Below are 72,089 nucleotides of genomic sequence, written 5' to 3' on the forward strand. Positions count from 1 at the left end.
ACCAGGTCAAGAACTGACCAAGTTCTTCATCTCACGTTACATTTTCGCACTTAAGATATCAGAAGGAATACGTGTGTGCTAGGAACAAGTCAAGTAAAATTCAACACCTTGAGAGAATATGCAATTGGCTTGGTCGTTCCTCGACTTGATCGTATCGATCGACTACGTGTTTGCTACAGGCAATGTCTTTTCTTTAAGATTACTATATTTATTTATCACTCGTCAACACTTCCGCTTGTTACTTTTGATATTTGTCGCAATTTAGAATTCTCTATCTTTGTCAAACGATTTTTCGAATTTGAAGAAAAAATATTGGCAAAGAAAAAAAAACAATAAGTACCCACTTTATTAAGCCATTATTAAGCCAAATCAAAGAAGTGGCAAATACTGAGAAAATCACTGTAAAATAATACAATTAGTAATAATTTTTAACAATTAATACAAATCACGAGACGGTAAGCATAAAATTATCCAAAGTCAAGTTGAATAAAATTTCGGTTTTATGTTCTTAATAGCTTCACGTAATGATTTTAAATTGCTACGAGAACTCCCAGCGGTTACACTATGTAACGAGGACACCGTGTGTTGGTGGACAACAAACAACTAGCTACGCTAAGAGATCTATAGAGACTATACTGCATCATCTATAATCAAACAGGAACATAGGGCTACGTAACGCACACGTTATAGTGGAATGTACCTGATCACCATCGGCGAGGAAGCTTCGTTGGGGGTAGGTTCTCTCGTCGATTACTTGTATTAAAGCGCATATGATATGCCTACGAGGATCGTAAAAATAAATAAAAACGACTGCTCGGAATAAGAAGATATTGACGGACCGGTTCGAAAAATATTAGTTCAAGAATTGTTAACGCAATTTAATGAGAAAAAAATGAGAAAAAAATAATTAATTACTTTTATACAATCACATTTATATTATTTCGATTATTGTATCCATGTTTTAAAATTTGTTAATCCTTCATGAATAATAAAGTTTGAATTTCAAATCGCATCGTCGCGTTGCAATACGAGGACGCGAAGAATGTTTAATCCACGTGTAACAAGAAAAGATAGTAAAGTTGCAAATTTTGCGTCAGTAATTACACTACCATTTAACAGTGGACTTTTCTTAAGAGTTGCATTTCCATTCGATGCTTCAAAATGGACTTTCCTCAAAAGGGAGATATTGATTTTCCGAACCGGGCCACCGTTGTCAGGGAATAGCAGGCAAGAGATGTAGAAAATAAAAATAAGACCAATGCTCATCCGTAATGTGAACTGAAAATATTATTAAAAAGCATTTTACAACAAAAAATAACTAAAAAACAAACAAAAATACGATTTACAATTAAATTAAGAACAATCGAGTTGTATCATCTAAAAATAATAATACAATAATATTATAATAATATTAATAATAATAACATAACAAACCAGTACAAAAAAAAGGAGGAAGAAGAGTGGCTGACAGCGAGAAGAAAAGTGACAGTGTCGAAACGGTATTTCGTTCTCATCTCTCGCGCGCATCGCGGAGCGTCTCATTCTCTTGGTGATAACGCGTTGCAATGCGAGCGCGCACGCATATATAAAACACACGCAGGCACAGTAGTAACATATACACACATACACACACGCATGTACGTACATCTCGCGGGGCTCTTACTTTGGGAGTAATGCGTAGGAATGGAATTTAATCTCTTGTCTTGTGTGCGCGCGCCTCACGGCCGATTATTGACAATGAGAGCGGCGAAGTGGTAGTGATGGCTAGCTGGCAAGGTGGCGCATCGTCTCTTCTCGGTTTTCGCGTCAAACGCGTTAATACGATACAATAACGATATAATAACTGATTAATAAGGATAATAATGTAATAATAATAATAATAGTAACTAAATATCGATAATAACTAATTAATAATAGCAATAATGATAATAATGACAGTAATGTTAATTAGGGATCAACACATGCTTATGTGATATAAATACTAATGGACAGATACCTTGTGATGCCGTCTCGATGGTGCAAACTTCCTTTGTGTGCACCCCTTCCCTCTCCAAATTAATATATCCCCCCCTTCCTAAAGAAAGTTTTCGAATTTTTACGGATGTTCCATTCGCGTCGTTCTCTTGGCATTCCGTCTTTGTCAAGTTATTAAAAAAAATAGATTAAAGGCGCGAAAGCGCGATCGATTAAATGTTGAAACAGCTTGACGAATCAAGAAATTGAAAAAAAAAACAGCTTGACGGTTTGCCCGAGCCGACGCGATAATGGCGCCTAATCGACAGACTAAAATAAAAAGAAACATCGAAATAAAATCGCGATACGATGAAAAATGAGAATCTAAATAATTCTATGACTCCTACGTTCGTTTTTCTCTCTCCGGGCACCCTGTCAATTTCTATCATCCTTGTTCGTCCGTAAAGGTTGTCGTCATGACGAGGACATTCCAATCGGAAAATGTCCAAAATTTGCGATCAAAAATAACATCGAATTCTCCGTTCGAGACGGCAAACGACAGGTTGCGCATAACTGATTCGCGATATGATTCTGAGCGTTTACGCGACTCGAAGATCGGAAATGTTCACGGAATGTCTACGGAATTATTTCTCGGACGAACAAGGACGAAATTCAAGCGACGATCACCTGCTTCGGTAGTCTTTTAACTGCAGCACTTTAATTGCGAAAGAATTAAAAGGATTCACGATGCAATATCTATTTTAGTGCCTGTACCTATGTCAAATATCACACACTGGCAATGTTCATCGGTTGATGCAAAATGTTTTTTCGTACATCATAATTCGCGTGTGTCTCTACCTAAATACTCACTAATTGACAAACGTCGATCATGAGATTCGTAACGTTCGCATAAATGTCATCGAAACATTACATTCTTTTGATCGCATCTCGTATCACTCTTTCTCTTCTGGAAAAGCCATTTTATACTTGTAAACAGTGACTACACAACAGGTACGCTTAGATCACAATTTGTGTTTCTCGAGCACTACAAATTCGCAGTAGATTGATCGAAGGATAAAAAAAATCTTTGGATCAAAGTTCTTAATCGAATGCCACGAATCTTCAGTCCGACTTCGTAAATGTCAGCTCGTTGCTCAATGAAACGTGCAATCAGATTCGACTACCAAATCAAGCGATCACGAGACAGCGATGACTGCGGATTATCTCAGGATCTTCAATTACGATCGATGACGAAACTATTTGAAGACGTAGAAATTGAATTTTAGTTATTTTGCTCGAGTCCCAATCAAATTACAGAGAGTCAGCTATTGATAAATCATTATTTCCATTATTCTAATTTACTATTCTATTAAAAAAATATCTGTCACTGAATTGAAACAATATCCGATACTCGATCGAGTCGTGGAGAATTAATCTTAAAAAATAAAAATTCACTAACTATTCTATGCATAACACATATAATATTCTCCAAGTAATGAAACAAATTTTCCCGTAAACAATTGAGCACGAGAATCCGAAAGCTTTGAATCAGTCCAGGGACTTCCAAAACTTCCAGAATTGATGTTTGGGTGAGCGAAGCAATAATCGATGTAACCAAAGATCCTGACATAATTCACGAATCCTCGTGGCCGTAATAATTAGGGCCGTTAGGGTATGCCAGCTAGCCTTTCTCTCTTCACAATACAGGGAGCGTTGGATGACATCTCATATCGACAACCGAAAGTCGCAACACGTTAATAATAATAGAATAATAATAATAGAATAATATTAATAAAAAATATAATAATAGCAAACATGCACGGAGTCGCGCGGCGGAGACTTTGTGAGGACTTCCGCGATTGGCGATCCATCCAACAAAATATATTATTAATACTCATAAGTTTTTTGTTTCGAGTGAAGAAGACGCCAGCGCAAACCTAAAACGGCTGCGCGGCAGTCGGGTGGGAATCGGAGGGTGGTGATGGTAGTGGTTGGTGATTCTCAACGTTGGTGTTTGGGGGCAGACGATGGTTTCGTGAGAATTTTAAAAACGTAAGCGGTAGCAACAACGCATTCTTTACTTTTTTTTTTAAGCGCAGCGATACAAATGAAAAAGAGAGAAGAAACAAAAGTTGCATCAGGCTGTGATAACATAACTATCGAGAGAATGAGATACAGAGCGAAAAGGAAAGTCTTACGATCGCTAAAAAAAACGGCTAATAGCTACTATATGCGCTACGATACTAACTACGCTAATAAGAAAAAAAAGGAAGAGGGTTTCGCTGTAAAGTGGGAAGTCGGAGAAGACGATGACAATTCGCCTTCTGCTTTCATACTGATGAAGATAGTGATTACGTTAAAACGATTGCGTGAAATATTGCTATGAAAAGCCGAGAATGAGCCTCGATGATCTAATCTGTCGGTATACGCAATCGGTTTTTTTTTCTTTACGCGTAGATCAAACGCCAAGCATCCTATTTCTTTTCTTGAGATTCATCTCTTGTAATACTACACCATTCAGGTCTCTGACGAATTCTCTTGTGATTCCTGTACGTCTCCGCGAATTACGATCTTTATCTAGAGTTTGTCTGCGTTATCTGTGAATAAATTCAGGATCTCATATATTTAAGCGTTAACGTTACTTGGTGATAGTGATTTCCCGCGAATCTGAAATGTATCGCGAGAAATACACATCTTTAACGTGATGAATAACGATACCGTCGATAAGCACTCAGCATATACTCGCCGACAGAAGTTAATAAATTTATCACGTAAATTGAGTGAGAAAAAGTAATTGTATGATCAAAAAAATTAATGCGGGTCAACGCGATTTCGCGATATGAATGACAGAGACGGATGTACGGACTGAAGGGGGGAGCAGAAATTAATTAAAGTAAAACTAATCAATAACAGTAAGTTGAAGAAACAAGAAAAAAAATATAAACGCGCGCGATGACCGTTCAATGACGTTCAACGAAACGCTGTCATAGTTTACGAAATGCATCTCAGGATGAGTTTCCGTAGGAATTGTCGATAATCGTTTACAAAAACCGATAGGCGGATGAGACGGGGGACCGAAGGGCAAATTCATCGGGGATACGATCTATCGATCCGCAACATACAAGATGTCCTGTCGTTCGGTTACTTAGAATCCGCAGGACGATTCTCGCGTCTCACGAATGGATTAATTGGGTCAACTGATCTCGAATGATCAGAACAGTCCCAAATGCGCCCATACACGACATTCAACAATCTTCGGCGAGTCTGCTACCCAAATATGTTGACATATATATTGTATTGAAATATAATGACGAAATTATTTAGTTTCTCTAACAATTTCTCAAACTATTTTCGCAAACGTATCATATATATTAATAACACATGGATCAATCTGACGTCTTTATGCAATAAGATCAAACAATTGTCCATAGAAGTAATGCACGAACAATTTGGGAAACAAAATCGTTTAACAAAGACCACAGATGTGTTGACGATGTACGAGCTAATTCGAAGCTTACCGGAGTAAATAAGATATAAATAAGACCATGCAATACTCGCGGCAATCAGTCTCGTGTCCCATGGGACAAGGATCAAACCTGTTGAAAGATGGTTTTGCGCAAAATCGTTGGGATTTCGCGTGGGATCTCAAAAAAAAAAAAAAAAAAACAAATCTCTCATAAGATGTAACAACGAAACGGATGTTCGCGTGATAAACGGACGTTCCCCGCGAACCTCGCACGGCATTTGGAGGGAGACATTTCGAAGCGCGATGACCGGAAGTGACCCGAGCGCGACGGTCGCGATCGACCACCGTCGAAGAGAGTAACGAAAAAAATGGTAAACGCGCGTGGGATTCGGGCACGCGTAACAACCCGATGTGTGTGTTAGTTAAGTGTGGACCATGTCGTCGTGACGAATGGAAACGCGCTTCCTGGTGTGATCGTCGGACGAGGTCTCAGAGAGAAGACTGTGGTTAGTGTGGGGAAATGGGGATGGGGAAGTGGGAGAATGGTAACGGACGTGAAGGGAAGAGGATCTCAGAAGGTGGAAGGCGAGGGGGGAAGTGACTAGCGGCGGCGAGCTCTACAACTAAACAACAACAACAGTATTTTCAGTATTATAACAACATTAACAAGTAAGTCATCGCGTACGCGCGCGCGTATATACGGCGCGTACGCGCGAAGAAAGGAGCGCGCGCGAATTTTTCGGGGCAGGGTTGATTTATACGTCCTCTCTCTCTCTCTCTCTCTTTCTCTCCCTCTCTCACTCTCTTTTTCTTTCTCTCTTTCTCTTATTTGCGGGTCCTAAACAGCCCAGCGTCGCAAGGGCTCTACACACAAAGCGTTGCGCGTTTCTCCTCTTTCTTTTCGCTCTTTTCTACGCGAGATAAAGAGGGACAGCTCGCGGAAGCGCGAGGAGGATTATCGAGGGAAGCGCGCGCGTGCTTTCTCGCATACCGTCGGTGATGTCCGTCGTTCGGCAGAGTCCACAAGAGGAGCGCCTCGGGAAAGTGTTCCGGCGAGGGTACTCCCAATTTTCTTGCCACGTGAACGACACTCGCTCGGGAGTCGGTTCCTTGAGAGTCATGTATGGAGCAATAAAAGATGCGCTTCTTTCTCATGGTCGGCGTGAAACGTCTCGTAGGTGGGTCGAGCGAAGAAGGGTGATGGGTACAAGATGATGACGAAGGTGGTGAGTTGAGCGCGCGAGCGTTGGCGGTGAAGCGGACGTAGAAGAAGACAGGCGAACGTAGGTGAGAGGAAAGATCGATGAGATCGTGATGGCCACGCGACCGTCTAACGACGAAGAGCGGCGATGGTGATGGCGATGACACGATGAAAAACGTTGACACTGGCGCACGACGATCATCGTCGTCGTCGTGACGCGTCACTGCTCTACATGCCGATCGGCGGTACCTGTACATAGCGGTATATGTACAGCCGGTAATCTTTACTGGCCAATACGACCGAGCCGTCGTCCATTAGCGCCACGTCGAAACACTGCGCGTGCTTCACCTTGCTCTCAAGGGCCGAGACCAACTGGCCATCCTGCGTGAAGATGGTCAGATTGAAATTATTATGATTGTCCGCTATTAGTATCTCGCCATGCGTATTGATGCCCACGCCGATCGGATAGTTGGTGATACCCTCACCGCCGATCTGCCGTAAGTAAGCGCCCTCGTAGTTAAAAACCTTGACACAATGGGCGCGATTGTCGCTGATGAAGATCTCCTGTTTATCGTTCACCACGACGCCGTTCGGGAATTCGAGGTGTTTCGAACAGCCGAACTTTTGCAGAACATTGCCGGCCTGATCGAAGATGATGACGCGCATCACTTTGCATTCCACAACGACGATTCGTCCCTTGGAGTCAACGGTGACGCCACGCGGATGCTGGAGGATGTTCGCGCCGAATTTGCGTACAAATTGACCATACTGATTGTAAATCTGTATCTGATGAGTCGGCGAGCGTTCCGTAACGATAATGTCACCGGACGTCTTCACGACGGCGACGCGATTTGGATAGAGCAATTGGCCGTCGCGTTTGCCACACTCGCCGAATTGAAACTTGAACCTGCCTTCCTTGTCGAAGATCTGGATGCGATGATTGTTCGTGTCGGCAACGATGATGTCGTTCTGCGCGTTCACCGCGACGCCCGACGGCTCGGTGAACTGGCCCTCCATCACGCCAAACTCACCGAACTTACAATGGTAGATCATCTTCTGCCGTTTGATTTGTGACTTGGGCGGGAATATCGCGGTGGACATCAGTTTCGTAGTCAAGTCAAGGACGGGATCGCTTGGTGGGGCGTTTGTCGCTACGGATACCGACGGCATCGCGAAATGGTCGTTCGTCGTCCCGACCGGATAAGTGTCACTACCGCCGTTGCTCCATTTCTCATACGGATTGGCATTCATGCCGTTTAGATTCACGTCGCTGATCGTCGTGGAGAACGGGCCGAGGCTGTTGGCCGAACTGAAACGTTTTGAGATCACGCTGCTGACAGTGTCGATCGAGGAAGGTGATGACGACGAGCCGCAATTCATACTGGAGGAGATCAGGCCGTTACTGTAAGTCCGATCTAAGAGGAGACTGCCCAGAGAACCGGCGCCGCTTCCGGGCCCGTTGCTGATGTTGCTGCTACCGCTGCTACCAATCCCGTTGCTCGACAGAGCAGTAGGTCGCGCGATAGGCGGCTGTTTGCCGATCGAACCGGCGTTGTTTTCACTGTTACTATTACTCCGAACATAACCGAAAGTGTTCCTCACTCCCACTTGTATCGCCTGATAATTACTGACAAACTCAAGGTCCGCTGTCTGATTGGCTATGTCTGTATTCGGGGTGTAACTGAGCAGTGACTGGAGCTTGGCTTCGAGGATCTTCTTGACCATGAGGAAATCGGTGATGGTGGTGACCTTGGTTACGCGCTCAACGAAGTCGCAGGTTTGCATCATCTTGTCCGCCATCTCGTTAGCTCGTTGGGAGAGCACATTCAAGGAGATTTGCTTGGTCGAGAACACTGAGTCGAGTTCCTTCAGCAGCTCTTGCTTGCGCTCATCCAGCATCGATCGATAGAACTGAAAAGTATCGTTGATCTCATTCTGCGCCTTGTGATACTGCACCTGCAGCACTGCGGTGTTATGGTCCGTTGCTTTGACCGCCGCACGCGCGTCCGCCGCCTTCGCGCGGCACTCCTGAATGATCCGCGACAACGCCTCCAGCTGTTGCGTGCCTACTTCCGAGACGTGAGCACAATCGTGCAACGGCGCTGGATGCTCCGCCACGGTGCACTCCTTGCAAATTGGCACATTGCAGCTTCGACAGAAGTACTTGATTATCTCCTGTTTGTGTCGCGTACAGAAATGTATCTTCTCGGCATTGGGCGCATTGTTACTGTTTCCGGTGCCGTTGATAACTAGATTGTTACCACCACCACCTCCGCCGCCGCCGCTGCTGCCGTTACAGGCGCTTTTAGGCAATTCTGTCGTCGCGGTGATTGTGCTACCACCGCCACCTCCGCCGCCACCACCGCCGCCATTTCCACCGCCGCCACCACCGCCGCCGCCGCCGCCACCGCTGCCGACGGTCTCCAGCTTGGAGTCGGCCAAGTTCAATAACCGGTGGCCTTCGAAGCAGAGCATAAATTGATGTGCCATCACGCAATTTGGACAGAGAAACTGATCACAATCGTAACAACGCGCTACTGCGCCAGCTTCAGTGGACTTGCAGCCGGTGCAACGGATGCGACTGGTGCCACCGGTGCTACCCAGCCGGCAGCGCGGGCACGGATCTTCGCCCGACTTTGGTGCGTCGAGGCACAAGTCGCAGCTGTCGACGTCGCAGATCGCCGAGTCGCTAGCAGGCGGCGAGCTGCCGCTCACCGTTACTGGGGACAGCGAGACCGGGGACCCGAGGGAATTTGCGCGCGATTCCAATGAGGGTGTCGGCGAGGCCATCTTCAGTCAACCGGCATCCCTGCAAGCAGAAAATCATCAACGTTTATATATCGCTACATTTCGTAAATTATTAATTATCATTATAAACTAATTTTTCAACAAAAATTTTATGTCGGTATGTAAAGGATTTTCACAATTATTAGTTCTTTTTCATTTTAAATAACAGGATTGTTAGCGAATCAGAAAAAAAATATTCCCTGACTTTTCCCGGTCACTTTTTGGAAAAATTCTGACTGAAGCCAAAAAGGAGCACTAAATAAAATGATAAAGAAAAAAAAACATTAAACATTTTTATTCTTGCCGCAAAGAGATATGAGTCATTAAGTATAAAGATACCATAATATTTCTGCTCTACTGACTTCATCTTTTATGAAATATGTACTAATACAGATAATACGCATCTATTAAATTTGATTGAAATATGTTTGTGGTTTACTATTATTATTTTCAGACTGTAAGATTAAAAGAGAGAGGTGAAAACAAAACTCCAAATAATTTAAATCATCTTGTAAACTCTGGAATCATTAATAAATCACAGAATAAAATCGAAAATAACAAGCATAACACAAAAATAAGTATCAAAAATTGAATCTGTGCATGCTATCTGTAGCATTAGTACAGCATTATTTTACTTATTGCACACTGCTTATTGATTTAATCATTTCATTAAAACATTATGTTCTATTAAAATGATAAAATCGTTTTCATTAAAAACTTTTTATCTTGACACTGCATATTTTCAATATTTGTATGCGAAACAAAGATGAAGGAATTTAAACAAGAGATTATTGACTCTCACAATAAATTCGTTCGTGTCCAAAAAATGCATGATTACTGAAACACTGCAAATACTTAATAGAGTCGAACCTCGATAACTCGAATCTCAAGGGACCAGCTATAAAAATCTTCAAGTTACAAAGGTTTTGCCTTCGAAGTTCGAGTAAAAGAGAGTTAACATTGAAAATTACGGAAGTTTTGTACGAGAGTTTATAATTTATAATGGGTTTTAAAGTAAAAAAATCCGAAATTTTTTGAGTCGGTTTTCGAGTTATCGAGGTTCGACTGTATAATTTTTTATAATCTTGCTGTGAGTGATTTGTGAAACATCGTTAATACTATATCTTGATGTAACTTTTGTAAAAGTTATAGAGTTTTCTTTTTTAACTATGCCGGTTAATGATTTTCTGCAAATTGCTCACTGCAAAATATAAAAATCATAAAAATATTTACAATGTAAATAATGTTTCCTTAAATAATTTTAAAAATGATATTTAATCATTTTCAAACTTTTAACAACTATATTTAATAATTTTTTAAAAAATAGTATAGTTTAAAAATTTAAAATTTACAATAATTTAATTTTATCTTAAGTTAATACATTTTTTTTAATTCCCCGACTTTTCACGGTTTTCCCCATTTTTTAATTCCCCAATTTTTCCGTAATATCCTGGTTTTCCCAGATCTCCAACAACCCTGAATAAACATGTTTGCATGTGTACCTTTCTCTCTCGGTTCTCTTTTCAGAATTTTAATTTTCCATCTGATTGATGATTAGCCCTTATTAAAATGTCATTAATACCGCATGATGTAACAGATTGTACCTATATATTTCTCTGTTATATAAATCGCGCTTGTATAAAATGAAATTTTAATAATGGCACTTCGTTAAGAGAATAATGTGAATTTATCTGTATATTTCACTTCGTTCAAGAGAGAGAGAGAGAGAGAGAGAGAGAGAGAGAGAGAGAGTTCGTAATAACGAAAGAATATCATTATTATTTTGCGTTCTATCGACTATACTATAGTATCAACTATATAATAACAGCATAATAATGTCGTAATGTTTATCTATCTATCGGTTGCTCCCGATAGAGCCGGCGTTGTCGTTGCGATTAATCGTTATTACGGCGTTTCCTATCTTCAAAGGTCTCTTTTATTGCGATTCCCACGCGCACACGTCTGGCTACCTCTCCACCAATCTTCCCCTCCGTACCCCCGGAGGCGCAGCGGTTATTCGCGCGGCTCGCGACGAGCAGGAGGCTTCGGTCCCTCTAATTAAATCGCTCGAGCCGGACGGCCATGTTTCACCTGGCAGTCAGAAGAGGAGAGAGATCGGCCAGAAGTGGCCGGAGGAAAGGGAACGACGCGCGCCGGCGGCGAAGGAAAAGGAAGAACGAGGGAGGACTGGTATAGACCGCGAGTCCAAGGTCACGAATGTGAAGGTTATCGTACTTCTCTCCCACCCGGTCGAGCGAATTTATCGGATACCGTGCGACGACACTAGCTTTTCCACGCTCGGGAGGAGGAGGAGGAGGAGGAGGGGGAGGAGGAGGAGGAGGAAGAGGAGGAGGAGGAGGAGGAGGAGGAGGAGGAGGAGAAGGAGGAGGAGGAGGAGGAGGAGGAGGAGGAGGAGGAGGAAGAGGAGGAGCAAAGAGAAAGAGGTAACGCGTCGAGGAGGAAGAAAAGAAAATGAATCGAGAGAGAGGAAGAGAGAAAGTATTTTTCGATGTGTCGAGCTCGTCTACGTGAAAATATCATTTCTCGGAAGCTTCGCGCTTCAACCGACGTTATCCCGTCTCATCGGCGCAGAAAGACTTAATAAAGAAAATAACATGACGTTTCCTTTTCCCTTAAAATCGTCTTCATTCGGCTTGTTTCATATTTCTTAATCGAGGTGAGCGGTCGAAATCCGAGCCGTGATATTAGAAGCGAGATAGCGAAGCCGCAGAGGAAGAGAGGAAGAGAGAGAGAGGGAGGGGGAAGAGAGGAAACCGCGGAGGCGAGGAGAACAAAGAGCATCTGCTCGCGCGCTCCAGGAAACGCTTCTGAAGTTACTGCACCAGCGAGTCCTCGCTCGCGAGCGCGACCAGCGCGCGCCGTCTTCGTGCAAGAATTTTGATTAACTCCCGAGATAAAAGGTGAACGCTCCTGAGGGAAGCGTCCGTGGAGCCCGAGGTCGCCGGAAAGCCGCGTTTAACATACCGAGGCCGAGGAAGTCGCGGGGAACGCGCGGTAAACTCACCGAAAGCGAGAATTCACGCCATTGTGAAGAAACCTCTACGTATAAAAATAGCATGTACACACGTAGAACGCCGTTCGGCTGAAAATAACAACGCAAAAATGCACGTACTAAGTGCGTGTATTTTTAATGCTTTAATAAGAAAAACGAATTATTTACATTGATAACTAATGGAAGCTCTTTCAAACTTTTCCCCTGAAACCTCGAGAGACGAAACAGATTTTATATGAGATTTATTGAGATTAGATACAATTTAAATATCGGAAATATGATCAGCTAGCTTTGATATAAAACCATGCGGAGTGCATGATGAAAAAGGCAACGGCAAATTGTTAATATATTATATGTTATGAAATATTAAAGATAAACCTGTTTACATATTACACTGAATATATGCAATTTAATAACCAATGTGTGTAATTTAAATGGATAAGCAATGAAAATAGCGATCATGTTTTTTCGTTTATTGTCAATTTATTTTAGCTTTTTGAAATAATATCTGAAATACGTTAAAAAAATATATATATGACTTTATATAAAAAATTACTATTTTATCGTTTACACCGTTTTTTTTCTTCATCTTATAACATCTGTCTTTGAACGTGCACGCCTCAATTGTCGAGGATCGTCGAGAAAAGAATGGAGAACGGTTTCCAACGATCGTATACGTATGACAAATACCGCGACGGGATATAACGAGGGAGGAAGAGGGAGGTTAATTCTTTCTCGCGCGCGAGGGGATGAAGCGCGTCTGAATAAAAAAAAATGCGACGGGGATCAGGGAGAACGGGACGCAGGAACGTGTCCTTGGCGAGGATAATTCCCGTTATCGAAGTACCGTTGCATTTTCGAACGCGGATCGCAACCCCACGGTTGAATGCACCGTGGGAAGGGGTGGCGGACGGCGCGTCTGGTTTCCATGGCAACGCTGCATCGACCGCCCCAACCCTTCGAACCGGAGTTGTTCCGACGAGGGTCGAGTCCGTTGCCGCTCGTGATGGTGGTGGTAGTGGTGGTGGTGGTGGTGGTAGCGACGGTGGAGCGGCGGGAACCAAGGGGGATGGCAACCGCCCTTCGGGAACGGTAACCGTTGGTGCATCGCCCTTCGACGCAGCCCGGTAGTAGTGCGTGCTTCTCTACGGGGTGATCGAAAAGAACCTTCCCAGGATATACCCAGGGAGTAATCGCGAAGATATGGTCAGAAAAAAAAGAGGATCTCTACCAAAGTTTTTTTTTCTCTAGCGAAAACGAAGCTAAGATTTTACAATGTTAATATCGGTTATCGTTAATTTTTAAAAGTCTATTGATTGTAATATTCTTTGTAAAAACGCATTATACACCGTTTGCTGAGCAATACACACTTTTACAGATTTTTCTTTGATGGATTATTCCTCGGTGGCAATTTAAGTAATGCTTCGTAAATTTATTTAAAACTTTGAGAAGCTGGCGCTCTCCCTTTTTTTTCGACTTTACTATTTGAAGGGCTTAACTCTTCTTCAAACTTTATAACTTTTAAGAGGATATATATTCCCGATGGGGATGCCTTCGGAAAATCGTCTTCCAATTAATCAAACTATTCGCGAAAATCTACGTTGACGAATCTACGCTCACCGGGAACTTAAGTGCCAAAGGTGTCCATAGTGTCGGCAAGACTCACATCGAGTGTACAACCCGGGGCGTACATTCTCGCGTGTACTCCGGCCGGTAATTTCAATGTCACTGCCGGATGTTTCTTCAGCCCTAAACGAGGGGAGCGGTCGCCACCTGCCCCCTCCACCCTCTCTCGTTTGATTAACGTTATTTTGCTCGACGGGCGAGCATCGACCGCGATCGATACACGGCGCGCGGCGGTGGCGGTAGCGGTGACGATGGCGTTGGCGGTGGCGCGGCGTGCAGCGGCGGTATAGTCACGTTTGCGAGCCGAGGAACAAGGAACGAGATGAGACAGACGGAGCCGAGCGAAAAGGCCATCGGCCTGCGCCGCAGACGGATTGGTAACGGCTGCGGCATTGCGGTTATAGGAAAGGTAGGCGAGCGAGCGCGAAGCGAGCGTGATGGACGGATAGGAAGGGAGAAATTTATTATACCTCGGAGCCCCGGGGCTCCCAGGGCCTCGTATATTTAACAATAACGCGCGATACGTACACGTGACAATATCCGAAGAAATATATACGCGGATCTATTCGTTTTATGTTCAAGCGTTCGTCTCTCGCTGATGCTCCGCTTCGGAATAAGATACCTTCCATTTGATGATTATTAGTTTATTTTAACATTATTTTGCATTTGATAACGCAAGTTGACTTCTAGTGTCCAACTTCTGTTTGTCATTTAATTTGTACTGTTCTCATTATATTATATGTAAAGAAAGAGAGAGAGAGAAAGAGAGAGAGAGAAAGAGAGAGAGAGAGAAAGCACGCGCGCGCGCACGTGTGCGTTGATTATTGATTATTCTGACTCCCAATAAAGAACAAGTTAACAACATCAAATAAATAAATAAATATATACATAAAGTAATTAAATAAGAAAAAAGTGAAATACATTTAACGATGATATATAAATTAATAATTGGGAATTGTAATTATATCTGCGTATAACTTATGAAAATGTATAAAAGATGTTCGAAGCTTTGATATTGCAATATTAAATGGAATAAAATATTTCACTCCTGAAAAGAGGAAATATTCCAGGATTGAGAAAAGGATACAATGAGACGGAAGCCTGCCAGACGCCAGATCGATCGTGTCTGCGTGCCGGCATCGACAAAGGAAACGAAAGTGGTTGTAACGAGATCGTTTAGGTCCCAAGGATGCCAAAGAATTTCTAACAAGTGGGGAAAAGGGAAAATTTTTGCTTCAAGATTTTGACGAATAAATATAATTTTTATGTTAAACCCGTTTGCACGAAAACCGTTGCGATTATGATTATTACATAACAAACTTATGTAATTCAAGAATTTGTATCTTTATAATTGATGGATTTATAAAATCACAAAATATAAAATAATATTCTATGCTTTAACGATTTTTTGAGTATAAATTTAATCCATTAATTAATTATCAAAGCTAATAATGATAAAAAGCATTGATGGAAACATACGCGACACCAATAATTCACACAATATTAAAAAGTTGAATTGTGTCGATTGTGTCATCTTACATTTTACGGCTTCGATTGTCAGCAATTTACAAAGTGGAGCGTGCGTTTGAGCGCGATGATATTTCTGTTAACGTTAAATCGAGCGAGTACTTTTCACGAGTGGAAGCTTCGAATCCTCTCTACCCGTCGGGACTTAAACCCGCCGGTGCATTTTGAACGTTAAAGTGCATCAGCGTCACGCTTTCCGGAAGTGCCGGTCGTTTCGCTGCCGGTGGTTTACGAGCGCGGAGTGGTTATGACGCTACGCGGACGACGTTCCGTTCCGCATGCGGAATACGTAGGAGGAGGTCACTGCACTGCGCACCACTCACGTCGGCAGAAGGTCGCCGCGAGATCGATATGAGCGCGTTGACATCCTGACCATTCCGTCAGGATGCATTTATGAAAGCAATGCACTTAAATCTCGAAACGATAAAGAAGGTTGAATGACCTCCATTGCAACAACGTTACAATGGGGTGATTAAATGTCGTGTCGAGTCAAATGAACGAAACACGGAAATTTGTCTCGTAGTGCGCTACGAGAATATGAAATAAATCTTATCTTATCGACATGGGAAACGGTAAAAATATACTTCTTATCTCGTAACGCGTGAAGAATATCTGCAGTAAAATGCATAAATTTTACAATCAGCTAGATACCACGCGGAAATTATTAAAGAATGAGCGTTTCTAGAAGGGGTTTAAAAAAAAAATTTAATATCACTATGCATTAATGCGCATCAAAGTGCAGTTAATATATAAAAAAATAAATAGAAAAATAATCCATTTTTAATTCTAATAAGTAATTTTTTTTTTCAAAGTACGTATGTTTTTATTCGCATCTTGAAAAGGAAATGAACGAGACGAAAGGAATATTGATTATTGAACGTGGAAAAGCAAGGAAGTCGCTATACGGCCATTTCTCGAGTCGTTCTCGAAGTTCTTAGTTGGTGAGACCAGCGCTCGAGAGCGCGGTGTACCTAGAAGAGGCCGGAGAGTGGAAACGGGCGTGTGACGCGTATATCAAAAGCAGAGAGAGAGAGAGAGAGAAAGAGAAAGAGCGGAAGGGAGGATGAGTGGAGGAGAGGTTCAAGCACCATTTGACCGGTCTCTGAATCATCGTTAAGCGACCGTTACACGATGGCTCGTTAAATCGCACGGCAATGTGGGTGGGTCGGATAAATCGCACGTCTAAGGAGAGTTACATTGGCAGAATTGTTTTCGCGCGCGGTGAAACAGCGCTTGAGGACAGAATCGGTCGCGATTTCTCTCGTCGCGATCGTGACCTTGCCTTTGAAATTTTGGTCAACGTTGCTTGCAATACATGAACTGGGCATGAACTTTTCCAAGCCGATTAAAAAAGAACTCGTCCGTTCTTCCTCTCTTACAGTACTCAAAAATCAGCTTTTGAAAATAATTTGTAAATAAGAAGTAAATGGTATAGTTTAAGTTTTTCACTGTAAATCATCGGGCGTAATAGTATTTTTATAGAAAAAAATTTATGATACAAATGTTTTGTGTTGACGAATTTACAAAATATATGTTTCTGCAAGATATTCTTAGTTATTTCGTAATATTTAGGATATACGTAATAGTCTTGAATGATCTATTGAGTGTAATTTGCATAATTTGTGATGTATAAGCATTTCAAAACATGCGATAGTGTTATATCAATCGTTACGACGATACCGGGGTGATACGTGAACGTATGACGTGGGAGAACGGAAGCCGCTAATTTTAAAAACAAGCCCGAAGTGCTCTCCTTAAGTAAGATTTCAATTAAGACCATCAAGTAATTAGTGCTACTTTAAAAGTCTCGGATCGGTCTCGACCGGTTAACGGTTGGCGTGTCGGATAGTTCACTGTCGCTATTAGATGACGAAACTATCGTCTTGTTTCGAAATATATGTACATTTTCACATTTTAAGCTTATTACATAAACGACGTTCGAGGAATTCCATTTACAGATACGTGGAATTATTTACATTAATTACGGAAGGATTATTAGTCTTTGCGTCGGTGCGCATATGACGTGTCTCGGAGGTATTACTATACTTTCTACAGGCATTTGTAGACGACCAGTTCCGTCGAACGCGCAGCGTTTCGTTAGCCCTCCGAGTAATCGCAATTACCAGCCAGAGCACGTTTCTAAAAACGCATCGCGCCATTATGGAACGTGGAAATTAAGTTGCATGCAATCATCGACAATTCTTACGCTTAACGCGGAACTATTTACGTAATATCGTGTCATAATTGAGGAATCGATACGGTTGGTTCGACGCCCATTTTAATAAAAGCGGAAAGAAGAAAGGCGGATATGTCTGCTTTATGTGACACTTTCTCAAGAAGCACGTAAAGTCGACGTGTGCTAGATAGACGATAGATATGTATATGCTCAAATTAGACGTTTGAGATAAACTAAAAGATTGTAGATATTAAAAGTATAAGGAATTTATTATTAAATTAGTAAATAACTTTATATATATATTAAACATACCAAATAAAATTATTTAAAATGTCACCATTGTAATTACGTGAATGTCGAATCGTTCTTATTACATGTGGATACAAACGATGCATTTTACACGTCAAAAAAAATCGGTGAAAAGCTAAAGTAGCTGCAGTAATTTTTTTAGAGTAAAATAAAAAAAAATTAATAATAATGGTATTAAAATAGATAAACATTAATGATACAACTGTTAAAATGTTACATATTTTAGACTTAAAAGTGAGATTTTTACGAGAAATCAAATAATATACTATAATATATTATTTTCTTTTTATATTTATTAGTCTCTTAATAATAAAATCTTAATTTCTTCAGTTAGTTATTTTCTAAATTATTTCTCGATGAGAAAAAATAATACGCACATCATTTCGAAAATAACACGAATAATATTGAATGTTTCGTGACATTTGTCATGAGGTACTAAATGAATAACAGCCAGCAAAAAAAGAGACGCAGCAGAGTGCATTTTGCTTTTTCGACTTTATATGCGAATTTACGGCGAAATGGCGCTTTAGAATGTTTATGTCGTAACAAAAATTTTACACAAAGATAGACGTTTTAAGAGAAGAAATAAGAGAATATGAAAAGCAACTCACAAGAGGCATCATCGGCAAAAAACGCACACTTGTAGAACGTTAATAATTGACAAAGTTTTGACTTTATGTTCATAAAATATTGGACAACAACCTTTTCTATCTAGGCTAAATTTAATCTAACGTACTCTAAATCTATGATTTTCAAGACGATCGAAATAAAGATTAATTCGTACAAATTACGTAGCACGGTCATAATTGACATAATTAACATTTCAAAAAACGACAATTGTAATTTGAACATGTCATCAATGTTTTCCACATTTGTAACTAAAAAAATGTGAAAATAACTATTATGTGAGTGACATGTGATTGTCAGGTACACTTTTGACCTAATTTAATATTCCTCGAAGTAGAAAATTAATTATCTCAGCGCGATAAAATCATATCTTTAAAACTCCATAGAATTTTCATTATTCTAAATTTAGTACTTTATAATGTTTTACACGGAAATCTCTGTGCTACATTAAGCCTCTCTCTCTCTTTTTCTCTCTCATACCTCTCGTGAAATAAGAGAAGAGAAGAAGAGGATATCCGAGGCTTCCTTAATAGCTATTGAAACAATTATGTCTAAAGGAAGCATCAAACAACATTATGCTGTCGCCCGCATGCGTCATCTTCTTATGTTTGTAACCACATGATCGAGGGTCTTGAAGAGAATCTCGAAGATTCTCTCTTACACAAAATCCAAAGATTACGAATCTATGTGTAGAATAATCAAAATACGATAAATATATTTTTGCGTCCGCTAATGTGCATTAAATATAAACAAATTAATCGTACAATGCATATACTTCAGTTTTCATATACAGATAGTTTTGAGATATTTTCAATTTTAACTTTAGAATGTAAAAACCTATTTGTACGTAATATTTTTCTCTTATTTTTATCACCTTTGCCAAAATTTATAATCCATTTTCAGATAAAATTAATTTCATAAATTTCTAAAGTTGGTATAAATTTTTTAATTTATATATTTATATATAATTATTTATTATTAAAAAATTTTATTTAGAAAATTATTCTGTTTTCTAACTATTGTATTCTACATATCACTGAATAATAAAAATAATGAATAAAATATATTTGTGTGCGTTTATTCTATTGCATATATTTCCTCTGTGTATTTTATAAAACAATTAAGAGCTCGGTTTTATGCAGTTTCAGTTTTAGGAATAAACCTACTGTGAGAAGAAAAAGAAAGAGAGAGAGAGAGAGAGAGAGAGAGAGAAAGAGAGAGAGAAAATAATACATAATGCGTAGAACAATTAATTCCACAATTAATGATTGCAGAGAATTTTAACATTCGCCCATAACGGCAATTCTCTAGCTAAAGATAACAATAACAAGTTTTATCACCGCGCATATTTTTCCGGGTCGCGAAACGCGATTAAGGTGCTCCGACTTCGGAGCAGGCCGAGCGTATCATGATTATTACTCCAATTAACATACGGCCGCCGCAATGCTAATTGCTAATTGTAATGCGGTTCGTTGCGCTAACAGTTTCTCACGGTGAAGTAGTAAAGAGCGATCCGTACACTTCGTATTTAGGATTACCTGCATTATACCGTAGCCAGTTCCGAGGAGAGCCCAAGGGCTCGAGAATTTATGCAAGCTACTTGCAAATTACACGATCTATCGTATAGACTTCTGTGCTATAGAGGAATAAACGGGCCAAACGATAATGAAGCCTTTGACAAATTTATTGAATATTTCTTGATTAATATGCCAAAACATTGCGAGAAAAACCTCTTCTATTTTCGTTCCAATCTATTCTTCTCTTTTAGTTTCATATCGGCGTTATATTTTTACGTAATTTCAGTTGTAAAATTTTTACGAAGAAATTCGATGAAACGTAACAAAAACATTTATAAATGGCTTCAAGCTTCAGTGGGCGGGATAAATGAGAAAGAAGAAAGAATTGAGAACTGGGAATGAAACGAGACTAAATGCGGTAAGAATGATCCTAAAAGAGCCTTTGCACAAAAGACATATATATATTTTCTCGTCATTAACTCCGCTTTTTTATTTCCCGGTATTTATAGTTCACGTTTTCCATTTTAAACGTTCGGACTGTTTCTTGCTTCTTCCGTTTGTCCCAACCAACGGCCGGTAGGACCGGCAGACACATTTATATTAGCATTTTTATTACATTTATCATGCATTATTTCGCGCTGACGAGAATTCCGGGGCGTTTTTCCCCGTTTCGCGTCACGAGACGCATTTTGTGAACGCGGTGAGAAATTTATGGTTGCGGCGAACCGCGGGCAGGAAATGTTATGTCGAAGCTCATCTCGGCCTTGCGATCAATCTTTCAGCGATGGCCGGCGGCCCCTGAAATTTACTTTCGTGTTACGTTACACACCATCGGCTACAATGTAAAACGGAACGCAGCAGCGATACGTACGGGGCGTACGGCTATGGGAACATAAACATGGGATGTAATTTTAATGAGAAGACACGCTGCGCACGGCACAGCGCCCACCGCCGCCGCCGCCGCCGCTGCGCGCTTCTCCATGCTGAATTCCGCAGGTTTATTAATTTATGGAAGCTCGTTCCACTTATTGAAGACGAGAGATCGCCCGGAGCTATTTTAAAGCACAGGAAACCTTCCCCGTTAGAACTTTCTTAATTACCTTGTCCACGTGACGGGGAGCCATCGAAGTGTCTAACTACTTATTTATGCATTAGCGGTATAATCGTTATGCATGTAATAGTGCTCGAGAGTCGATGGAGTTCGCCGTAAGATGATTCGCACTAAATATAGAAAATAATAAAGACTATCTTCATCACGATACTTATTTCGTATATGGTAAACAATTAAATTTTCGAAAACCGCCTGTTTAATTCAAAGACACTGAAGAGTAGGCACTACAAATTCAGACTGTGGCGAAACTCACCGGGAATGACAAGAGTGTGCCATAGAACGATACACATTTTATTCGAGAAATATGAATTATTATCGTCAATATACACATTTTTGTTTTGTTGCAAATAATTTAATTTATGGTAGCTCAAAAAAGCGAAATTCGCATTATAACGACAATCTCCAACGGCGCGATCAATCATTGGCAATTCAGGCAATACTAGTCACATATTAGCGAGTAACACGCTGATGTGCTATTTATGATATTCAGCTTTCTAAAGCGTCGTGAAAAGAGAGGAAATTATTTCTGACTCGTTTCACTGCTGCGAGGTTGTTTACAACGACGCACGTTGTGTCAGAGACATCGATCGATATACCGGGTACCTACGATATTTATAATGTTAAACGGGAGTCCAGCTCGCTTATTTATGGCATTACGCAATGTTCTAGATTGCTCGTGCGACGAGACACGGTTTTCACCGTGAAAATGACGTTACTGCAACGGACACGTCCTTTCCACAGGCGGCTATTAACGCTAATGCAATATGTTGCAGAAATACAACTGATTACATTACACACAGAATATTATTAAGAAAACATTCAGTAATGCTAAAATACACAGCGTCAAGTATTACAGACAGAAGAGAAAAAAAATGTTGACCTCGCGTTTCAAACAAATTCAAATGTTGACATTTTTGACAAAAATCGATTATGCAACTTATCTCTTTTTCCCGAAGAGACATTTCTTTGTTAACTTTGTTACATATGTGGAATGTGCTATTTTTAAAATTTCGAAATTTTGAACTTAGTTCCCTTAGTTCTGTCCCAAATATCAAAGATTTCAAAGGCTTAAAGTGTCATAACCTTTGAACCTATTGAAGCATCAAACTTTTGTATAAGGTTCTAAAGGTTCTGCAACTTCAAGAAATTCATATTGAAGCTTCAAGATTCCAAAATTCTAAGACTTCAAGATTCTAGAAGATGTAATCGCGATCTCTTCCAGATTTAATATTCTAGAATTTTTATACTTGTAAGACGCAAGCATATACGAACCCCTTTGCAGCATCTATTGTGTATTGCACAAGAATTCATACATCCGTAAGCATCGTATTCAAAAAATAATGTGAGTTAATTTTACGTAATAATTTCAAATTGCCAATAGCAAATCGATATATCGACAGTGTTCAGTAAGGATACCGTTGCTAAGAGAAAGTTCCATTTTCGAGAGGTATTCATAATGCAATTAATGTTCCCAGTCTGGCCGATTTTCCGCGATGCACAATTCATTCGCCAATATTAAATGCGGTATCATCCATCGCGTTTGGACGAAAGGCCAGCCCGAATTCTACCAGGTGGGAATCGATAGAGGCTAAAATTAGCTTGGCGTACTGATTGGCGAGAAAGCCGAACAGCCGGAAACGAGATCAGCGTCCGTTAACAGCACGGGATTCCGACGATCGAAAATTGGATATGAGCAGTTTTAGTACTTTCGGAAAAGTTCTTTGCACAATTGGACGACTCGTTTGTGTGGAAAAAGCAAAGTATCTCTAAATAAAAAAATTATAAATAGATTTTTAAGATTTTCAATTAAAAAAAATTATTTTTTGTGCCGCAAAAATATATGTGACAAAATGACATATAAGTTTTAATATATTTTCTAGCACAAAGCTGTAATTAAACTGAGTTCTCCAAATTTACAAGCAAATAAACAAATCCACCAGAAATGCTTTTTCAGCTCAACACGGATAACGCCGCTCGTATGATGCTTTTCGGCAAAGCATTTCTCTTTCCTCTTATTGCTAGAAACGTAATTACGTTGGAAAACAAAAATTTTTCCCTTGGCCTATCAACGCTTATTAGAGAGGACAGCCACGCGCTGTCAGGGAAAATTTTATTTTTTGCGGTCGCTCACGTCTGGGGACCGGTGGTAGCGCCGTGGTAGAAATAATTAAACGCCGCGACGCGCAGGTCTCCTTTCCATTCCCATTTCTTTCTTCACCGTCTGTCGGAGGGGGCGTCGCGGCGCCCGACGCCCGGCGCCGTACGCGCTGACAACACGTCCCCCCACGCGGGGACGAGAGAGAGAATCGTACAACGCACGCGATCCACACGATCGATATCATTGTCACTATCGTCAGAGAGACGCCATGATTGTGAAACCAAACTGTGATAGCCTCGAAATCTCTTCCAGACATTAGTTTTTTATTTACAAAGATAAAACGCAATTATCTCAGAAAATATTTTTAACCGAATAACTCGAGACGGAGAGATTGAGTCACGCTCGATCGATAGAGTTCTAAATTTAAAAGATAATGTCTATATATAAGGTTTCACAACACACACACACACACACACACACACACACATGTGCGAGAAGTGCATCTAATAAATTCATGACGTTCCGCGCATGATGAATCGCGCTCCTCAAAGTCTACAAGAGATGTATTTCTTTCTTCGTTGACATGCGGTATCTCTCGTTCGTGCTTTCTTGCGGATGAAAGCAAGCGCGAGTCTCGTATTAGCTCGCTCTGTGACCTTCCTGCTTAAGCAGCCCGTATGGTGCTCGGCCGCGTGTTGTTCTCACGCGGGTACATCCCTCTCCTCGCTAAAATAAGCCCGTATTTTTAGAACGTCCGCGCGTATCGCGTAGGTGCTGCTTTCCCTGTACATATGGCACCCGTGTCCGGAGAGAGAGAGAGAGATATATAACTCACCTCCCTACGCGACCTTCGATTTTCTTTATTCCCGCGCCCGCCTACGAATCTTTTGATCACGAAAACCGCCGTGAGAAAATTCACCGCATTGAGGAACCCACGCGCGAATTTCCTGTTTCCACCTGGTTATCTTGACTCGATAACGGTGAACGATGAACATATCAAGGAGAGGAAGTACCGTTATGCAATACAATTTCTTCGCTAAATTAAAAATGAATAAGAGAAGCAGCGGAATAGAGTCGCGTAATGTAATTTTAAAGTATTTTAAAGTATAATACAAGATTAATTTTTCAAATGCCGCGCAAACGAACCTTAATGACATGCGAATGCGAGCCGATGTCACGTATGAATTTCAATAAAACAACTGTAGAATAGACTCGAATTGCAAAAAAGATCAATCGAGTCACTCATTCTAATTTCGCGTAATAAGAACAGCTGCCGTCGTGCGGCAAGAAGGAAAGAACTTGGGAGTTTTTCGTCTTCCGGGCATCCATCGGCTCTCTTCCATTCACTTTTCGCTGCGTTATCGTATAATTTGTGCAAGGAACAGCCGCGGGCCGCATTCGCCACGGTATCCTAAGCGTGCATTAAACCGACGAGCACGAGATTAATCCGGAAATACTGCTAACCAGCGCGCGGCGATTTACGTATATTTATGCGCCTCCGGGAGAGGTATCTTCCCCCCTCGGCAGGAGGCGCATGCACCTTGCAACCGACAACTCGTGGCGATGAATTATCGCCGGACGACGACGCCAACGACGGCGGCGGCGAGGGATCGCGTGAGTCACTCGAGTAACGGCGATACCGGCAATAAGTTTGTAATACATACGTAGCGCGAGAGCCGCGCGCGGAAAGGTGGTGGTCCCCCGGCGGAATAGATTGCGAGCCATTCGGATTCCGGAAGATCTTGCGAGGGAATAACACAGCTTGATTCTAACCACACGCGTCGAACCGATCATCGCGCGAGCGGGTAGCAGCGCGATCTCCACGCGTCCGTAGAACGCGATGTGGAAAGGCCGCAGTATCCCGCAGCTCTCCCGATCATTTACGACTTCTTAAATTAGTAGCCGATTCGATTGGCACGTGTTTATATCGCGCGCACGGTTCTCGTGAACGCACATCGTCATGCCTGCACGACGCTGTAAAATCTTCGGGCCCGATGAGAACTGGATTACGACCGCACCATTTGACGTTCGAGAGATACCGTTGATGCGTAAAAATTAATACATGTGTTACAGGTATCACGAGAGATATACGATCAATTACCCGAAGCGCACGCCGCGCGCGCGGGATTACAGTATTGCTGGCGAATTTATTAACATATCCCTGTCTACCATATCACCGAAGATGCTCGTTAAGAGATCTAACGGCGTTACTTTCCTGAAGGATAACCCCTGAGTAACCCCTGCGGTGGATAACATACGCGGTATTAATTGCGAGATTAATTGCCCCTTATGACGTGCAGATATATCAGTAGAAAGGCAGGGGAGTATAGGATTAGATAGATCGTTGCGATTATAAAATATCTTTCGCGAGATGCAGCGATCTGCGGAAGTCCGTGTCGTATTTGTAATAAGAATATGGATGTTTATACATGAGCTTTTTATTTTTTACATTTTTAATCTGTACGGTTCTTTATTAGAGACTGAATTTTATCAATTATCCATTGTAAAAATAAAGTGCTAGCTTTATGATAGAAATGAGCAAAAAATATTCAAATTATAAAATTCTAGAAAAATGTCGAATTTTCGTGATCAAAAGCCTCTTTTACGGAAAAAAATTTTAAATTTATATAGAATGTAAAATAATGCATTATGTTGCGCTAATGCAAGTCGCGTGAGTTTTATCGATGAAAAGAGAAGCATGTAACAAAACCGAGGGGAGCAATAATTAGTTGTTATTTACTAACTAATCACATATGTATAAGTTAAATTAACTGCGTTATATAATTTCGATATTGAACAAGTAAACATAAAATGATCATTGCGACCGATCTTTCTCTTCCTGTGTTTCTCTCTTGAATATATTTTCCTTTCCCTTATTGAAATATTTCTCACGATCGAACTGTTTTCAATGTAAGGCGAATCAAAATATTGAATCGCGCAAGAGAGAAGTAACGGGAATAATTTTCTCTAACATAAAAGATGTCTCGCGATATAAATATTATTACACCGTATAGAACGAGAATGGTGTTTATAAAGCTTTCTCAGGTTACTCCCTGAGAAATTGTAGCGCATTCCTCGAGATTATGATGCAAAGTCGTAAAGAACGAGCTCGTACTGACAAGTAGCGTAAAAGCCTATACGTTACCTTCCAGATATAATGCTCGGTAATCTCGCGAAATTTATGACTTCTCTATGCTCTGCCGGGACACCACAATACTCACCTGAAAACAGAAAAAAAAATTTCGTTTAGTGTACAGGTATAAATTACTAGAATGACAATGTTCGCGATAGAATTATAATGCCGTACATCTATCTCAAAGCAATTGCAGCATAGCGATAACATTTGTCGCGCAAAGTACCTTGCGCTTACATTTCATATTAATGTCATTATCTCAAAAGTGTAGAAACAAAATAAAAAATGAAATTATAATAGCAATGTCATGTAATTATTCTTTATTTTGCTTATTATATCGTAAAACAATGTTTTATAAAGTCATCAAAGTTGAAACTAACTTTCAGATCTCAAATAACACATTGTTTTTGAGACAACAGATAAGATATATTTTTCACAATATGTAAATAATATAATAATAATATTGTAAAATATGTAATTTATTATTACATATTTCACAATATGTAATAAATATCTTGTTATTAAAAGTGTATTAGAGGTCTTGCGTAGAAATAATCAAACAACTAAAAAAAAATCACTTTTGAAAGAGAAGTGTCGACGAATCATCTACAAGTTTCTTTCTATCAGCAAAGAAAAGTTTGTTTTCCGCGAATGAAATATTATTTTTCCCGACACATACGCCAAAAATACACAGTATCTATTTCAGGAGACACCCGCAAAGACGAAAGACGGGGGTTGAATAATCGATGCCCGTGTGACACACGATCGACGTTACAATGGCGTGCTGGATCGATGACGCCCAGAAAGGATGCGCGCAAAATGAGCTTTCTCATCCGCCTCTTCGGGACTTTTCCATTTAATACGTTACCTTCTCACTCTCAAAATCGCAAGAAATGCGGGTCGGTGGCGCCGAAGGTTCTTCCGGCCGCCGGAAAATCAACTCTCGCGTCTGGGGAAAAATCGGGCGAGAAACGAGAACAGCAGAATTGCGAATTCGTGGACTAATGAAGATATTGTCAAGACCCATATAACCAGACTATAATTCAGAAAATTATATCTTAAATTGCTCGGAAAAAAGATTTAAAAGAATTTTTCTTTTGTAAGAGAAAATGTGTTTTTAATTGAATACGATTGAGTAATGAAAACAGTTAAATGTGTTATCATTACTTCGTTAAAATACTTCATTTAAATGTTGAGAAAAACTAATTAAAAAAAGAATTCAATATAAATAATAATTTCATAACATATAATAATTAAAAACATTAATCAAAATAAAAAATGGAATATGTCAACTGCATAGTAGACACATTAATATTAATAATAAATAATAATAAAACCAGAAAACAAGGACATAATACAATAATGCAAGAATTATTATATTGCATTCTATAAATAACATAAATACGTAATGAAGTAATTAATTCTCATGATAACACATAATATTTAACAATTCTTTTTTACAAGTGCGATTGTTCCTTACATGTTCCAACTAATTTCTTCGCTGGCCTTTCCCGCAGCGTTAATCGACTTCTCTGATCTGAATGTACGCGCGAGAAGTGAAAGAAAATAAGAGGGAGGGACGGGGACGAAATGTTTTGCATCGCGCAATACCATTGTCGGATCTCAACAGATAGCCGGAAACACGCAACGAAGCGAAACTTCCGGCGAAACCGACACCCATGTGGCATACGCGGTGTGCGCAACAAAACCGCACAAGAACTCATCGCGGTCGATACGCGTTCGCGACGAGGATACCATTAAGCGGTGAAGTAACACGCGGCAGAAATACGACGCAATCGTGCAAAATTGTTTCGCGAGCCGATGTTAATACATTTATGCAAACGACCGGCGAGTACGAAACAATTTGTCGGCGCTTTAACGAGCGTCCCTTGTTATTTTCATTCTCTCGGTAATTTTAGCAGTGATTTAGCGGCTTTTCTACCGCGATATATTATCGTCTCGCCAAGTACTAGCATCGACTCGAAAGGGCACCAAAATAGTAGACCTTTCCCGCGGCATCTAAAAATACAATGCGCATGCAACGGAATAAATTCTCCCCCCGCTTTACTTTGTAATTTCATCTATTATTCACGCACTTATATAATACTTTCAAGCGAGAAAAGCCCTTTTATAGGGCGAATCGTGAAAGATTCTTTTCCGGGCCAAAATGGGACGATTCTGTCGGTCGATGGAACGTATGAACGGAGTCGAAACTTTGAAAGGGCGCGGAAATGGGGGGAACGTTGCGTAAGTTGATCGTCGTCATTCCCATCAATTTACTTGACGCACCTGGTATAAGAGAGAGAGAGAGAGAGAGAGAGAGAGAGAGAGAGAGAGAGAGAGAGACAAAAAGAGCAAGAGGAAGGGAGACTTACGTCGCAGTCGTAAAACTATCGTGCATCAACCGATCATTCGATAGGAAATTCAGAGGCGACACGGTCTGGCAGTAAGCCAAGGCCATGCCACTGTGGAATCCGCAGGTGCGAGGACAGAAACGAAATTGTCGAATTCCCCCGCTAAATGTTCTTCTGAAAAATCGCCACGCCACGCGTAAAAAGAACATAAATAAACTGTAAAATAAACGGCCAGGATTAGGACGCAAAATTCCCCTTTTCTAGAAAAAATAATGTAAGCGCCATTTACATTTAATTCCTCCATTTTCATACGAGAAACGGTTGCTTTACGTTGAGTTCTCTTCACCTTGAAATTCAAATTTTGAAAACGTAGATTTCGTAGCGCGAATACAGGGATGCTATATCTCGTGAAATTAAATACGAATGAACAAGTTTCTGAGTCGCATTATGATGATTCAGCGAGAATGATTGTTTCTTCTCGAGAAATATACAATTGTCTTAATTCGGCCGGTCTTGTAGTATCTACGAAATGTATGAATGTGCACTTATTCATTGAACTGACGGCTCGACAATCCTGGAAACGTTGATTATGCAAATTACGCAATTTCACTGTAAATTTAAGAATTTACATCATCTACGCAATTTCCAAAATTAATGTCTCGGTGTTACAAGAGTTGATCATAATTAACACAGACACACACATTCTCCCTCTTTCTCCCCCCCCCCCCCCCACGCCTCTCTCAGTTCAATTAGAACTTCGTTAAAGTATAATATGCGGATTACACTTACATGAACGAAAAACAGATCGCACAGCAATATTCTCGATAGCAGTCATGCATTAAGCATGTGATCGAACGATATTACGAGCGATTAGTCATTGTTATTATTAAGAGCTAATTAAAAGTTATGTTGATCGGATAGAACTCGATTTTCGTTTCACATGAATCGTCAATCCGACACCGCATGAATATTCCACATCCTACATGCTGCAAATTGTTTGACAAGCCTGGCGCGGTGTGCCGTCGAGAATCGAGCAGCACAAAAAGCAACAACTCGATCGATCGCGTTAGCGAGTTACATACGCGCGAGAGTTAATGCGTAAAATCATGTCCACTGAATAATTCACGCGAGGGCACGGATGATGGTGACTTTTTTGGGGGTTTTTTTTCGGTCGCCTAAACACACACGCGTTGTTGGACTTCACGTGATCATTTTCACCAGTTCGTTAGAAATTAACGTGGCAAAATGTATCACCCGCTCGGATATCCGACAGGGCTCGGCGCCGGGGCGCCGTCCATCGGGCTCTTTTTCCAATTCCAATAAATAACTGTACGCGCTAATGTTTTTTTTTTCATTCCGCTGAAATTGACGCTCGCTGAAATTGCTGTCCGCGAATTACGTGCCGAATACACGCTGATTTGTATAAAATATGATTCTCTTTATAACTTATCGCATGAATCCTCTAAACGATCTAATCAAATATTAACGAATAACGGCGGAAAATTCCCAGTGTACCAGTTTGGTTCAACAGAACCTGACTTCCCCAATGATTTCAAATGTAAAATATATATTTGATTGTTACAAGCACACGGAGGTTGTTATCGTAATACGTATTATATTCACGACCGAGAGCGTAAATTAAATAGACGCGGTTAGAATTGTGTAAACAGCGCGCCAGAGATTGGATAATATCTCAAACACGCTCGATTATGTTCCTCGAGACGACAATGCGATCTCGGCTCGCATCACGCATCGGTCGCGCGAAAATTCTCACGAAGCCAGTGACCTCTCGACCTACCTCGTCGACGACGACGACGGTGTGAGCGCCCTTTCGCCCTTCTTCTCCACCCGTCCCTCCGCCCCTCCCCTCCTCATTTCTGCCATTGGTCTCGCAATGCTCTTATCACGTCGGTTACTCTTTCCTTTCGCGATTCGATAGAACGACCCTCCCCCCCCCCCAAACGAAACGGCGATAACCGGCGACACGAATATCGTCCTCATTCACTAGAGAAACACGCTCGTGTCTCTTTACGTGTGTTCGCTCGCGCGTGCATACATCGACGCTGTCTTCGATTTTCTGTGCGATATTCAGAGATGACCCAGTATTCAAAATCGCGCCGAACGGTCAAGACAAAGGGAAAGAAGACACATCGAATGAAATTCTTTACAGAGACCTTTAAGTCCCGAATAACATAGAAACACAAAATTGGAACTTTTTGTACAAAAGATCCGTGAAATTGTGCTGCCAATCGCGAGGAGGGACCTTGCCGATATCTCGAAAAGGCGAGATGTTTAATAGCAAGGTCCGCTTGGAGATTGAAATTTATGGTGCCATTAAGTTTCAGTCCTTTTCGTCCTATACAGGGTGATGCGAAATTATCGCTGAGCGCTACCGCTTTTGTTCGCTTACTCCTACGATGGCAACAGAGGCACTCCTGTCTGATATAGTACAGAGATATCATCGCAATTTTCATTCACGCGAAGCTATTTACGGACTTTTCCTGAAAGTTCCCTGAAGTTTTAATCTCCGAGCGAACGTTATTGTTGAATATCTCTTCTTTCCATCTTCTTTTTCATATATAAATTATCATATCATTTGAAACATAATTTTCGCGAATGTTCTTTCACAAAAGATGCATTTCATCACAGTTCTACATTAATCTCGATTTTTTTTTCCTGCGTTATATTACGTCGCAAGAAAGAAATTCGCAGCTGATGTCGTAAAGCGGAAGTGGCTTCAAGAGCACCGTTATACTTCACGTCGTTCTTTCCCAGGTTTTAAAAAATAAAAGGGAAAAAAACGAAGGAAGAATGACAGACAGGTGTTGCCGTCACAGCTTCCGAGCAATGCAAGACCTCATTCAGGTGAGTATATATGTATATATTGTATATATACGTGGCCACAAATTAGAAGTCATTGGAAAGGACCGGCTCAACATGTACCGCGAATACCGATCTCCACCTTCCGCTCGGTTCTCACGATCGGCAATGGGTCACATTCACCGATCAAACTCGGGAGATTGTATATAGTGTTGAAATCACAAGAAAAGTAAAAACGATAAGAATTTAGTGATATGTGAATTTAAAGACAACTTGGGTCTTTCTTCGCACAAATGTAGAATTTCAATTTTAATTCGAATAACAATTTTTCAATTGTAGTTATATAAAATGTCTTGATACCTCAAATCAAATTAAACATTTCAAATCTGTTTAATATCGAATAAAAAGTCAAAAAAATACTACTGTAATTTTACTGTAAGATTTTTATTTTTATCACCATTTCAATAACGTTAAAAATACACTAATTGTCACTTGACTTGTGTTGGCAAAAAAAAAAAGCAAATACGCATAAAAAAAACAAAAATAAAATAAAAAATAATAAAAAAATATGATGCAGTTATCTGTGCACGTGGGCAAAACTATTATTGACGAACGTTCAGGTTGAATAAAAACTTTATCACTAAATTACACGACGAAGGGTAATTCGAGTACAGCGAAACTTTTTCTCCCTTTAAGCCGGACATCGAACTTCTTTTGCGGATATTTTTGCCGGGAATCGTTTCACGCGCCATTGGTCATACGGCGGTTTCTCCGCGAACGCGCGATAACGAGCGAGACTGATCGTCGACGATCATCAGGCCGGAAGGAGTTAGGCATCTCAAGCAGGCGGGTAGCCGCCGAATACAACACACGGGCGTACAAACGACGAGCGGCCGGGCTAACTATCGCTAATATTCGAGAGCGGTTATAGCCCGGATCGAGCCGGTGCGCCGTTCAAGCGAGCGTTTACGCGTTAGCCGCGCGCCAGCCCCATCGGAGAGATTACGGGCTGCGAGAGCATCTCTCTCCGTCGGGATTCGATTAAGCACGAGCCAGCTCGAGAAGCGTGCGCCAAGAGCAAGCTGCGAGGATTAGGATCGCGATTGGTACCGGGAATTCGACCGACCGGTTCCTCGAAATCTGCACCGTGAGCTCCGTGATTGCATCTCGGTGCTCCGCAAGATCCCTGCAGAGTCCCCGGATCGTCACGCTTTACGTCTTAATGCTTTCCCATCTTCACCATCTCCGAACACGCTTCCGGTCATATCTTAAGATTCTGTCGAGTTAGCTTCTCTTTCAATAATAATTGAATATGTTTTTCGGAACTCTCAGTCTTCCTGACTTTTAAATTTAGATTTCTGTCGAGAAGAAGTGATTTTTGTGAGAACTAAATCTTTAAATATATCATATACGGTTCTGTTTCAAATGCTGCGTTGAATTCGATAGTAATGGCAGTTCGTTGAAGCTAGGGTATGTAAAATAGTTATATTTAAATATTAACTGACATCTATATTTCGCTCGTCTTTGGCCTCCTGACTATTCTTTAAATATATATTGTTTTATCAAATAACAATATAATTATTAGCGTAAAGAATAAGAGATTTTATTTTATAATAATATGAAATATCACAAAAGTTTTTAACGTTTAATAACGCCGATTGTTCAGGATATTCTTCATATTAATACAAAACGCATTTAAAGGTTAAACGTTCGGAGCACGTATTGTTCGCGGGAACACAAACATAAGACGCAACTCCATCGTAATCGCGTTCGCGGAAGTTGAAATTGCAATTGTATAAACTTGGACAAGTCCTCGATGACGTTAGCGACCGGCGTGTGTGTCTTCGATCAATCGACTGCGCGAACGAGGAAGAAGCGAGAGAACGAAAGAGACAGAGGGACCGCTATCCGTTCGAGGAAACATTTGGTGGTCGTCACTTTTGGTTAACCGGAAACGTGAGAACATCCTCCGAATGTTAAAACGAGATATCTACTCGTCTACGACCTTCCGCATTAATGAGCCGCCACACATTCGCGGCTCCATGACACGAAATCTCACGTCGACGTGCTCGTGTGGCGATTTAAATTCCGATCTCGTGACGCCCGTGTCGTAAGGATATATTCCGATGTCCCGGGAGATGCGTAAAAAAATTTCCTACACAGTCGACTTTTTGTACCGTCTACGGCGTCGTCGTCTTTGAGAATATCAATTTTCTGCCAACTCGAATTATATTCGCCAGACGAATTTCCTGTAACCTCTTGCCGTTGGAAATAACCGAGCCATGGTAATCATATTCCAGTCTATATATTGCTACATTTTGTATATATTATTATATTATCACAATGTCGTTAAAAACCTTTTAGATAGACAATTTCATCAACTTGGAATTTTCAAAAGCGTATTAAAATATATATTAAAACAATTAAAGCACATTAAAGGCGCATTAAAACATTATGTTAAAATTTGATTAATTATGCTGAATTCTACGTATTAATACATACATATGTACCACAATGAAATTTTATTTCAGTATTTGTCAAATCACCGCTCGACTTTCTGGCATTAAGACTTGTTAATTTAAAGAATAAAAGCCTGTATAATGGATATTTTACAATCATGTTGCGTGGCAAACGATAGGAATGTTCTTTCTCTGCGTGCGTGCGTGGCCCAAATGATAAAGCCGACCCAAGGACTCGGGAAACGTGGAGGCCATTTCCGGCGATAAATTCTGCGCGCAGAACCGGCGTGTCGGTTTATTACTTTTAACGATCGTCGTTTGTTGCGACGAAAAAGAAACTCACGAGGGGTAAATCTCGAACGTATCGAGCGCGCTTATCTACCGGGATGGTGCTATAGATAAAGAATAACGATGGGAATTAAATCGACACTTCTGTCGATATATCGGCCATCTGGAGCAGCGCGTCGCGTCGGATGAACGCGACACGCGTTTTCTGTTTGGAAGAGAGAAAGAGAGACAGAAAGAGAGGGGGGCGGTGAGAAACGGTGTTATATTTCCATCCACATTACATCACTTAAATATGTTTTAACCCCAAATTGTCAATATTTCGTACGTCGGAATATTTCGCGAGCGAAGCACGATGATGCATCATCGTTTAAAGAAATGACATAGAAAAACTCTTAGACTTTGCTAGCAGAATTTTGTAATTTCGCATTTTGTTATCGAAATATTTAATAGCAAAAAAGTTAGAAAAGTAAATTGAAAATTTATATAGTATATCTGCGTGGGAATAATCCGCACATCGTGCAAAACGACAGAGAGTGAAAGGCGCGTGGAACACCCTGTATATTGCAAGCTGTATAGTAAGAGGTTGACCCGTTCACTGTTAGTATGACGCGATGACGTGTTCGCAGAGACTTTTCCGCGCGCGTGTGTATGTGTGTGTGTGTGTGTTAGTGGAACGAGAATTCCACATGTAATTGTCCGTAACCTCGAGTTACAGCCGCAGGATAGTTTAAATTTTCATCCGCGGTGAAGCGAGTGTTTCTGACATTTCGTGGACATTTTTCAAATCGCATTTCCCTTCGCATTTTGCGCGCGGATAAACATTTGCGCAAGGATTGAGCTACTATAGATTCTCGCTCGTGCCAAAGTCGCTCTCGTCAATTATTCGAAACGAGAGAATGCGTTCCGTTATACGCAATAACAAACACAGCGGATGAAAATGTAGTCGCAAATGTAATCAAAACGGGGAAAAGTCACGTTTATGCGATATTCTGAAAATATTGCTAAGCGCGAATCCAGTAACGAGTTGTTTAGGAAAATGAATATTGAAAAGGAAATCGGAGATTGATTGCGAGTCGCGAACCGTTAAGATGTGTACGAATTATTGATAAATAAGTACTGCATATAGACCTGAGCTATTTCGTCTTGCTATAAAAGGTAATAAAATATGTACAACATATTTGGCGAATACTTGCAACGAATCGTTCTTTACACGGTAAACATCGGTGACTGCAACAGTTCGAGAACTTTGCATTCCTATCGCACGTTTAATTCCATGAATAAATTTTGATTACAAGATTTTGACATTGTTTTATTTTAATCATAATATTATCGCACTTAAGAAAAAAAATTAAATTATTTCACACAAAGAAAAAATAAAAAATTAAATGTCATTCTCTCTTAAATAATTATTCTCGAAAAAATATTTCATCCACTAATAAAATCTTTTTCTGTAATTATATACAAAATTATATGAAAAATTCATGAAAAATTTGCAATAATTTCCGAACAAACAAAAATATTATAACATAAATTGATGGCGTCAGAACATTTGCTTTGAGAATTAATTTCTTGCTTAGTATGATTGACGACTTTAATAATACACTTAACATTAGAATAATAATTTTATTATGCGCAATTATTATGCAAATCGTGTAAAATGATCAATCATATGCATATTGCATAAACAGATGCTGATCGTATAAAGTAACGTGACATAACATAATTAATATTACAAAATTCAGTAATCTTTGCTGTAGAAATTAACGGCAATTGTGAATTTTGCAATATAATAAATGAGATTATTTAAAATAAATTAAACTAGAAGAGTGTATGAATTATACGTAATAGTAATTATACATAATTTCGCAAATATTGATATTCGTCGTGAAAATCAAATGTAACATATGAGAATTGAATTAAGCGAAACAATGCAAAACAAAATCACTATCTCTCAATAACACTTTTGTTTTACGCGGAATTTATATAAAGTAAATAAATATAAAATAGAAAGATATAAACAGTGTTCAAATATTGTAAGGGAGAATGCGCTGCAATTGTGTTAAAATTCGAAAAATTCTAAAACAACGCATCGCGAATTGCAATAGCTCCAAATTGGTCGACGCTGTATTTCCGAGAGTTGTGTTTCATCCGATTTATCCTCGGTAACAACGGCAACAATGAAAAACATCAATGAGAGCAAAATCCGACGACTTATTACATGTAGCACTACATTGAAAAAGAGTAAAATGAAAGCCGATATGAGCGTAGACGCGCGAAATAAAAAAAAAATGTCTATTATGATTGGTTTTCCTTTTCCTTTATCATTAATTTTTCGTTGAATTTTTATAAAAATTATAGCGTCAGCTACCGAGCTTCCACATTTCATTCATCTCGATTAAAGGGTAACTCTCGCATATTACATAGTATGCGATATTTTTACATGACACAAAAGAATCACACAATGAATTGAAATTGTCTACTTTAAAGTTATAATGTCATCGCGTTTGATTTTAAAGCTTCAATGAAATAGCACGCAGAAGTAGAAATTTCAGGTTGAAAAGTGCGAAAGGGCATATATACTCTACAAGAGAAAGAGAAAGCGTGTCAAGGTCGCATATCGAAGCGTGAAGGTCTAGCAAGTATTGTGACGAACGATCTATCGATTCGAGACAATCGCGAACGATTGACCGCTACGAATCTGCCACCTACGAGATGAAAATATTCTGTAAAAGTTACCGCGAAAAAAATATTTACTTCCTGTACACATGGTACAAGTGGAAAAAAAATACACCGAATGGAGTAAAAGAGCAAGTTTTAATACACAAAGCAAAATGGAGCAAGGATACAGCGCCGCCAGCGCTTTAATCTCCGTTTCCTTGGCTCCGAGTCCTTTCAGAAACGTTCTACATTAAGATTGTTAACACAAAGCGCGTTCCTTCCCTCCTCAACGAATCAAGAATTAGATACGCATTCTCTTGGTATACGTTTACTTGAGCGAAGAAAAGCGGCTGTGCGAAGACAAAGTATTTTATTTGCATTTAATACTTGACGTTTCGATGGCAGAGCTGCAGCAGCAGCTGCTAGGAGGAAGAAGAAATGTACTTTTTCGCCGACAGCCTCAATGTGCAGCGAAACATTATTTAAAACGCTTGTAATTTTACGAATATTGAATAAAGGTGACGCAATCTCTGTATAAAATATGCCATCGTTTATTATATCATTATTGTGCTCAAACGGAAGTCCTTCAGACATCTTTTGGAGTTCATTGATATTTTAAAATGCTGTGATTGATTTGGCGCTATTGACTTCATCTTTTTCAATTTAAATGTATTCAATGGATGTAATGCTGACTTGATATCATAAAATTGTTTGAAGTTCTAAAATCCTCTCTCTTTCTGATTTATTTATCTCTCTTAAAATAACTGAGAATATAATATGAGAGTAATTATATCTGCGATAGAGATGTATACATTCAAAGTTTTATTACAAAATTTTAAAAATCTTTGATAAATTCGTCCGTCATAATTGATCAGGTAAAAAAACCTATTCGATAATAACGTTGCCGTTGCACGTATTACGGAGAGCGTGCTTTTATTGTGAGAAGCTAGCTGGTATTGATCAGAGCTTCTTATTTTAGAGGCCAAGGTACCATTTTTCTTCCACACCCGTAAACTGTTAGCCCGGCGACCGGCGGAGAATTTAAATTGCTCCAGACGCTAACTGTTAAAAATGACGGGCTGTGCTTGACTGGTTTGCTAGTCTTCGGGAATAGTCTGCTATTCCAGTTTCTCGTGATACGTTCCGTGGCGCGAGTAAATCCTACACGCGCGAGGCACCTTTTATCCGCGGCGCGCGGCGCGGCGACCTCGCCGGCCGACTAAAAAGGACCGGTTCGCGATTAATCGGTTGACTTAGCCGATCGATTCTCCATGCGATCGTTCTTAACCCAGTTTCCACAATCGTAAAATCGCAATCAGTCGTCCCCCGAGACTCCCAACGAGAGATCCTAATTCATTTAGAAGCGTAATATTGATAGATCGGCGACGGTAATTGTGATACATCAATCTTTCGTATGCTCCTTTTAGATGTAACAAACGCAAGAATTTTGTCACTTCGCACTGTCGTTATATACATTTGGAAAATGAGAATAGATGTCTAATTTCGGACATTGACTCCAGAGAAGTGAAGTGACACGTATAAAATAATTGTTCCATATAAATTGAAAATTAAAGAGAGTCGTACTCGCATTTAAAATTAAATACGGAGTGACTAATACATTGCCACATGCAAGCAAAGGACAAATCTACATGAGCAAACTCGGTCATAGAAATTTGAAAGAAGGAAAGACACAGGAGACTGAAATGCTTTTCATTCTTGGCATTTACTGTTGCTACAAAGTACCAATCGAAGTTACGCAAAAGGAAAATGAAAATCAACCTACGCGAGCTTCACGTAGTTCATGCCGAAACACAAGAAGAAAAATTAAAAGAACCATATATTTGATCGGATCTTGGTGCCTAATATTTTTGTGTGAATTATTTTAAATCTTTCATGCGCGCCGATTTTTCGTCGATCTTGAAAAACAAAATTAAAAGGTTTAACTTTGGTAATGTATGGCAGGTATGTTTACGGAGAAAAATATCACTCTTTCGTAATAAAGTGTATTGTAATATTTGAAGATGGAATCGCTTCCAGAGATTAAACTTTTAAATAGATGCTTATTGAAAGGCACGGTTAAGATTTTTCGCCATTATAAGAGGCGAAAGAGAGAAATATCACATAAAAAGTTGTATACTCTTGCAAAATAAAATTTTCAAAGAAATAATAGAAGTAAAACTAGATATTTCCTTTGAGACCGCCACTATATTGACAGCCACGCTCAACGATTCTAAAGCGCATAGCTATTGAAGACTGTTCTTAACTTCATGTTCACTCGAGAATTTCACTGTTAAGAATCATACTTGCACGGTAAAATCCTCGAGCGTACACTCATTAAGAGAGTCGTTCTTATTTCTATAGACTTCCAACTTTTTCATCCTTTCATTGAGAGTCATCCTCTCGACTACTATTCATTGAAGTGCGTTCTCAGTCATCGAGGGTTGCCCGCCGAGAGCGCGGGAAAATGTATTCCAACGCGTAACGTTAAAATTTACATATTGCACAATATTGATGCATCTAGGGTAACTCGATCACAATCTCGCTTTTTACGAAAACGAACTACGTACCTTTGCGCGAAGCTGAAAAGGTTACGTCCACTTGCGCGCACGGTAAGTTAAATTACAAGTGTATAAAAAACTTGAGAAAATTGACTGCGCAAAAAGAACGGCGAACATAATAAGGCGACACGCGTGTACCTCGGCGAGCACTTCGATCGTTCTTGTCTGCACGAATCAACCCTATCATAAATTCAGCTATCGTTGCCATCCTAGGATATATCCAGTGACAGATTGCGTCGCACCGCAATCTCGCTCGTCACGCTATTAGTAAAGTCCCTTCCGGTCTTATCGTATATGTGTCTGATAAATTACTCGTTTATGACGCTGCACACATCCGCGGAAAGTCCGCGAGTCGGTAAATGCGTCTTATCGAATATACTGAACGCTCCAGAGTTAGGTTTTCTTCACGAAGGCATGTGATATAATTTATAAAATAAATCATGTATGTATATACGTATATTTTTTTTCTTTTAGTTTGAAAACTGATTTTAAATATAAATGCTACATTCTGGAGCTTCTCTAAAATCTCTAACATAACACTTTCCTAAAAATTCTGTCACGTTAAATTTGCTTATTATCACAGCTTCAATCTTAAAAACAACTGAAGTTATTCATTATTATTGCGAATAATATATAAGCTTTGAGAAGAAAAAGCGTTACTCGCAAATTCCACGCGCATATCTATATGTCGCGCCGGAAGTTGCGGTTTTATTAACCTTTTAGTTAAAGCGATTCGTGCCGCCGCGGGTTAAAGACCGCCATGCAAACGCGAGTTGTGCGTGTGATATCGATCTCGCGTCGAGCGAATCGGCTCCGCACACGTCACGTGGCCGATGTGGAACACGCGTGGAGCAACGTGCCCTCAGCGGGCGACTAAAACGCAAGACCCCTTTTCACGCCAACGCGCACGCGATATTACGAACGCGCTCTCTCTTTCTCTCTCTCTCTCTCTCTCNCTCTCTCTCTCTCTCTCTCTCTCTCTCGGACGAGTCGATCTAGCGAGGGACGAGCGGATCAGCCAAGCCGATCAACGAACTATGTAACTCTCGACATTTAACATTTATGCGCAGTTATATGATGCATTGTATGATGCACATCATTGGAATTTATGTGTGACATTAACTTCGCGATTCCGAGAACACCTGAAGTCATCAAAAGGTTCATTACGACGATTTCATCATGGATCGAGAAAAAATTATTTATAGAAATTTGAAGAAACTTTTATGAAATTAAACGTAAGATTCTTTTTAATGAGACGTAACGAACTCCTCTGCTAACAGCTTGAAGTGTGCAATGTAGTGTCATTTATCTTCTTGTTGCATAATACTGTGTAACCGTGCGCGAGAGAAAGCAAGAGAAAGGAGTGTTTTTTTTTTAATTTTGCATTTCCTCAGCAAGACACTCCCATATTTTATTATTATCATATATTACTGAATATTAAAGAAATACATCATTAAATCAGATTTATTAAAGAAAAGTTTAAAATTCTTTAACGTCCAAGTGTTTGAGTTTCACATGGCATTTGTAACTTTAATATATACTTATATATTCTTAGTGTTACAGTTCTCGAAAGTTTATTATATATGAAACACGAGTGTGATAAACCGAAGAGATCGAGACAGATACTGTGCATTAGCATTTCGATAGGGCGGATATGCAATGTGTATGCGTCTTAACGACTTCCTCTCAAATCGCAGTTACAGCTGGCGCGACGAGTTGTGAGGTAACAGCACGCACGGGAAGACATACCCTTTCACTTTGGCATTTCACTCTCGTGAGATCGAGAGGCTGTCGAGATGGCACGAGCCGACGACAGTGAGCGAAAGTGCAAAAAGCGATAGTGGAAAAGTCGCATACGATTACGTCAAAATGGAGCGAGTGAAGCCGCATCTGTTGTCGCATCTATCGCCAGAATATTCTTGTTCCATCGACCTTTCCATTGCACTTTTAACGAGCCATGCAACCGCAGAGTTTATTTCATAATTGCATATAAATATCACCTAATTAAAATACAAAAATTAATTCTTACGTGAACCTGTTCTGCTTGAAATAATTATGTTCCGTTATGAATAAAACGTGTTTATATAAATAAAATAAAATAACATTATAATTTAATTAATCAATGAATTATAATTGCGCGTAACTTATATTTCCTTTTAAAGGTTATATAACGTTAGAATGCACAGCTCATTCTCATCGTTTTTGCGCGCGTTTATGATTTTTCGTCTTAAAATATCGATTCGCGCCAAAGGATATGTACTTGTGGATCTAATATCCGCGCTGAATTGCTCTCGTGTGTCGCGACGCGACGAAAAGCAAGGCTGTCTTACGAAAGATTGACTATTAGAAAGGTTGAAGTATCGAAATACACAGAATACGAGATTTCGACGCGGATAAGCCTCGCGATTTTCATAGCGTTCGTAACATCATTCCTCTAATCTCTTGTTCCCACATAAACAAATATTGTGCAACAGATATTGTGCCGTCTCCCATTCTTATAAATCTTGCAATACTTTGTAGTAAAAAAAAATAGCTAATTTGATTTTTTTTCTACACGTGGTACATACATCATAGGCTCAATGTGATCTTCCAATTAACTTTCTAATATCGATCGATCACTGATTTGAGATAGATTGATGACAGCAATGTTAAAGGGAAGTGCAATTTAGAATGGAATGGATTTATCATCGTTAAACTGCAGTGATACAGTTATACCGACAAACCTGTAAAAGCAAACACAGTCATTGGGCGAAAACCCCTGTCCATTTGTAGATCATATCCCTTGTAATAATATACACAGAGAAAAGCGATTTAGTTGAGGTAACAACGGTACTCTAACTCTAAATCATTAATAAAATAAATCAGCTTCTAGCATGAACGTGTTGATAATGGTATACACGATAAATGCATGTCAGGAAGGTTACGCTCTACATCTACTTATGCAACGTAATGGCAAGAAAAAAAAGCTTTTAGACTTAACGGTAATCACAAGTTATACATATGCTATTTACCTGCAGTTATTATCCATCACGTGTACCTACTCTCTCGAGTCACGATAATTATGCGATTAGTATAATGGAATCTCCTAATTAAACGTCTGTATACTACAAAAATAAAACAAAAGTAAATAAACAGATAACGTTATATTATATTATATTTTCAATTTTTTTCTCCCATTAACCTTACAAACGAAATCTCGAACGAATCAATACTGCATCGAAGTTTAGCTCGACATAAGAACAAATCAACAATTTTGAACTTAAATAAACTTATCGTTAGTAATCTTGCTTAAATAAACGCGATTATATGATTAGATAAATGAAATAAATTTTACATTTCACAAATATTTGGATATCTGGCGCGTTTCACGGTTGAAAGGTAATAGGTATCCAATTCCCACGAACGGCCACCTTTATATTCTCGTGATTTTTCGAGCAGACGCGCGGCGCGCTTCGGCGGACACATAATGCAATTGCACGTCTCATTTTCGATGCTATTTGTTGTTCGATGAAAACAACAGATGACAATGGCAGATTTATAATTGCCGTTCGGTATCGAGAATTTGTATCCGAATCTATCTACCGGAAACTTCACACGAATTGTGCACGTTTATCAGATTTATCTCCTCGAGACTTTAATGCTCAAACACGATTGCCTTGAGTCTTCGTTTACGTCAAACATATGCATACTCGGCATAAAATTCGTGCTAGACAAATAGTTTAGCACATACGATTAAGAATATAGGTGCTGATGTTAATCACTGATTAATTATAAAATAGTCGGAAACATGCGAGATATTTGTCATTAAAACGACGTGAAATACGAATTGCTCCAAGAAAAATCAGCTTGTCGAAAAATAATTTCGACAAGATTTACAACTCATATAATTTTTAGGTAAGAACCAAATTTACAGTTAAAATATGGAATGTGTTTTAGGTTAGTTTAGGCCTATTTCTACCAATGTAGATTAACTTTAATTTCGGTTTAATTTATTTCTTTATATTCTTCTAATTCTTAGAATTAAAAGAAGACAAAAATTAAGTTAAATCGAGATTAAAGTTAATCTACATTGATAGAAATGGATGTTAATGCTTATAATCGATACTACAATGTTATGTAATTAAATAAATACTTTAACTTATGTTACTATTACATGAAGATGACAAAAAACTACTCACTCTCTCTCTCTCTCTCTCTCTCTCCCTCTCTGGATGTATATTACATCAATAACATTAGGTTCTTAATGCACAAATTTTTAGTTTATTTCACATTATTCTCGCAATTATTTCATAATAAAATCTTTTTTGCATAACACGAGATACTTAATGCTTGTAAAAAAAATCTCAACAGCACACGGATAATCGCATAGAAACTAAGTAATCTCGATTTTAGAAAGGCTTTTGGTGCAATAACAACGTAAGAGAGTGGACTTACGCCATTATTGCGCTCGACTGGCCAGATCAGAATTTCCTACTATGTAATTATGTAACACATGAGACAGTCATCGTCTACTTCTATATACGCGAGATACGCTTTCGTCTCTGTTAGAGAGAGAACTCTAACGCGGGAGTTCAAACGCGAGCCCGTTTACTTTCGCTTAAGGCACGTCCACACATTTTTCATAGTTCTGAATAAGTGGCACGAGAAAATCGCCGCTAAAACGGGTTTCGCGCAGGGTAATCCTCTTGATTAAACGTGACTCTATTTCGCAAAATGTGTCACGAACTTTTCGAAGGATACCGTTGCGATGGCTAAAACGCAGAAAATTTACAGCTATTGCGTCCTCGCGAATTATACACGATTAAAAAAAATAATAGAAAAAATTGTTAATTTTGAAGAAATAATTAAATTATTTTTTCTTCAAAAATTTTTCGTTAAGTTTATGGTATAAAATTAGGATGTGTCATAACACACAATGACTTGTCAATCGATAAAGCAAAATAGGTTTTTAAATAATCCGCATTTTTAACTTTTTTCATTATTCGCACGCCAGAGTTAATCAATATCAATTTTAAGGGAAAAAGAGGTATTACCAAGCTGACACCACAGACGGGTATACACTGCGACTGATTTAAACAGCTGTCGTCGCGAGATAAAGCCAATCGATGAGCAATTAGGTGGCTCACGTTCGCGCCGAATGAAAAACTAATTATCACAACTATTCGAACTGTCAAACCGATTATTATATAAACGCAAACCAATTATATCAACATTTCCACAGGACGCGAACAAAGTACAAATTCTGTATATTTTGTTCGGTTTTCGATCAAAAGTTGACGGATTAATTTGAGATATTTATACACAAATGCGATATATTAATAATAATAATGACGCGCGACGCCTTTGAAGGCGCAAGCTTTATATTTAAGCGATTTTGATTTTAGCGCAACGAATATAACATCTCCCTAATCGTTAACGTATCGTCTACGCAACTTACATCTATATAGAAACGTTATCCGTGCAATAATAAAGTCGAAACGATTCAAGCAATTCTGACTGAACCACATCTTATCGGTCTCGTATATGTCTTGTTTACTGAATCTTTGTCAGGAATTTCGCACCGAATCCATTTCAGGCAGTCGAGGCTTGCGCGGTCGTTTCCCCCGATGTCCCTTTTACCCTATTTTTCGAATAACAGGCGCGGGTCGTGAAAAATGCGACTAGGTTCTACTATTCTCTACCACGACGCTCTATTTTCATCGGGTATATACGGGAATCTCCTCGTCCGGCGTTTCGCTGAAACTTTGATGTAACGGAAAGCGATTACGCGCGGTCTCGCGCGTACGCCGGCGATGACGCATTAATCGCAATGACACTTTAATACCGGGGAGGACGTGGGTATTTATGCGTCGGCTTTATCGCGGTGCAAATATTAACGGCTGCGTGAACCTGTTTCCACCTAAACACAATCATGTTGAAATCACGTTCACAAAAAAAAGCAGCTTCTCGAAAATGACGAGGAACGAATACGGATTTTTTTTTAAAGAAACTCTCGTTGAAAGAACTCTTTTGTAGAACACCAAATCCAATCTAAAAAATGAAATCCGGAGTTGAATAATAGTTGACTGTATGTCAGCGTCATTTTGACAGTATAATTAAAATTACAATCAATAATTATGTCGTTATGTGTGAAATAATTATAATTTTTATAAAATAAAATATATGTATATGAGAGAGAGAGAGAGAGAGAGAAAGAGAGAGAGAGAGAACATGATTAGATGTGACATGTAACTAGGTATGAGCGTAATTTAAAATCTACACAATAAGCCACGTCACTTAAAATTTAACTGTACTAGATTATTCAAATGCAAATTTGCACCTGTTACATGGTTTTACGTCACATTTAACGGAAAATGTAATATAATACGTGTTTTTGTTTAGTTAGAAGTTCAGCTTTCTAATCTTTGAACGGCATTTACTGAGTGAGTCATCTAAATCTCTAAATCTAATAAAAATATTTAGAATACAAATTGCACCGTATATCGCTTTTATGTTAAGCTTTCTCTCTAAAAGTTTTTATATACTTTCAAATAAAGATACTTACGAACATAATAAATAAATTAGATATTAAAATGCATATATACAGGGTGTCCCCGTATAAGTGGCCACCCCTTTTTATCTCGTAAACTAACAGAGATAGATCTAATAAATATAATATTAAATTAAATGGCTCTAACTAAACTTTATTGTAAACACAGTGATTACTTAGATATATTATCTATGTTAGAGAGCGGAAACACATGATTAATTTTTGCACGGTAAAGTGACAATTTTAATATGATAAAAGCTGTAGCGTTTTTTTTAACGAATACAACAATGTATGATATAACGAAATAATTAAATTATTTTACAAATTATAAGAGTTATTTTGGTTTAAAGTTTTGTGGGCGGCTACTACCTTTTCAATTTCTGCCCTGCGGTGTGGCCAACTCTCGCACTGACGAGAGTACTATGATCAGATAAAAACATTACACGTCAATTGTCAACGCGAAAGTCGGAAATTAGCCACCAACCGCAGGGCCGAAACTGAAAAGATAACAGTTGCCAGCAAAACTTTAAACCAAAAATAATTAGTATAATTTGTAAGATAATGTTGTTATATCACACATCGTTGTATTCGTTAATAAAAAGAACATTATATTAAAATTGTCACTTTGCCGAGCAAAATTAATCACGTGTTTCCACTCTCTAACATAGATAATATTTCTAAGTAATCACTTACAATAAAGTTTAGTTAGAGCCGTTTAATTTAATATTATATTTATTAGGTCTATCTCTGTTAGTTTACGAGATAAAAAGGGATAGTTACTTATACGGGAACACCTTGTGTGTGTATATATATATTGTGACAACAGATTAAAAATAATATTATTTAAACGAGAGTATCTCAGAAGATTCGAAATGAAAACAGTTCTATTTCTACACTGAAAAGATAAAGAAAAAGTAACAATACTAAATCACTCAGTACATCAACTTCTCAAAGACCTGATAATTAGAAGCGAAACATCTTGATGATCACAAAATGATTTGAGATAACAACAAATTGAATCATTTCGTTGGCACGCAGAGAATTCTCCAATTATCAATAAATTTAAGAAATCGTTATCAAGAATTTTGTTAATTATCTTCTCAGATATAAGATGTTGATTTCTTGTACTTTTTGTAGATAAATTTTAGTTTCCACTGTCGGTCGTTATTTTAGACGCAAGTGAAATAAAATTTTACGATGAAAACTTCCGATTTCAAACGTCACGAACTTTACACAATAGCCCGAAATTACTTGTATTTTATACCATGCCAATCGACGTTGGAATATAATAGCGTAGATAAATTGTTATATTTTTAGAAGTTTTATTTTTCAGCCTTTTATTCGGTTAGATTGGCGATTTCGCTCATGCGAGCGCTCGAGAATCTCGCGTAAATTCTTTGTTCTCGTCGAACGCGTCGAACGCAAAGCTCAGTTCATCACTGAAATGGATTTTCGATCAGCTCACATTGAAAAGAACGTTGATTATTATAGCAACGAGAGAATAAATTTGTTGGGCCATCAAAATAACGTAATAAATATCACTGATGAAGAAAATAATGATTATATGCATTCCATTAATTCAGTACATTATTACATCACTTTAATCATTATTAATAAACGATATAACCACGTACTTTATTATGCCAGATTAAATAACTTTTGTACTTTTAAGCTTATTAAAGTTACTGAACTCTCGTGGTGCTTTTCAGTAACGAACTTTCTCTAACTTATGAATAATCTTATCTTTAAATAATCAGATTTAGAAAAAAAAACACAGTTCGGTCATTTTAAGAATCGGACATTCACTTGGACGATAACACATTTTTTTAAGGATGAGTGCCTGCAATTAGTGCTGGAACGGAAGCCAGTAATTAAAGTAACCTAATTTTAACTGGTGTAATAAATCACACGTGTGAGATGTGTTTGACTTGCTGATTCGGTATCGAAGCTTCCCCCCCCCCCTCTCTCTCTCTCTCTATCTCGTGTTATCAGTCGGAAAGCAGCGGAGAACGAAAATGAAAACGCAGGATATCACGCAGGCTATAAATGACGGGCCGATTTGATTTCCGAAGCTAGCGCGCGCGGGACAGAATTTTAATTACTCGCTTGTCCTACAGAAAATTGATGTTCCTCCATTTCGTCTCTCTCTCTCTCTCTCCCTCTCCCTTCTCTCCCCTTTCCGGCGCGATCCGCGCATTGTCCTCTCCTTTTCCAACAGCATCCATCGATGGAAACGCCGCGTTACGAGAAATCAATGGGCCGTCCGTACGCGACGCGCGTTTCATTTCGCTTCGTCGACAGCCGAAGCACGAGAATTTTGAAGAATGTTCCGTAAAAACGTACACGTATACAACATATACATATTTATATGACTGTGCAGGCGTTGCGCGGCAGAGATTTATTATTTACAATTCCATTATATTTTTACAGGAATCAGCGAGTATTTGTCGGAGAATTTATTCTACTCTTCTTCAATTATCAACAGTTAGACATTTCAACACAATCAGATGTCAGGTATAGAAAAAAAAAAAATTTCTCCCGTTTCCATTCCGCGCTCGACAGATTACACAAAGTAGACACTGCACGTCGCTTTCTTCGCTCACGTCTTGCGCAATACGTTGTTTCCTCTGTCATCGACGATAGTTGCGAGCTGCCGGAAGCGGCAATTCCGAGGTATAGCGTCGACACGCATGCTTTTGAATAATTAACCACTGTCAACGACGAGAAGCGCGAGGGAACAAGTTCGCTCTCGAACGGGTGTCTAATTAAGCTCTCCTCGGTGCTCCGCGAACGCGTCCGCCGACAAACGCGGTTAACTTTGTCACGGCGCGGCGCGGCGATTTTCAAAGGCCCCGATGGCTCTCGGCGCGCATTTAGGGCTAAATGTGGCCGTCCAAGTATCGCGTTGTCACGAATACACGGAGAAGCGCGACGGAAACCGAGAGTATCTGGTCAGATTTATAAACTTCAACGAGAAATAAATTCGATTTCTTTGTGACGCCTATCCTGCATCTATCCATTCTCGTAACTTCAAATAAATTGAGCTGAATTATTAATAAGAAACAATTGTATTATACTCTATGAATTTTCTAGAGTGACTTTTCACTCTTTTGGAGTGAATCTCATTCCAAAAGAGTGAAAATACTGTCACTCAAGTGACCGAGTGGCAGTATTTTCAATCTTTTGGAGTGAGATTCACTCCAGAAAATTTAGAGAGTACGCAATTGTACACGGAGAGAATGCTCTTTTAAAATTTACCCTGAAAATCATGTTAATCATGGGACAACATAGTATTTCGACAAATTTTATGTGAGTTTCTCTATTTTTTTTTACTGTGCACTACAATAAAATTTGTTGTACTATATATTAAAAAAAAAAGTGAAAATCACATAAAATATGTTGTCCCACGATTAATATGATTTTCAGGGTAAATTTTAAAATAAAATTCTCTCCGTGTACATTACACAACGAATTAAGAGTGACTTCTAACGCGACGATAACATCACTGATCACGACTGTCCGTTTACTATCTGCATATGTGGTCCACACGAAGAATCATTCGTCGAGACGATTTCGGGACGATTGATACCGAAGTCGCTCGCGAGTAAGAGAGAGAGAGGAATGATTTCCTTCCGAATAGCTCCAGATCCGCGCTCGTTTACGATCGCGTATCCCGCAGGAACCGACGGCGCGCCGCCCGCGTAAACGCTCCTGTTTACCATCGAGAAGACAATAAACAGGATCAGGAGACAAACATCGCCAACGACGACGACGACAACGACGACGACTCGGAGTTCACCCTCCCTCGAGGCGCGCGACAACGTTCTGGAAGCTTCGTGGAATTCCCTTTCAGGGCTGTGCGCGCGTTCGAGACCCGTCCGTACCGCGTGGAAAACGTGATTATAGCCGTAACCGCGCGGCGCGGCGCGCGGCGGCGGGAGGCCGCCGGAGAGGACGGGAGAAAGGAAGGCTCTCCGACCGTGTCATTGTTCTCGGGGAATTCTTCGACGATCAAAAGCTATATACGCCGAGTCGTGGAATTTCATCATTGAGAAGTTCGCCGTGGAGAACGAATGGGAAAGCGAGGAGATTCGATCAAACGAGGAGTAAAGGAGGGGGGGCGAGATGTTAAGCGCGTGGGAGAAAATACAACTCGACACGGTGTCTCGATTGATGCGAGTGGCTGACGAGAGTAGTGACGCACGACTATAATTCTGCTTAACGCGGACGCGGCTCGGATTCGCAAATCGCGCACAAACCGTAACTTCGCCGCTAACATTTCACGACGTTTTAACGCGTCTCATCTGCTTTAACGACTGAAACTCCACAGTTGAAGTTTCGTCTCCCCCTCTCCAGAACCAGACTTGAAAATATCCTAACGTTTTTGCGACTCCACCGCTTCGGGCATCGTTAATCTTTCTTTCAAATCTTAAGTCTTCCTCCTACCGTGCGTCCGTTTCCACTCATTCTACCTCCGCACTTTTATTTATTCCATACGCATTGCTCTCGCTTAGTAAAAGAAACAAAGAGTTTTCTTTTAAGGAAAAAAAAAAGGGAAGAACGGTTGAAAATCCGTAAAGCCAACCTTCGAAAGGTTTTTCCTCATTCTTTTGTAGAACAATCAGAATGCATTCGAACATTCCGAGACGCGTATTCGAGGACACTCTGGATGAACGCGGTCTCTCGCAGCCGAGCGCTCTCGTAGAGCTCGATGGGCGCGTACCTGGCTGGTTTCTTTATTTTTTATTTTCTTTTTTTTTTTACCAGGCCTGAGAAAACTCACCGTAAACACGAGGATAATCCGTGCGCTGCCGAATAAACGTTGAGCTTCCCGTTTGTGTCTCCCTTCAGTCGCGGCACACTCTGCGGCACATGTCACAAGAAAAAGCCACGACGTCGTTAAACAGACGCCGGAGCGGAGAGAACGGAGGACGCGCGCTCCGATTTTTCCTTTTCACTTTCGTCCTTTCGCCTCCCGGCTCCTTCCCACGACCCTCGCACAAACGAGATTCTTCTCCTCCTTCCGATTCTCTCTCGCGCGCACTACTCGACCGTCGTTGTCGTTAGGTTAGGTCGCCGGTTCGTCGCGCAGGCAGGCAAAGGCAGGCAAGGCAGGCAGACAGGCAGGCAGGCCAAAAAATCCGGGGTCTCGTTCTCTCTTTCTTCTACTCTCACCCTGCTTGCACTCTCCGGTCGTCTCTCACTCTTTCACTCCACAAATCGTGTCCCTTTTCGTATAGAAGGATGTCCGACAGGCAGGTACGCTACCGCTCTTTTCTTTCTTTCTTCCTCTGTCTCTCTCTCTCTCTCTCCTCTCCGGAATCGTCGCAGGATATCGTCAGGATAGAAAAGTATAAAAAAAGCAAAAAACAACGCACAATGCACAAGTCAACGGGAGTTCGCGACGCGTCCGTCGGTTTCGGAACACCGGTTTATGAGTGGCTCGCGTTGTTTGGAGCAGCGAGGAGTTTCTCTCTCTATCTCTCTCCTTCTACTTGTCTTTCTTGATATGAGAAAGAGATCTCGATCCGATCGAGAGAGAGAGTTTACGCCGCTTTTTCGACCCGTGAGTGCCAACAATGTCGCCGGGGAGCAAACGCGCACGACCGCCGGGTGTACAACGCTCGTTTTTGTTAAAACCCCGCACCGCGCTCGGATCACCCTCTTCTCGCGCGCGCAGATCCTGCCGCCGTCCTTTGTTCCTCACGTCTCGGCCGCTGCTACGTGACTGACCGCTTCGTGCGCGCCCGACGCACACGAGCCGCGCCGAAGGCACCCGAGGAAGGATCCCGACGGTTCGTCGATCGGAAACGACCCTCGACGCGGAGAGCCGAGGGAGAAGAACCTTCCTTTGTTCAGGCGAGACCGAGCGGCACGACGACGACGATGACTGCGACGACGGCGAAGACGACGACTCGTAACATAGTCTGCGCTTCTCTTCTCCGCTCTCTCTTCCTTTTTCTCGTTCTCTCTCTCTCTTTCTCTTCTCCTCCCCCAAGATGCGCCTTTCTCTCGTATTATATTTTGATCCTTCTCTTTCGCTCCCTTTTCAACGTAGATATATTATGCACACGCCACACTCTCGCACACTCCTTTCTTTCTCTCACTCTCTTCCTTTCACTCGTTCTCTCTCGCGCGCTCTCTCTCTCTCTCTCTCTCTCGCTCTCCCCCTCTTGCTTCGCGTCGGCGATGTGAACGATCGCGCGGTCTGTTGGTAACTGAAACGACGCTCTAACGGTGGAGTCCGAGTTGAACCACGGCGTCGAGACGCTGTGGTCAATGGTGGGGGGGAGCCTTCGAACAACCACCACCACCACTACCACCATCCATGTTCGCTGCCGCCGACGCCGACGCTGACGCCGACGACGCCGACGCCGACACCGCCGCCGCCGCCGCCACCGCCATCGCCATCGCCGGTGGTGTTCCTCCTCTCTCCCTTCCGCCGCTCCGGCTGCCCTCCCGGCTGGCGCGCAACACCCTCGCGGCATCAACCCGGCGCGACGCGGCGCCCGTTGGCGTCATAACGGGTGGCCAGATCGAAAGAAGTCGCTGCTGATGGTCTCCGCCACGATCGATCGGTCGCACGTACGGCTACTCCGACGCCTTTCGGTACGATAACCTTGATCTTGATCCGTAAATTTCGTTATCATCGCCGTAATGCACGCCATCGGATTAATATTGGAGACAGAGGGGAGTTAGACGTGCGTTAGATGAGAGTTAGAAGATTCGCAACGCGATCTTAGAAATCCTTTTTTTTTCTCCCTTATACGTGAAAAAACTCGGACTTTGTCTGGCGCACGCCATGAAATACGCCAGGTGGTAAAATATTTTTTTCTGTAAACGAACGACTTTCGATTGCCTCGTAATGTCATTACATTATACTGCTCCTCATCAATAAATACATGCCGCGAGCACATTTTGCGCGACGCATCGCGATAAATAATGCAAAGCCGAAGCGCGGCAGCTGGGGGACAATCGGACGTAAAACCGTAACCAATTACAGACGTACCACAGGCTTCATACCATAACCTATGATACACTGTAGTTTGCGATGAATCAATAAAACATCCATCTATTATGACGGTAAAACGTAACGCCCCTTATCATATTATTGTTTTCCCCCTGAGCTATTTTAGTTCAGTCGGTGCATTCGAACGCAGCGTCGAATCCGCATGATATATTATTTTCCAAAATAAAACTTTTAATCGTAAATATCATTGCTTTCTTTTGCAGAATATACAAAATGCAATTGTTCAAAAGCGCTGCTTCTGATTTTCGCAGTATGCAAGAATAAATGCAATATAAATGCAAGAATACACGGAAAGATCAATTTTGCTGAATCCAGATCTGAAAATAATTTTTGTTTAATAGTCAAAATAATTTTGTGCGAAAGTCAAAGTGATTGCTAGAATATCAAAACGTTTTATAGCAATGCTTATCAGTTTTTAACATTCCAACAAATTATTTTGATGATTCAACAAAAAATTATATTCAGATCTATTTTTAGCAAAATTTTTAGATCTTTCAAGAAAATCGTTCTTTCCATGTACAATCTATTGCAAAGTGTCATTTAACTAACTTGTTAATTAATCAGGGATCAAATAATCTTTCCGCGCAAGCAATGCCTCGCGGCAGTGCACATGCGATAAGTTTTCCAATTTTAATTTTCCCGCTTTTACTAAATGCATCATGAAACAGAAAAAAATTGTATCCAATTATTTTAAGTAATATTACTTATTCTCTCTCTCGTTGAGTTTCATATCAAGAAAAGATTAAATAACGCATTAGAGAGAATTAATAGCATTAAAAAAAAAATTTTTTTTTTATAATGTCACTAATTGGAAACGTGAATCGTTTATCTGTATAGCGCTGCACGTGCGCACATGTTGAAAAAAGAAACAATAAGCGTGAAAACCTCGGGGACGTGGACGCCAGGTGAGGGTAGAAGAGATAATGAGGAAAAGTATGCCGTATGGTCGTTGCGAGGGAAAAAGAGAGAATGTTTTACATCCGTGAGAAAATTTTCTGCGCACGGCGGTTTTCCCCGTTTGTGTGGAGATCGCGATGGTTTTGCTTTTCTTTTCATTGAGCGCGTAACGACGTTCATGCTCTCCTATTCTGTACATATACCGCCCGTATACCGCGTGTAATTCAACCTTAATGTGTAACTCAAACCTATACATTCTCCAAGCATGTCATTAATCGTAAAAAAGTATATCGCGCAGCTTGTATTATATTAGCGAAAAATGTGCGATATAATTATAAAAACGTTACGTATAAATGAAAGGTGATGAGCTCGATGGGCATACGATTGCGAGACCAAGAAAGTGCGCGCGAAATACCGCGCGGAATCGCCTTGCTTGCTTGCTTGCGCGCGCGCTTCGAGCATAAATTAAAGGAAACATTTTGCACCAGTTCGTTATATAAGGATTACCGTGTAGGAAGAGAGCTTTTGCTGGAAATCAAAGTAAACGTATTCACGGCAGACACGTAACGCGGTAACACGCGGTGAAATTTACCTTGCGTAAATGTGCCCATTGGCCCACCTAGCAGCTCTCGCTATATAGGGAATCCTATCTCCGAATATGCAAAAATCTACACGGAAAGAACGATTTTGTTGAAAGACCTAAAAATTTTGTTAAAAACACATCTGAAAATAATTTTTTATTCAATCACCAAAATAATTTGTTGGAACGTTCAAAACTGATAAGTATTACTATAAAACGTTTTGATATTCTAGCAATCATTTTGACTTTCGCACAAAATAATTTTGATTATTGAACAAAAATTATTTTCAGATCTGAATTCAACAAAATTGTTCTTTTCGTCTAGGTATTATGTCGCGCAGCGAATTTTTGTTATAGACAAAACGTACCGCCGCGCGGCACGAGGATTTTTCAGAAGATTTCTCCGCGCTTTTCAGTTTCAGCATTATTTCGTGGAAATAGGGAAAATATACTATCAAGTCAGGTAGGTAGGTAGATTACTTCGCGGAGAAGGGAGAATATTTCACGGGGCTGACACTCACGAGAAAACAGTCCCGAGGTAGCTGAGGAGGGAGACAAACGGCCTAGGTTTCCTTTTCACGCGGGTTTTCAGGGGCTCGGTTATCGCGCGGCAGTTGCGCAAGCCATCGTTCCGAAATGAGGCGAATCAATTACACGGAAGGGGGGGAAGGGGGGAGATGAAAATCCGCGTGGCACAGTCGCAAACGAACCAGGCGGCGAGAAAATACCCGGTAATAACGGCGGTACGACGAAAGGGGCGATGACGAATGAGAGCTGACACCTTCTTTATTCGTGGGACATAAAATTAAAGAACTCCAGCGGTATTTGCGCAGAAAGCGAAAAGGACCGTACATCATTGCATTATTCCAATAAGACGCGTGTTGTCTACATTTACACAAATTGCCTGTTCATTTAACGAAAAATAACTCGATAACTCGTCACAAGTGCTCGTTATATTCGTCAACGATCGACATGCTTTTTGCATTTCAATTCTTGAGCTGTTCCGCGGGAAAAAACAGGATGTCGATGATTTCAAGCGTCTTGAAGATGCGCCGTTGCTTTCTAAAGTTGTGTGTATTTTAAAAATTCCAAATTCGCGTGACAGGTAGATGAGCTGTCATTAACTTTCGTCACGCGCTCGACTTTCCAATCACCACCTTCGCTAATGCCAAGGATACGCCAAGATAGAAACATTCCAACCATTAAACACTTTTACGAGCAGTAAGCCTTTTCATTTAGCTGCGAGCGTTGCACGCGTGTAATTACGAGTTTCTTTCAATGCACGGAGGACGACAACAACCGTTTCGCGTCAGTGCTTATTATTCGATAGTCTTGAGAATATAATAATTAACAATAATAATTTATCTGTGTGAACATCGCGTCCCCTTTCAAACTAATCGAAATAAGTAGATACGTGTAACATACGTATGGCTGTAATTTTTTAAAATTTGTATGTGCAAAATCTAGAAACAATAGTGTAGTGATGTATATATTGCGCATTTTCCAATTACGCGTCGCAGTTCCACGCGTCAATTAACGTTGTTTCCAAATCAATAAATAAAAATATAAAATATGAAAAAAAATTAAATATTAGGGAAATAAGTCAAATTACAGTTAATAATTTCATCGAATTGAACAATGCAAAGAATGAACGTACATTGAAAACAAATAACCATTTTCAAATAATAAATATCATCAAAGATACTCATTTTAATCTCGTTGTATGCTCGTATTTATCCATCTCAGAAAAAGTATAAAAGAATCGACGGGGTTCGTTGCCTAGGACGGAACAAATATCGAGTTCTGGTTCGAAAAGAATACTTCAAGGATTCTGAAGAGAAACAAATGTGAGAGACCTGCTGATTTGTAAAGGTAAAATAAATGGTTAGGCATTTCGTAGCTTATTTCTCTTGGAAAAAGTTTTCAATAAATCGAACAATCTTTGTATACATATTTTTTTATTGATCACTTCAGAAAATAATTCACGCGGCGCGGAAGTTGGTCCCAAAAATTTCCTCTTTGTGCAACTCCTCGAACTCTTTCCTCATAAATTGGTAGATACTTTGAAAGTCATCATAAATTTTATCGACATCGCGATTGCACGGGCGATAAATATCGATACGCGCCGATCGGCGAGCCCATATTAAGGAGACGTCAGTAAGTTTTGTGGAGTTCTGAAATATCATTTTCGCGCGCTCTCTCCGAGCGAGAAGAAATTTCTACGAATTCTACGAATTTTTGTCGTAAACCTGTTAACACTGCAATTTGAATAAATTTTTACAATTTGCCTATAATTTGCTAATACTGCAAAATTTTCGGCGTATGAATTCGATGCTCGATGGGAGTATTTGACGGTAAAAAGGAAAAAAGGAACGCCGTAAAAAAAAAATCGAATAAAGCTCTCTTATAGAACGTCAACTGAAATCTTTTGCTCCGCAAAAAAAAACATTCCATTTAATTGAAAATTTTCTTCAAACAGGACGCGCGATAAAATATTCAAAGTGTCACAAGATATACCTATATAAGTACGATTATATAGTAGGGAACGTCACAAACTACCCGATTGCCCGGGCGTTAAATTATGACACTCGTAACGAGTTTTTGCCACTATCGGAATGGCTTACGGCCCTGAGTCCCGGTCGAAGCACAGCGAGGGGCACCTGCTCCGGATCCAAAAGACGTTACACGCAACGAACATACCCTACGTATTTTCTCTGGTCGGTTACATTCCGTTTCGTTCCGGGCAAACGGGTACAAAGAACAGCGGTTCTCAACCCGTCGTCCTTAACCCGTCGAAGAACGGCGAAGGGGGGGCGTCACGTGGAAAAGTAGCGCGAAAGAAATTGCGGTTTGAAGAAAATCAAAAATATTTCTGAAGTACGAAACTTGCCTGTCAACTGCGTCATTTGCAATTCCTTCGTGCGTGCTCTTATGTGGCTTGGCCTTACACGAGTTTCTTATGTGACACTATGATTTATGAAAGGCCTTTCATTATCGCTCGAAAACTTAATTTTGATGGTCCACTTTGACCTTTTATTTTCTAATTACTCTTCGGTAAACAGGCAGAGATTAAGACGTCGGGAAATATTTGTCCAAGTGACCGATTCATACACGGAAAGAACAATTTTGCTGGATTCGGATCTGAAAATAATTTTTGTTATACAATCAAAATAATTTTGTTAGAAAGTCAAACTGATTGCTAGAATATCAAAATAATTTTGTTGGAAAGTTAAAAATGCTTATCATTTTTTACTTTCCAACAAGATTATTTTAATAATTCAACAAGAATTATTTTCAGATCTCTGTTTAGCAAAATTTTTAGACCTTCCAGCAAAATCGTTCTTTCCGTATATACATTTCTTTTTTTTAAATCGATGGGAGACTTTGTCTAGCCCTTTTTATCAATATTCTCTCTATCGTATTATAATCAGCGTGTGCTACGAACCGATACGAGTGTCAGGAAACAGCTGACTTTTCGGGAAAGCAGCTGCTTCCTAGGTAATATTTGCTTGTTCGCGCGAGGTCCCGTCAAGCCTTTCCCTTCGGAAGCTTCTCTACGTTTAATGACAGTTGCCACAACCAGTCATTACTTCCAGCCAGAAATTATTATTTGACACGTGTGACGTTAAAAAGCCACGCGTTCGTTGGAAAGTTTTTAATTTCAAGAAGCGAGACGCGACGGCTTATCGATGAACGCCGCGGTAAAGTCGGGGTCTGCCCGTCGCGCGTCGGGCGTTCATATCGGCTTTACTTTTGGAATTGGCCTTGCAAAATGAAAGGCAGACTCGACACTCGTCGCATCCGCTCAAGTCCGGCTTTCCGCTCGTGGATGCCGTCGGGACGCCTGAAACCGGCGCGACGCGCGCCACGCCGGAAAACAGCTGACTTGTACTTTTTCGTTGGAGGAGCAGCTGGTCGGCCAGTCCACGGGCCAAGAGCCGTCTGCGTTCCTTATACCGGGTGTGCCCTTTATCAGCCCATAAATAAGTACGCCGGACTTCGTTTCAACGTAATTGTACACATGAAGAAACCGCGTTTTCTGATTAAAAAAATGTAACAACTGACGAGAGATAATACGATCGAAAACGATACGAAAGGAAAGAACAATGCACCAAACGTCCGTAAACTTATACATAATTGTTCAAATTTCCTATTGTAAGTAAATTCGATATTTCTTCATCATTGCTTAGCATGGAGAGATATAAAGGAAATTTCCCCAGATGTTGTAGTCTATATTGAGAGAAAATTTTTCGATATTTGACTGATAATTGCATGCGGTAAAATAAGTATAGTTAGAAATCCTATATATTTATAGTTAATACTGCTATGTTACGCAACAATAATTATATTTATAATTTTACCAAACTATACAAAACAAATCTGTAATTACCAAATTAACCATACATTATAAATTGTGATAATTGCAACCATTTTTTTTCTCTCAGTGCACGATTCCTATAAAAAAGAATCAAATTATCGTGAAGAAATCTATAATGTTAATAAATTGAGTTACAGCACATTGCGTTAACATGCGATAAAAAGAATCAAATTATATGAAGAAATCTATAATGTTGATAAATTGAGTTACAGCACACTGCGTTAACATAAGACATAATAGTATCGGCACCAATATACTTCGATAACATCGCGGTAATTGGGGCATAATTTAATGAACGACATGTTGAACATCGGCAATTAAGCCTAGATATAGCACAGAAGAAAGTTTAATGCGTCGAGCGCTCTTAAAGATTCGCGAAACAAGTACTAGTATCGCCTATCAGCAACATTTACAAGAATTTCCCACTTTCAATCGTTTTTTTTTCCACGTGATGACCTATCGAGTTATTTTCCCTAGTACATTTAACTGCAAAAGAAAAAGCCGGAATTTATCATCGGTCCATTACCTCCCGTGGTATCGCGAGTAATGGAAAGTAAACGGTAAAGGACATATAAAAAGAACTTGAACTCGTTTGTTGCCATCGTGTGCATGAATACCTCCCGAGTACTGTGACAAGTTTGCTTTTGGTGCTACTGTCAATATACATAATATACATATCGAACCGGCATGATAATCGACTCGTCCCAGAAGAATTTTGCGTCGCGCGAAATCGGTCGTAAATTAATCTCTCGTGACTTGGCATTGATTAATGTGGGAGTAAAATGTCGAGTTGATGATTTAAAATCAATCCGAGTAAAATCGCGGGGAGGGGAATGAGTCACATTTTCGATCGAGCCGACAGCCCGCCGAATCGTCAATATGACGCGCGACGAGTTTTCCACCCGGAAAATTTGCTGGAAAGTTACCAGCTGGGAGCTCGTTAATATCGGCGACCTTGCTCATCTATAGGAATAAACCAATATACATATACACACGCACCGTTAATGCCGCATCGATAATGCCGCAGAAACGTTTTCGTTTCGCATGGAATTAGCGCGTAGGCTCGTTATAGACAGGTCGACGATCAAAGAGTTGGGGAGAGAAGAGTGAGTACCGGCGCAGTTGAGCGTCAACGCGGCCGCGCGTCGAGTTCACCGTCGCCGTCTGACGTAATCACGCAATTAAAATGAGACTCGGTAATTCCGAGAAAATGCTTTCAGCAAGAAAATGAGAGCGATTAATCTGATCCGCGCGCTTCGCTCCTCTTCTCGCGTCTTCTCGCGTCGGCGCGTCCCGTCGCGCCGTCCGTCCGAAAGAACCATGGGGATTTATTCACGCATATAGGTTCGCGAATGAATGGAGCAGAATGAACGTATCGAAGAAGTAGGACGCGCTGACGAATGGGCGTAAAATTACACGGCTGAATGGCTGGAAAATTGTGCAGAGATCTTACGATAATATCACCGAATAATATATGTTAACTAAATCAATTGCCTTGATGTCGCGGGAAACGAGATAAATTAACTGTAATAACAAAAATGCAAGCGCATATATTTGCACTTTCTCGCAAATTAATGATTTAATTATTTGATAAATGTGCAAAAAGCTAGAAACTATATCAAAGACCGTCGTTAACTATAATTGTAGCTTGCTTATACAAAGTAATATCTTTGAATAAAAAATTGCCAGTAAACAAACTTATCTTGAATAAATTTTTTCAATAAATTAGAAAATGATTTATGTTAAAAATATATCACAACAAATCAACAAATAAATCAAAGTTACAACTCATAAAATATTTATAAAAAATCTTTTCGTACGTTTATCGGATAGTTTATCACTATCACGTAGCACGACAAATTCAAATTTAGTAGATTAGGCGCGCGATACACGCGAATGAATAAAATCCTGTTTTGAAGTTATTAATTTATGCTGGATTCCTACAAAGTCCAATCTGTTTCCAACCGCGCGCAATAAGCTGTTGCCGAGCTTTTGATTCAGATTCCGATAAAAACACGGAAGTTCCTCGGTACACGTTTTGCGCCATGTCTTTCCTCGTCCGTGCTGTTCTCAAATTTAATGCGAATGATAAACTTTAATCGTCTCGGCAATTCGACCGAAAGCTTTCCAATTTGCGATGGCACGAAAAGTACGAGATGACGGCGCGATCCACAAGAATGGTTTATCGATTATCGTTTCTCCGAGTCTGTTTGATTTTCAAGAAGTACTTTTAAACCAGTTAAATAATTTCATCGAATCCGTCGGTTACAATTAAATGCAGCTGTGAATAACAGTACATTACTGTATATTTGCATATAAAATTGCACACATATACAAATATACATACGTGCAAAAAAAACTGTATTTATATATTATCAAAAATTTTTCGACATAAAAAATTTACAAATATTTTTATACTTATTGTAGAGAATGTTCCATGATGAATGTCCCGTCAATTAAGCTTCCATTTTGATATAATTTTTTTATTCAATTTCCTTTTTTGCGAATTCATTCAGGAATATAATTAGCGAATTTTTCAATATCAATGAACTATTCAATATCGATTATATAAGTTTCAACGAGTAACACAAATTGATTTCAGCAATTTGTATGGCAAATCTGTTAACAGTAATTGATTTCGATAAATTGGATGGCAAACCGCTTAACGAAAATTTTACTCCCAACTCGATTATAAATTTAATGCTGAAAGTTTATAATGTTAGCATAAATAGAGGTTTCACAAATTAAACCGTCGCTGAAGAAATTCGTAGCGAGATTGTGTTTACTTGGAAATGTCAACGATTAAATTGCATTGACAATTTACGATTAACCGAAACGAAAATTTTCAAGGCGTATAGAATCGATGCACGCCTTACGCGACCGTAAAATTAATTCATTAAATTTTCACGCCAATTAAATATATCTTCCTGACATGATTGCCAATAAAAATTGCAAGTTTTATATGTTGCTAAACGATGTGATTAAAATCTTCGCAATACATATTTATGTAATTGTATAAATAAACTGCATATTTATAAAGTATAAATTGCTATAATTTTGTTTCATGTAAAAATATATCACTATTTCAATCGATGGAATTTATAGAGTAATGAGAAAATAGAGATGAGAAAAAATAATTTAAAATATTAACAAATTGGTAGGGAAGAGTATAATCTATACTTTAAGTCTAACTTCCAATATAAAAGTCCGATAATCAATATTTCATTTTACATATCATAAATGCTTATGCTCGGAAAATTATATAAGCATGGAGAAAGTAGAATTAATGTTAATTAAAAATGGAAGTATCGTACGCGGCAACTATTCAATCAATTATAATTATTTTATATAATTAATTATTTTAATTATTATAATAATTTTATACAATTATAGTTACAAATACCAAACACTTTTCTCCCCGTGTAATTGATATATATACATATATATGTAGTACTGTTAGTAATAATTATATTTATAATTCTACCAAAAAATAAATATAGATAGAAATAACTAAAAATTAAATTACGGTAATTGTCATTTTTTCCTCTCTAAATATAATAAAATGAGGAAATATAATCCGTCGTTAAATATTTGTATTATTTTATAAATGCGAGCAAAAACGATCATTTTGATTCGAATGGTCTACCTCCAAGGTCGTAGCGAGTTTCAGGAAGAGTCTCGAGAAAAAAAAAGTAAAAGGAAGAATGTGACGTATCGGCGAGAGCGAAAGCGGCCCCGTGCTGCTTTGATGATTTTTCTCGCTACAGGAAACGTACCATACCAAGGTTACGTCGATGCTTTGTTGCGTCTCGCGCCTCAGGCGGCGATTTCTCGGTTGCGACTCGTTACACGAAAAACCGGTCATATATCCTTACGTAACACGAGTGACGAAAATCCGGACGGACGGATAAATCCGCGAATCGTTAATCATTCGGCGGCCTAGCGAATGTTATATTTGGAATTCCCCTATTTAAATGACAACATTTGACCGCCTGCGCTCTTTTAATTTTTCAAAGACGAAATTTGGAAGAGAAGCTGCTCGCTGATAAATTATAGAGATAAAACTCGCTCTAACAATCCCCGTTTGGTCCCAAGTTTACGAAGATTTGGACAAATAACGCTAAACATATATGCTGCCCAGTAAAACGTTGGAAAAACTCATGAAAAATGTAAGACAAGTCTTTCGACTGGCGGTGTAGAATTCCTGTGAGAAAAAAATAATTTTATCCGTATAAAAATACTGTACGGTTTGTTCATATGTAAAGACTTGTTGTCCACCGACGGGCAAAATATTCCTCACGTCCAACCTTAGAATTTGTTTACATGACAGTGCCGCATCTATCGTGCTGCGGCGCGTTACTGATAAACTGCGGTTGTTAAGTTCACCGACCTCTCAAAATATGGATAGCAAGATCGGAATACGGACAGCAATATCGCGAATACGCTGAAACACTTCTAGAATTAGGAATTCACGGCAGTGCTTCGGCCGTAATTAATTATCGCGACGAGCAACGTTAGCGTCAGGACAAATATACGCTTGAAAAACTCGAACGGTTCTCTCATTCGCTTCTCTCGCACGATCGATACTCTCGCTGTCTATTCTTTGCTTCCATTTTTTTTATTTTGCCGCAAAGAAATTACCTCGCGCCTACCGCGGAGATTACCGAACACCCCGTACAATAAGCTTATCGCCCGGCGCCCGCGGGAGCGCGCTTCCCTACCTCCCCCCCCCCTCCCCCTCCCGTCTGTCTACTCTCCTTCTAAAAGCGCGCCCGACGAGAGACCGTAATAAAAAAAAGATAATTTCCAGGATCTCCGTCCCTTCCCGCGAACGTCTCGGCCCATATAATTTCTCCCCGGGGTGTGCCGCGAGAGAGACCGGCAGCAGCCGGCTGTCTCGACCGATTTTACGCCGAACCTCCTGCCGTAAAAGCGCGCGGGCGCGCGCGTCGCACAGTCCGTGCGCGTAACCGAGGCGGTTTTTTTCTCGTATACACGCCAGTTGCGTACACGCACAGACACTTACGCTCATGCTCGCGCAACGCACACACACACATACAAGCGAGAACGACGAGGACGACGAGAGAGAGAGAAGCGTTTATCGCCTATACGATCCGTCACCTCCCGCGCACATGCTGAAGAGATTAAGACTTTTTGCCCGGTTTCCTCCGTGCGAGCCGGAGCACACGGCTCTCGAAGTCGTCCTCGTCGTTCTCGGGAGACGGGGTCGAAGGAGGGTTTAGAGAAGGACGGGCGGAGGGGAGGGGAGAGGAGAGAAACGGACGTGCTCTCCTCGCCTTGGATCCTCGGAGTTCGCTCGACCCGACGGAAAGTTTCGCTCGCTCCTTTCGTATTATTCAATTGCGTTTTTTTACTCACCAGCAAGGGGCTGTCGCTCGCGAACGTCCGCACCGTCGTCGGCGTGACTTCGGGATTCCGTACCGGATAGGATAACTTCCGAGATTACGTACCTGTAAGCGATAGAACGGGTTCTTTGTCAGACACGCTGCGCGCTGCGAAGTCTTTGGATTGATACTGAACTGTTGCTCGGAACCCGAGCGAGAGATATCAACACGGACATTCAATATCAAGCGCGGATGTGCTTGGGAATCGTGATTTATACATGTGTATGTGCGCGCGCGCGCGAAACGCCCGCGCGTTTAGGAGTCTCTGAATTTTTCCACGTGTCAACACAGTTCGCGGAATCACAGAGGTGGCAAGAATATCAAATTCCCGGAGAGAGTTGCCTCTTCTCCAGGAAACGAACATTCGCACACGTGTGATGTGCGTTCGTATGAATCTAAGAAGCCGGATGAAAGAAGTGCGCGAGAGAGAATCTAAATATTTTCACCGCGCCGAGGATAAAACCCCGGGCGAGGTCGCGTAAGTGCGCAGCGAGGCCCCGACTACGGGGATCGTGTATCGAGGGAGCTTCAGCGGCAATAAGAACGAAAAAAAGGAGGTCTCATCATGCCTTCGTGGGCATTTTGCAACGCGCGCGGCTAACGTATTACACACATACACACACACAGACGCGCCCGTTGGAACGTCATCGTTGAAAAACGCACCGGCACAAAAACCCTACGCGCGCATTCCCCCGTCTATTAGCGCGTCGTGCGGGCGCGCGAGCACTCGACGAGGCCGATCCACTCGGGAGGCGCGAGGGGCTAGTCCATCGGGACGAGGAGATCCCCGGGGCTCTTTCGTCGTTATTGAAAATATCACTCGCTTCTCACCTCTCGGTAGCTGGATCAAGAGACGTGTGTGTCCCGCCGTACGCAGTTGCCTTTGAAGGTTAGGTTTTCGCCGGCTTGTGGCCCGAGGGAACAGCCGGCACGTGCCCGGGCCTCTCGGCAAAGATCCTTGCGGGGCGTTCGAACGACGCGACTCGATTGTCGATGCGGATTGACGCGCGACTCCGCGCGGTACACATGCACGCCCGCCACGCGAATCCGACGACGACGACGACCTTTCGCGTTAACGCGAAAAATTTGACTTTTTCGAACAACGATCGCTTCCTCTGTCACCACACGTACCGGCGCGCGCGCTTCGTACACACCCGACGCCGCTCGCCGGCGCTCGCGCGTCCTCCCGCCTCCCACGGCGCTCGGCCGTGTTCGGCGGCGCTCGGCCGGCCTCGGCCGCGCTCGGGCCGCCGACACGAACGGCGGAGCCGAGCCACCGCCGCGCGTATATACCTCTCTTACTCTCTAATCGCGTAGGCGGCGCGGCGCGTCCCGACGAGTCAATTCCTTCGGAGGCGGAAGAATGACGTTCGTTTGCATGCCTGCGATCTTATGTCGGTAAGCCGATTGTAGGAAATTTCTCGTTTTCTAATCCTATCGGTTCTCCCGAATCGACCCGAATCAGCCCGTCGTGTCTCGTCACACCTCTCTCGCGAGGGAGAGAAACGATTTACGTCTACGAGTCTCGCGGTTTAAATTCAAAGATGGAGGACTTCTTCGCGTTCGTGGACAGTCGAAAGCGGGAAACGTTTTTTTTTTTCGCGTTTGCGTAACAAGATCCCTCGACTCGACAATTGCGGAGAGGCAGGCCTCTCTCGCCTCTCGAACGCCGGGTTCACGATCCACGTGCGAGACTCCGAGAGAGTCTCGCGACTCTCGATCTCCGGAGTTCATGTGGGTCGGCGGGTCGTATAGGTCCCCCTTCGTGCATACCTCGCATCGTTTCGTCCCGCGGGATTCGCGCGCGCGTGGTTCATTCAAAACCGCGCGAGCAAGCTTACAGAGGCGCGTGCCAGAGTAGACACTCGCGCTATTTACGCCGGGGTACAAGTTCTCTGATCCCCTAAAACGTAAACTTCGCTTCCAGCTACCGCTGCTACTGATGTCTCCTCGGCACAGCAGTTATCTTACCGAGTTATCTAAAGTCAGTCCTTATTGTCATTCGCACGCACGTGAGCCAAATGATCGCATGCTAAACGGCTGATTGTTTGATATACGTATTCAGAGGGAACAAAGAGCGTTACGAACAGACCTGTTTATGCTGTGCTCGGAGAAAGTGAAATAAACATCGATTACCGCTCTTGAGACGAGAAATTCAATTATGTTAGTTAAAATTACGTCAAAAGCACGAAAACACATTTAAAAAATTGAATTTAAATCGAGAAAACGCGTGGCATATTAATCACAATCATTTGTGAGATAGATTGCTATACGCTATATAGGTACATATACATAAAGTCATACATCATATTTTAACTAAATTTTGATTAAAAGTACCTATATAGCATCTTACAAAAATGCTATAGTTAATAGCACAAATATTCGACATAACGGAAAGTTTTTGTGCACTTGCACGAATATATTATCTAATTGACGGTCGGGTGGGGGAAGCCGATTTAAACGTGTTTATGCAAGCGCGCGAAAACTCTTCATTTACCTGATTTTTATAAGATTTTTATATTTTATTTTATATTTTTTTTACGTCACACACAAAACATGATGACTGCGACGCCACGCGTTTTCCTGATTTATAAATCTAATTTTTTATGTGTTCCCGTCCGCCATGCAATGTAATTTTAATTAACAATTGGATTTCTCGTCTCCAAAATTGTAAGAAATTATATCTATTTTATTTTCCCCGAGTACAGTAAGCACAGGCCTTTTCGTTAGATATATTATATCCTTCTTCAAAGTTGAATTTTGCTTAAGTTGAGTTTTCCTGATTTATAAATCTAATTTTTTATGTGTTCCCGTCCGTCATGCAATGTAATTTTAATTAACACCAATTGGATTTCTCTAAAACTGTAAGAAATTATATCTATTTTATTTTCCCTGAGCACAGCAAGCACAGGCCTTTTCGTTACATATATTATATCCTTCTTCAAAGTTGAATTTTGCTTAACACTCACACACTCGAAATTTGTGTTCTTCATAAATTCTCAATTTAATTCATGAGATCGAGTTTATCACGCATTAATTGTATAAAGTTTCTGTTTTGATTGCTATCTTTATTACATCTCTAGCTCGTATATATATTGTATTTCACATAATCTTTATTAGTGAACGATTCAATCTATAAACCTCCGAGTAAATAAAGTTGCAATACCTTTTAGAGGCTTTCCCAATAAAATCCGAATGTAAATGACGCGTGCAAACATCGAAATGGATTTGGCTATCCCTAAAATGTTTTCGTATTCACAACACGATCCTATTGAAAAAAAAAAACAAAAAATTTCACGAATGATTCAATTGAAAACACTCGAGTGCCACGCCACATCGGTTGACGATTTAATTCGTCGATAGCTTTTCTCCAAGGACTTCTCGTCGAGGTTTTGCGCTGTCGCGTTGACGGTTTAACGCTCGATCGAGTCCCCGGACTTTCCACGGCTCGTTTGAATATTACGCACCCGCGGACATACCGGGCGAGCGCATTGGCAGCATATTATGGTCCACTGCACGCAGAAAGATACTTTACTCCCCCTCTGTATGTATGTACATATAGGTACGTGCGACCGACGCGCACGTGAGTCCAGAAATGCCAGACATTTCGACAGCCTTTTACGGTGTGTAGCCGTAGCGGCGTGGATCGATAAAATTGCGTGCGATGGATCATACATACGCGGCGCAATCACGTAAACTCATTATGCATCCCGGCATTTCGTGCGGAGCCCGCGATACGCGTGTATATACCAACCGCTTTGTCTGAATACCTATGCCGACCGTGGGATATTAATGCGTCGCGATTTGACCTTTGCCTTTACGTATATTGTGCATGGGGTGTGGCTTGAAATTGTTGTTGAAATTAAGTTCGGAAAATCGTCTCGCATTATTTAAGACGGAAACAATCGAGATTTTGTGATCGATTTTTTAAAAATGAAATTAATTCACGAAATAAAAAGTGACGATGGAAATTTAAAAACTATTTACGTTTTAGTGTTAAAGAATTTTGTAAAAAGTTCAGTGCGCTGCAGTTTGGCACACTTGGATCAAATCGGAAAGATTCTCCCTGCATGCAATGTCTCTCTACGTGTAATCTGATAAGTATGCGGAGAGAGAATACGAAATAGAAAAATCTGAGGAGAGCTAGTAGAGATTTTCAAAGTTACACGTGGGATAAACTTCAGGATGCACATAAGCGGTTTGAAAATTTGTTCTTCTGACTACTCTTTCGCGGGAGAAAAATCGAAATATATTCTATTTTGCACGAGCGCGCGTTCTGTATACTAATGCACGACAGTTTTTACTCTGAAAGTTTGTGTGATGGTCCCATCTGAACATTTAACCTAACCCGACTTGTTTTGAGTGTAACCAAAGAGACTTAACTTTACGGTTAATTTTTTTACGGCGCACTCTCACTAATGCGCACCCTTTTTTTTTCGAAAGTTAGCCTGAAGGGCTTTATGTCTCCCCTTTCATTTTGCGCTTAATCCCGACAAACACAAAGAGTCAATATCATCGGCAGCCTCTCGGTTAATTAACTCAGCTTAGCAAGCTCTTTTCTCCTTAAACTGCAATCCAGATAAAAAAAAGATTCCTTCAAGCATAACTGAACTAAAAATTTGTAACTTTAATAATCAGAATGTTCTTGTTATATATATATATATATATATATATATATATATACCTATATATATATATATGAATAGTTCGGGCATTTTGTAATATTTTCAATGTTACTAATCCCATGTTTAACCGATATAACTGGTTACAACGGTATCCGGTATTATTGCAAAGAAAGGATATTGTGCAATTATAAAAACGAATATCTTTTTGCGTCGAAACAAGTTGCAATTGGTGCAAGGTTGTCAATTAATATATACTGATATATATATTAATACAAGGAAAGAGCAATTTTGCTAAATTATCTAAAAATTTATCTAAATATTTGAAAATAATTTTGCTTTCATCAAAATAATTATATACAGGACGATCAAGCATAATGGCTAATGCTGCAAAAAGTTTTGACATTTTAGCAATGAACTTGAGCATCTTACATTATTATTTTAAGGATAACAAAATTATTTTCAAATTTGTATAAAAATATATATATATAGTTAAATTTTTGGATTATACTTTAACAAAACCGTTTTTTCCGTCTGTGAGTGTGTGTGTATGTAAAAGTTGTGTAGTCTCTCATTCTGCATTGCAATAAAATAATGATAAATAAGTTTTTTTTTTAGAAACGCTTGACATTGTGCACTTGCGGAAAGATAAAATGCTGCGAGATGAAAAAGTAGCTTAAGATATGTACGTTCTCACTTTCTTGTTGTTATACACATAAGAAAACGAGTCCTCGTTCGGAGCACAACGAGAGTGAGAGTAATCCTGCAACTTTCGTTTATTCCCGCCCAGCAACCTCGTGATGTCATAAATATGACCGCGTATCGTAATCCGAATTGGCATTCTCTTGGTGAAAGGTACGAGCGATGGAGAAAAGAGGTTGATGCTGGGAAACGAAAACGCTGAAACCAAACCAGCGTTTCGTGGATGCAAAATTTTGTGCAAGCTATTTTTAGAAGCGTTTTCGAATGCTCCACAAAAATTACGTTCAAGCACGCGGAATGAAGTTCCGCTCGTAATGAAACAACTTGCGAAAAAGAAACAACTTCGAAGAAGTTAAGGTATATAACGTCCGGCACAAATTACAAAAGTTGCAACGGAAATAACGATTTCGCTATTTCAACAAGTTTGTATTTCATTTAATTAGAGACTTACTCCTCTACGGTTATTCGCTTTAATGCCAATCGATCGATTGCGCAAGAGTTAAGTGCGCCATCGCCTCCTAAGACGATTAAAATTTAATCCACGAAACGCCGACGTAAAAATAGCGTAGAACGGACCGATCTTCGAAGATAGACGTGGAGATTACGTCGATCGATCTAATCTCACTTGAGTCGCTTCCCGTGTCCCATTCAAGAGATCAATGTTTTTTTTGTAAATCTTATTTGGAAATCCATTGCGACCATTAACGTAATCGTCGAATGTTCTCTTCTGATATCGGATTTAAAATTTTTACACGATTCTTTAAATAGGGAGAAACAATTTTGCAGCAAAATTCCGTTAAAAGTCACAATTTAATGTTTAATAAAATCACGTAGAAAAAAGAGTTTCTCAACAAAAAGGTTTATAAACGAGAATTAATCTAAATTATGACATTATCGGCGTCAAGTCGATCAGAGGGCGAGGAAGGGCTCCTGTAAACTCCTGTAAACTATTACATAGTACGATTACGCTAATAAATAACGGGGTTGAACGTAATTAATGACGGACGCGCGCGTGTCGTCGTGTGATTTGCACAGCTAATAGTTTCCCGTAAAACCGGTATCCGATCGAAGGTCTTCCCGCCCTTTCTCGCGCGCGTAGATATTTTAGCACGCCCGTGCATCAGGTTGCATCCTGTCGCCGTGGCCGGGCGCACAATTTCCTTCCGCACGCGACTCGGCGTTCCGGTTTAACGTTTCTTTCCTATAGGCCGGAAATGACACGCGCCTGCAAGCGTGTACATAAGACGCCGGAAGCCATTTCCGTACGTAAAATTCCTGACTCCGGAAATCGAGCGGACCGAAACGACCGAAACGTAACTATCGGCCCGAGTCGATCGTGAAAGTGGTTGCGTGCGAGCTGGCTGAGAGCACTATGTGACTAGCGGAGTCGAGAATCGTTTCGAGTATCGCTCTATATATCCCGGTTAGACGGTTGAAAATTTTTCCTCCGCTTTCTGTGAAAGGCGCGAGAATTGTCTCCTCCATCTCGCGAATGACTTCCGAAGCAACCGGTGGTCGGGCGCGAACGAGGTCACGCCGTGACACCTCGTCCGTTTTCAACCCTTTGAGACTCTGACAGAAGGCGCGAGGTGGAGTCGCAATAAAGTCGACGTAATTTTTCATCCGAAACATTTATGCACGATAGACGGGGCGAGATATTAATGAATTGTCTAACTTTCTTTTGATCCGTGAAAATTAACGGAACATTTGTTTTCCAGTGACAGATTGACAAATTGCAAGGGTGAAGGTAGATAAATGACAAAATCAAACGTGAGTAATGTAATATAGACGCAATATCTGTCTGGTGTAAATGACGAAAAATATAAGAGATATAACGTTATTAATGTATACGACAACGCACAAATTACAATTATTGTTTATTTCGATTTATGGAACTTATTTTTGAAACTTGGAATTTATGACCAATTTAAATCGCAAATTGAATCTTAAATTGATTACATATTCTCTGGACTTTGGACAATATTTCGAATCTGAATGAGATAAAATGCATACGAAAAGTACAATTTTGCTGAATCCAGATCTGAAAATCATTTTTGTTCAATAATCATAATAATTTTGTGCGAAAGTCAAAGTGATTGCTAAAATATCAAAATGTTTTATAGCGATTTTTATCAGCTTTAACATTTCAACAAATTATTTTGATGATTCAACAAAAAATTATTTTCAGATCTGTTTTTAGCAAAATTTTTAGACCTTTCAATAAAATCATTCTTTTCGTGCAGAGTTAAAGTTAGGCGGTATATT

The 72,089-nt window shown here is 40.3% G+C and overlaps 1 protein-coding gene across 1 annotated transcript; it reads right to left on the bottom strand.

Annotated features, from left to right (window-relative positions):
* Positions 1 to 1,502: 1,502 nt before the first annotated feature.
* On the bottom strand, positions 1,503 to 52,424 carry LOC105450560 (brain tumor protein). Its single transcript, XM_011690487.1, has 3 exons — positions 50,994 to 52,424; positions 9,029 to 9,429; positions 1,503 to 8,968 (listed from the first exon to the last, which is right to left on the bottom strand). Exons 2-3 carry the CDS (start codon positions 9,408 to 9,410, stop codon positions 6,849 to 6,851), a joined length of 2,502 nt encoding a protein of 833 aa, XP_011688789.1. The 5' UTR covers positions 9,411 to 9,429; positions 50,994 to 52,424; the 3' UTR covers positions 1,503 to 6,848.
* Positions 52,425 to 72,089: the final 19,665 nt, after the last annotated feature.

Source organism: Wasmannia auropunctata, unplaced genomic scaffold, assembly GCF_000956235.1.
Source record: "Wasmannia auropunctata unplaced genomic scaffold, wasmannia.A_1.0 LD336060.1, whole genome shotgun sequence".
Lineage (NCBI taxonomy): Eukaryota > Metazoa > Arthropoda > Insecta > Hymenoptera > Formicidae > Wasmannia > Wasmannia auropunctata.

What these genes read in the sequence shown, in the direction of transcription:
- LOC105450560 (XM_011690487.1), bottom strand. Translation starts at nt 9,410, where the DNA reads ATGGCCTCGCCGACACCCTCATTGGAATCGCGCGCAAATTCCCTCGGG. An exon ending in GCTGGAGACCGTCGGCAGCG is followed by an intron (nt 8,969 to 9,028) that starts GTGGCGGCGGCG and finishes GTGGCGGCGGAG; the next exon opens with GTGGCGGTGGTAGCACAATC.